The sequence below is a fragment of the Sycon ciliatum genome, chromosome 9, assembly GCF_964019385.1.
Source record: "Sycon ciliatum chromosome 9, ocSycCili1.1, whole genome shotgun sequence".
Lineage (NCBI taxonomy): Eukaryota > Metazoa > Porifera > Calcarea > Leucosolenida > Sycettidae > Sycon > Sycon ciliatum.
In genome coordinates, this window is record NC_088651.1 from 20,662,514 (window position 1) to 20,734,602 (window position 72,089).

Below are 72,089 nucleotides of genomic sequence, written 5' to 3' on the forward strand. Positions count from 1 at the left end.
CGAGGATGTGATACTTCTCGGTAGTGCAGAGGCCACATCTCTTGGACGTGTTATCGAACGAGGTGGCCCTGTCACGGATCTTCCAGTCAATGACGTACTGTCTGTTGTCCCGCTTCATCGACCAAACATGCTTTAACAACTCGGTGGAATTCTCATAGCGGTCATGCCTCAGTGTAGTCAAATGGTTGGAGTAGCGAGCTTTGAAAGGCGGCGCAGACATGCCGGTATAGACCTTGGCGTTACGGGTGTCGTCCGACGACATGGCCTGGTAGATGACGTTGTCCGCCTGGCACTTTCCTTCGAGTGGACAAGAGTTCTTGATCCTGTAGTTGCAGTCCTTGTCCGGTGTTGGTGGGTGCAACACTCTCTTGTTGTGGGCCTTAATGAGTCGGGCCATATTCGGCATGCAGCTATATGCGATCTTCGCAGTGTTCCTGTTGAATACTGATTGTAATACGTTTTTCTTCCACCTTACTTGCACTATTCCTAGGCTGTCAAGACTTCAAACAACGGCTCTGAGTGATATGATATTCATGCAACCATGGCTAAAAATAGGCATAATTATAATTATGATGATTACACACAAGCGGAAAAACCGTCAGAGATCAAATTCCATTACACAGTGTTTGTTGTTGTTGTTGTTGTTGTGTTTATTTTAATTCGCAAACCAAACGGGCAGATCTGCCCAATGAAAAGGTGGCGAATGCAGATAGAAAGCAGTAATAAATGAAATTGGGGACTGATGTAATTAGGATAGAGGTGGAGAAAAACTAAGCCAGCTGATCATCAAACAGGACGTCTGGTACTCTAGGTACTAAGGCCAGTAAGTGTGTGCGGGATCATGCTGGCGCGGAACTGGCGGAGCGTGGAGATGGCACGTATATCGCTGGGTAATGTGTTCCACAGCTGGGCGCCCCGGAACGCGAGGCAACCCTTGCCGAACCTGGTGGAAACTGGCGGTTGGCGCAGACCCATGGTGGAGTGCAACCTAGTAGGGGGGGGGGGGTGTTTCACCGTTCAAGCAACGGATCATCAGATGGATGATCAAACAAAGTATGATACACTGGTTATATACTCAGAATGTGTGAACTCCGTCACTATGGAGTGTGAAGATTATCATTATGTCGGGTCCCGGATGTAACAAGTCCATTTTTCATGATACATTGTACAGAGTGCCTAGGTGCTAGATGAGGGTGATGATATTGCGGGGTGTGACCAGCCCAATTTTCATGATGCATTGCACAGAGTGCCTAGGGAAAGGCGATAGCGCAGAGTGGTGCCATGCCAGGTAACAGATATAGAGGCGCTACCAAGGCCATAGAATAATCACTGTCCTTATGAAATGGGCACAAAATTTGATAGGACATACTTGCTTTCGTGCCTGCATTTTGACACAATCTAATTTCGCTTCTTTAGCCTAGTGCGGGCGTCGGTTTCGAGGATGTGATACTTCTCGGTAGTGCAGAGGCCACATCTCTTGGACGTGTTATCGAACGAGGTGGCCCTGTCGCGGATCTTCCAGTCAATGACGTACTGTCTGTTGTCCCGCTTCGTCGACCAAACATGCTTTGACAACTCGGTGGAATTCTCATTGCGGTCATGCCTGAGTGTAGTCAAATGGTTGGAGCAGCGAGCTTTGAAAGGCGGCGCAGACATGCCGGTATAGACCTTGCCGTTACGGGTGTCGTCCGACACCATGGCCTGGTAGATGACGTTGTCCGCCTGGCACTTTCCTACGAGTGGACAAGAGTTCTTGATCCTGCAGTTGCAGTCCTTGTCCGGTGTTGGTGGGTGCAACACACTCTTGTTGTGGGCCTTAATGAGTCGGGCCATATTCGGCATGCAGCTATATGCGATCTTCACAGTGTTCCTGTTGGATACTCATTGAAGAACATTCCGTTGCCATCGCCAAAGGAGTACAAGAAGAAGCTTTCCATCATCCATCTGATGATCCGTGGCTTGAACGGTGAAACACTGTGTAATGGAATTTGATCTCTGACGGTTTTTCCGCTTGTGTGTGATGAAGCTCTGCCTCGCTTGCATTGAGCACTCTCCGCAGTTTGAGACCATTCCCTTGTGTGAATTAGCTCCTCTTATTGAGTTGAGCACTTTCGTCGAAATCTGCAACCATGGATGAACCGTCACGTATGAACCAGGGATACTCATTGAAGAACATTCCGTTGCCATCGCCAAAGGAGTACAAGAAGAAGCTTATCATCATCCATCTGATGATCGGTTGCTTGAACGGTGAAACACTGTGTAATGGAATTTGATCTCTGACGGTTTTACCGCTTGTGTGTGATGAAGCTTTGCCTCGCTTGCATTGAGCTCTCTCCGCAGTTTGAGACCATTCCCTTGTGTGAATTAGCTCCTCTTATTGAGTTGAGCACTTTCGTCGAAATCTGCAAACATGGATGAACCGTCACGTATGAACCTGGGATACTCATTGAAGAACATTCCGTTGCCATCGCCAAAGGAGTACAAGAAGAAGCTTATCATCATCCATCTGATGATCCGTTGCTTGAACGGTGAAACATTGTGTAATGGAATTTGATCTCTGACGGTTTTTCCGCTTGTGTGTGATGAAGCTCTGCCTCGCTTGCATTGAGCACTCTCCGCAGTTTGAGACCATTCCCTTGTGTGAATTAGCTCCTCATATTGAGTTCAGCACTTTCGTCGAAATCTGCAACCATGGAAGAACCGTCACGTATGAACCTGGGATACTCATTGAAGAACATTCCGTTGCCATCGCCAAAGGAGTACAAGAAGAAGCTTTCATCATCCATCTGATGATCTGTTGCTTGAACGGTGAAACACTATGTTATGGAATTTGATCTCTGACGGTTTTTCCGCTTGTGTGTGATGAAGCTCTGCCTCGCTTGCATTGAGCACTCTCCGCAGTTTGAGACCATTCCCTTATGTGAATTAGCTCCTCTTATTGAGTCGAGCACTTTCGTCGAAATCTGCAACCATGGATGAACCGTCACGTATGAACCTGGGATACTCATTGAACAAAATTCCGTTGCCATCGCCAAAGGAGTACAAGAAGAAACTTATCATCATCCATCTGATGATCCGTTGCTTGAACGGTGAAACACTGTGTAATGGAATTTGATCTCTGACGGTTTTTCCGCTTGTGTGTGATGAAGCACTGCTTCGCTTGCATTGAGCACTTTCCGCAGTTTGAGACCATTCCCTTGTGTGAATTAGCTCCTCTTATTGAGTTGAGCACTTTCGTCGAAATCTGCAACCATGGATGAACCGTCACGTATGAACCTGGGATACTCATTGAAGAACATTCCGTTGCCATCGCCAAAGGAGTACAAGAAGAAGCTTATCATCATCCATCTGATGATCCGTTGCTTGAACGGTGAAACACTGTGTAATGGAATTTGATCTCTGACGGTTTTTCCGCTTGTGTGTGATGAAGCTCTGCCTCGCTTGCATTGAGCACTCTCCGCAGTTTGAGACCATTCCATTGTGTGAATTAGCTCCTCTTATTGAGTTGAGCACTTTCGTCGAAATCTGCAACCATGGATGAACCATCACGTATGAACCTAGCATACTCATTGAAGAACATTCCGTTGCCATCGCCAAAGGAGTACAAGAAGAAGATTATCATCATCCATCTGATGATCCGTTGCTTGAACGGTGAAACACTGTGTAATGGAATTTGATCTCTGACGGTTTTTCCGCTTGTGTGTGATGAAGCTCTGCCTCGCTTGCATTGAGCACTCTCCGCAGTTTGAGACCATTCCCTTGTGTGAATTAGCTCCTCTTATTGAGTTGAGCACTTTCGTCGAAATCTGCAACCATGGATGAACCATCACGTATGAACCAGGGATACTCATTGAAGAACATTCCGATGCCATCGCCAGGGGAGTACAAGAAGAAGCTTATCATCATCCATCTGATGATCCGTTGCTTGAACGGTGAAACACTGTGTAATGGAATATGATCTCTGACGGTTTTTCCGCTTGTGTGTGATGAAGCTCTGCCACGCTTGCATTGAGCACTCTCCGCAGTTTGAGACCATTCCCTTGTGTGAATTAGCTCCTCTTATTGAGTTGAGCACTTTCGTCGAAATCTGCAACCATGGATGAACCGTCACGTATGAACCTGGGATACTCATTGAAGAACATTCCGTTGCCATCGCCAAAGGAGTACAAGAAGAAGCTTATCATCATCCATGTGATGATCCGTTGCTTGAACGATGAAACACTGTCTAATGGAATTTGATCTCTGACGGTTTTTCCGCTTGTGTGTGATGAAGCTCTGCCTCGCTTGCATTGAGCACTCTCCGCAGTTTGAGACCATTCCCTTGTATGAATTAGCTCCTCTTATTGGGTTGAGCACTTTCGTCTAAATCTGCAACCATGGAAGAACCGTCACGTATGAACCTGGGATACTCATTGAAGAACATTCCGTTGCCATCGCAAGAGGAGTACAAGAAGAAGCTTATCATCATCCATCTGATGATCCGTTGCTTGAACGGTGAAACACTATGTAATTGAATTTGATCTCTGACTGTTTTTCCGCTTGTGTGTGATGAAGCTCTGCCTCGCTTGCATTGAGCACTCTCCGCAGTTTGAGACCATTCCCTTGTGTGAATTAGCTCCTCTCATTGAGTTGAGCACTTTCGTCGAAATCTGCAACCATGGATGAACCATCACGTATGAACCTGGGATACTCATTGAAGAACATTCCGTTGCCATCGCCAAAGGAGTACAAGAAGAAGCTTATCATCATCCATCTGATGATCCGTTGCTTGAACGGTGAAACACTGTGTAATGGAATTTGATCTCTGACGGTTTTTCCGCTTGTGTGTGATGAAGCTCTGCCTGGCTTGCATTGAGCACTCTCCGCAGTTTGAGACCATTCCCTTGTGTGAATTAGCTCCTCATATTGAGTTCAGCACTTTCGTCGAAATCTGCAACCATGGAAGAACCGTCACGTATGAACCTGGGATACTCATTGAAGAACATTCCGTTGCCATCGCCAAAGGAGTACAAGAAGAAGCTTTCATCATCCATCTGATGATCCGTTGCTTGAACGGTGAAACACTGTGTAATGGAATTTGATCTCTGACGGTTTTTCCGCTTGTGTGTGATGCAGCTCTGCCTCGCTTGCATTGAGCACTCTCCGCAGTTTGAGACCATTCCCTTGTGTGAATTAGCTCCTCTTATTGAGTTGAGCACTTTCGTCGAAATCTGCAACCATGGATGAACCGTCACGTATGAACCTGGGATACTCATTGAACAACATTCCGATGCCATCGCCAAAGGAGTACAAGAAGAAACTTATCATCATCCATCTGATGATCCGTTGCTTGAACGGTGAAACACTGTGTAATGGAATTTGATCTCTGACGGTTTTTCCTCTTGTGTGTGATGAAGCACTGCTTCGCTTGCATTGAGCACTCTCCGCAGTTTGAGACCATTCCCTTGTTTGAATTAGCTCCTCTTATTGAGTTGAGCCTTTTCGTCGAAATCTGCAACCAGGGATGAACCGTCACGTATGAACCTGGGATACTCATTGAAGAACATTCCGTTGCCATCGCCAAAGGAGTACAAGAAGAAGCTTATCCTCATCCATCTGATGATCCGTTGCTTGAACGGTGAAACACTGTGTAATGGAATTTGATCTCTGACGGTTTTTCCGCTTGTGTGTGATGAAGCTCTGCCTCGCTTGCATTGAGCACTCTCCGCAGTTTGAGACCATTCTCTTGTGTGAATTAGCTCCTCTTATTGAGTTGAGCACTTTCGTCGAAATCTGCAACCATGGATGAACCGTCACGTATGAACCTGGGATACTCATTGAAGAACATTCCGTTGCCATCGCCAAAGGAGTACAAGAAGAAGCATATCATCATCCATCTGATGATCCGTTGCTTGAACGATGAAACACTGTCTAATGGAATTTGATCTCTGACGGTTTTTCCGCTTGTGTGTGATGAAGCTCTGCCTCGCTTGCATTGAGCACTCTCCGCAGTTTGAGACCATTCCCTTGTGTGAATTAGCTCCCCTTATTGAGTTGAGCACTTTCGTCGAAATCTGCAACCATGGAAGAACCGTCACGTATGAACCTGGGATACTCATTGAAGAACATTCCGTTGCCATCGCCAGAGGAGTAAAAGAAGAAGCTTATCATCATCCATCTGATGATCCGTTGCTTGAACGGTGAAACACTGTGTAATGGAATTTGATCTCTGACGGTTTTTCCGCTTGTGTGTGATGAAGCTCTGCCTCGCTTGCATTGAGCACTCTCCACAGTTTGAGACCATTCCCTTGTGTGAATTAGCTCCTCTTATTGAGTTGAGCACTTTCGTCGAAATCTGCAACCATGGATGAACCGTCACGTATGAACCTGGGATACTCATTGAACAACATTCCGTTGCCATCGCCAAAGGAGTACAAGAAGAAACTTATCATCATCCATCTGATGATCCGTTGCTTGAACGGTGAAACACTGTGTAATGGAATTTGATCTCTGACGGTTTTTCCGCTTGTGGTTGATGAAGCACTGCTTCGCTTGCATTGAGCACTCTCCGCAGTTTGAGACCATTCCCTTGTTTGAATTAGCTCCTCTTATTGAGTTGAGCACTTTCGTCGAAATCTGCAACCATGGATGAACCGTCACGTATGAACCTGGGATACTCATTGAAGAACATTCCGTTGCCATCGCCAAAGGAGTACAAGAAGAAGTTTATCATCATCCATCTGATGATCCGTTGCTTGAACGGTGAAACACTGTGTAATGGAATTTGATCTCTGACGGTTTTTCCGCTTGTGTGTGATGAAGCTCTGCCTCGCTTGCATTGAGCACTCTCCGCAGTTTGAGACCATTCCATTGTGTGAATTAGCTCCTCTTATTGAGTTGAGCACTTTCGTCGAAATCTGCAACCATGGATGAACCGTCACGTATGAACCTAGCATACTCATTGAAGAACATTCCGTTGCCATCGCCAAAGGAGTACAAGAAGAAGATTATCATCATCCATCTGATGATCCGTTGCTTGAACGGTGAAACACTGTGTAATGGAATTTGATCTCTGACGGTTTTTCCGCTTGTGTGTGACGAAGCTCTGCCTCGCTTGCATTGAGCACTCTCCGCAGTTTGAGACCATTCCCTTGTGTGAATTAGCTCCTCTTATTGAGTTGAACACTTTCGTCGAAATCTGCAACCATGGAAGAACCGTCACGTATGAACCTGGGATACTCATTGAAGAACATTCCGTTGCCATCGCCAAAGGAGTACAGGAAGAAGCTTATCATCATCCGTCTGATGATCCGTTGCTTGAACGGTGAAACACTGTGTAATGGAATTTGATCTCTGACGGTTTTTCCGCTTGTGTGTGATGAAGTTCTGCCTCGCTTGCATTGAGCACTCTCCGCAGTTTTAGACCATTCCCTTGTGTGAATTAGCTCCTCTTATTGAGTTGAGCACTTTCGTCGAAATCTGCAACCATGGATGAACCGTCACGTATGAACCTGGGATACTCATTGAAGAACATTCCGTTGTCATCGCCAAAGGAGTACAAGAAGAAGCTTATCATCATCCATCTGATGATCCGTTGCTTGAACGATGAAACACTGTCTAATGGAATTTGATCTCTGATGGTTTTTCCGCTTGTGTGTGATGAAGCTCTGCCTCGCTTGCATTGAGCACTCTCCGCAGTTTGAGACCATTCCCTTGTGTGAATTCGCTCCTCTTATTGAGTCGAGCACTTTCGTCGAAATCTGCAACCATGGAAGAACCGTCACGTATGAACCAGGGATACTCATTGAAGAACATTCCGTTGCCATCGCCAGAGGAGTACAAGAAGAAGCTTATCATCATCCATCTGATGATCCGTTGCTTGAACGGTGAAACACTATGTTTTGGAATTTGATCTCTGACGGTTTTTCCGCTTGTGTGTGATGAAGCTCTGCCTCGCTTGCATTGAGCACTCTCCGCAGTTTGAGACCATTCCCTTGTGTGAATTAGCTCCTCTTATTGAGTTGAACACTTTCGTCGAAATCTGCAACCATGTAAGAACCGTCACGTATGAACCTGGGATACTCATTGAAGAACATTCCGTTGCCATCGCCAAAGGAGTACAGGAAGAAGCTTATCATCATCCGTCTGATGATCCGTTGCTTGAACGGTGAAACACTGTGTAATGGAATTTGATCTCTGACGGTTTTTCCGCTTGTGTGTGATGAAGTTCTGCCTCGCTTGCATTGAGCACTCTCCGCAGTTTTAGACCATTCCCTTGTGTGAATTAGCTCCTCTTATTGAGTTGAGCACTTTCGTCTAAATCTGCAACCATGGATGAACCGTCACGTATGAACCTGGGATACTCATTGAAGAACATTCCGTTGTCATCGCCAAAGGAGTACAAGAAGAAGCTTATCATCATCCATCTGATGATCCGTTGCTTGAACGATGAAACACTGTCTAATGGAATTTGATCTCTGATGGTTTTTCCGCTTGTGTGTGATGAAGCTCTGCCTCGCTTGCATTGAGCACTCTCCGCAGTTTGAGACCATTCCCTTGTGTGAATTCGCTCCTCTTATTGAGTCGAGCACTTTCGTCGAAATCTGCAACCATGGAAGAACCGTCACGTATGAACCAGGGATACTCATTGAAGAACATTCCGTTGCCATCGCCAGAGGAGTACAAGAAGAAGCTTATCATCATCCATCTGATGATCCGTTGCTTGAACGGTGAAACACTATGTTATCGAATTTGATCTCTGACGGTTTTTCCGCTTGTGTGTGATGAAGCTCTGCCTCGCTTGCATTGAGCACTCTCCGCAGTTTGAGACCATTCCCTTGTGTGAATTAGCTCCTCTTATTGAGTTGAGCACTTTCGTCGAAATCTGCAACCATGGATGAACCGTCACGTATGAACCTGGGATACTCATTGAAGAACATTCCGTTGCCATCGCCAAAGGAGTACAAGAAGAAGCTTATCATCATCCATCTGATGATCCGTTGCTTGAACGGTGAAACACTGTGTAATGGAATTTGATCTCTAACGGTTTTTCCGCTTGTGTGTGATGAAGCTCTGCCTCGCTTGCATTGAGCACTCTCCGCATTTTGAGACCATTCCCTTGTGTGTAATTATGATGATTATAAGTTCGAATACAAGTTTCAATCGTTAGTTCAATTATTGAGTCTGGCGTTGAAGCCACCAGCCCTTGTTCATCTCTACCCGGACTATACACATTCTGGTTTACTTGATCCACTTATAAAGAAGATTATCCTGTAGCCTAAAGAGGGTAATGTGGATTTACCACAACTATCCCGAATATGATAAGATTTGTACACCTATCAACCCAGAGAAGTCAATGGCTGGAAGAAAGTACTGCATTGAGGAAATAACTGATCAACCGATTATTGCTGATTTGACCTACAATCTTACAAGGAATCATTCCGTGCCCACGGTCCTGATAATGGGAAGCCTATGCACATTTTTACTTCTCACCAAGTAACCTGGGCCTTTGACAACCTCGATCACAATACTCTCCAAGTTAATAATGGTTATGATGATGACATGTTCGAATACAAGTTTCAATCGGTGGTACAATTATGGAGCCTGGCGTTTAAGCCACCCGCCCCTGTTCGTCTTGACTCGAGCTGTACACTTTCTGGTCTACTTAAATAGGAGATTAGCTCCTCTTATTGAGTTGAGCACTTTCGTCGAAATCTGCAACCATGGATGAACCGTCACGTATGAACCTAGCATACTCATTGAAGAACATTCCGTTGCCATGGCCAAAGGAGAACAAGAAGAAGATTATCATCATCCATCTGATGATCCCATGCTTGAACGGTGAAACACTGTGTAATGGAATTTGATCTCTGACGGTTTTTCCGCTTCGTCACACAAGGGAATGGTCTCAAAATGCGGAGAGTGCTCAATGCAGATGGATGATTTTAAGTTCGAATACAAGTTTCAATCGGTAGTTCAATTATTGAGTCTGGCGTTGAAGCCACCAGCCCTTGTTCATCTCGACCCGGACTATACACATTCTGGTTTACTTGATCCACTTATAAAGAAGATTATCCTGTAGCCTAAAGAGGGTAATGTGGATTTACCACAACTATCCCGAATATGATAAGATTTGTACACCTATCAACCCAGAGAAGTCAATGGCTGGAAGAAAGTACTGCATTGAGGAAATAACTGATCAACCGATTATTGCTGATTTGACCTACAATCTTACAAGGAATCATTCCGTGCCCACGGTCCTGATAATGGGAAGCCTATGCACATTTTTACTTCTCACCAAGTAACCTGGGCCTTTGACAACCTCGATCACAATACTCTCCAAGTTAATAATAGTTATGATGATGACATGTTCGAATACAAGTTTCAATCGGCGGTACAATTATGGAGCCTGGCATTTAAGCCACCCGCCCCTGTTCGTCTTGACTCGAGCTGTACACTTTCTGGTCTACTTAAATAGGAGATTAGACTGTACCCTGAAAGGGGTTATGTGGATTTGCCGGACCTATCCCGAATATGATAAGTTTGTGCACCTATCAACCGAGAAAAGTCAATGGCTTGGAGAAAATACTGCATTGAGGATACAACTGATTTGCTGTTCGAGATTTGTGCCTCGGTTGAACAGTATCAAGAAGCAATAATCAATGTTGTGGAAAACGATATGTCAATGCTGGATGGATGCTTGCCCTATGTGAATTGATCCCGGAGGCTAGCGGCACTTGCAAAAGGTCTTCACATCTTGGTAAAGGCTAACACAAGAATATGTTCATTCTTGGGACTAGATGATTCATTTTCTCTTGCAGACCATAATATATTATTGCTGATTGGACCTACAATCTTTATGTATTTTAGATAACGCTGCATGATTTGGATTTCGATACCATCTTCGATCCTTTCAACCAAGTGCTTCTTACCCATGGATGGATCAGGAAGGTTGCAAAGCACGCAAGCACTCATTCTGTGCCCACCTTCATGATAATGGAAAGCCTATGCACATCTCAGATGGACGATTACTTCTCAGCAAGTCACCTGGGCGTGTGACAACCTCGATCACAATTATCTCCAAGATCATTACAATTATGATGATGATATGTCCGAATGCAAGTTTCCATCGGTGGTACAATTATTGAGCCTGGCGGTGAAGCCACCCACCCCTAATCGTCTTGACTCGAGCTCTACACATTCTGGTTTACTTGATACACTTATATAGAAGATAAGCCTGTACCCTGAAGAGGGGTATGTGGATTTACCTGACCTTTTCCAAATATGATAAGATTTGTGCACCTATCACCCCAGAGAAGTCAATGGCTGGGAGAAAGTACTGCTTTGAGGATATAACTGATTTGCTGTTCGAGATTTGTGGCTCGGTTGAACAGTATCAAGAAGCAATTATCAATGTTGTGGAAAACGATATTTCAAAGCTGTAGGGATGCTTGCCCTATGTGAACCGATCCCGGAGGCTAGCGCCGCTCGTAAAAGGTCTTCACATCTTGGTCAAGGGTGACAAAAGAACATGTTCATTTTTGGGAAAAGAAGAGTCATTTCCTCCGGAAGACCATTATAATTATTATTGCTGATTGGTACTACAATCTTGATGCACTTTCGATAACGCTGCCTGATTTTGGATTTGGAAACCATCTTCGATCATTTCAACCAAGTGTTTCTTAAGCATGGATGGATCAGGAAGGTTACTGGACCTATCCCGAATATGATAAGATTTGTACACTTATCAACCCAAGCTCGCAAGCAATCATTCTGTGCCCACCCTACTGATAATGGAAAGCCTGTGCACATCTCAGATGGACGATTACTTCTCAACAAGTAACCTGGATATGTATCAGCCTCGATCCCAATTATCTCCAAATTAATTATAATTATGATGATGATATGTTCGAATACAAGTATCAATCGGTGGTACAATTATTGAGCCTGGCGTTTAAGCCACCCGACCCTGTTCGTTTTGACTCGAGCTGTACACTTTCTGGTCTACTTGGTACACTTATAAAGAAGATAAGCCTGTACCCTGAAGAGGAGTATGTGGATTTGCCAGACCTATCCCGAATATGATAAGATTTGTGCACCTAACAACCGAGAAAAGTCAATGGCTTGGAGAAAATACTGCATTGAGGATATAACTGATTTGCTGTTCGAGATTTGTGGCTCGGTTGAACAGTATCAAGAAGCAATAATCAATGTTGTGGAAAACGATAGTCAAAGCTGGATGGATGCTTGCCCTATGTGAATCGATCCCGGAGGCTAGCGACGTTTGCAAAGGGTCTTCACATCTTGGTCAAGTGTGAGACAAGAATAATGTTCATTCTTGGGACTAGATGGCTCATTTGCCCATGCAGACCATATTACTGATTGGCCATACAATCGTTGTGGTTTCGATCACGCTGCATGATTCGGATTTCGACACCATCTTCGATCCGTTCGACCAAGTGCTTCTTACCCATGGATGGATCAGGGAGGTTACCGGACTTATCCCGAATATGATAAGATTTGTGCACCTATCAACCCAGAGAAGTCAATGGCTCGGAGAAAGTACTGCATGGAGGATATAACTGATTTGCTGTTCGAGATTTGTGGCTCGGTTGAACAGTATCAAGAAGCATTTATCAATTTTGTGAAAAAAACAATAATCAAAGCTGAAAGCATGCTTGCGCTATGTGAACCAATCCTGGAGGCTAGCTGGTCTTGTAAAAGGGTCTTCACATCTTGGTCAATGGTGAGACAAGAATTATGTTCATTCTTGGGACTAGAATGCTCATTTTCCCTTGCAGACCATATTACTGATTATAAATACAATCCTTGTGGTTTCTATTACGCTGCATGATTTGGATTTCGACACCATCTTCGATCCGTTCGACCAAGTGCGTCTTACGCATGGATGGATCAGGAAGGTTACCGAACCTATCCCGAATATGATAAGATTTGTACACTGATCAACCCAGATAAGTCAATGGCTTGGAGAAAGTACTGCATTGAGGATATAAGTGATTTGCTGTTCGAGATTTGTAGCTCGGTTGAACAGGATCAAGGTACAATTGTAATGTTTGAAGCAACCCGCCCCTGTTCGTCTTGACCCGAGCTGTACACATTCTGGTTTACTTGGTGCACTTAAAAAGGAGATAAGCTTGTACCCTGAAGAGTTTTATGTGGATTTAACGTACCTATCCCGAATACGATTAGATTTGTGCACCTATCAACCCAGAGAAGTCAATGGATTAGCGAAAGTACTGCATTGAGGATATAACTGATTTGCTGTTCGAGATTTGTGGCTCGCTTGAACAGTATGAAGAAGCAATTATCAATGTTGTGGAAAACGATATTTCAAAGCTGGAGGGATGCTTGCCCTACGTGAACCGATCCCGGAGGCTAGCGGCGCTTGCAAAAGGTCTTCACATCTTGGTAAAGGATAACACAAGAATATGTTCATTCTTGGAACTAGATGATTCATTTTCTCTTGCAGACCATATATTATTGCTGATTGGACCTACAATCTTTATGTATTTTAGATTACACCGCATGATTTGTATTTCGACACCATCTTGGATCCTTTAGACCAAGTGCTCCTTACCCATGGATGGATCAGGAAGGTTACCGGACCTATCCCGAATATGATAAGATTTGTACACTTATCACCCCAGAGAAGTCAATGGCTGGGAAAAAGTACTGCATTGAGGATATAACTGATTTGCTGTTCGAAATTTTTTGGCTCGGTTGAACAGTATCAAGAAGCAATTATCAATGTTGTGGAAAACGATATGTCAAAGCTGAACGGATGCTTGCCCTACGTGAACCGATCCCGGAGGCTAGCGGCGCTTGCAAAAGGTCTTCACATCTTCGTAAAGGATAACGCAAGAATATGTTCATTCTTGGGACTAGATCATTCATTTTCTCTTGCAGACTATATATTATTGCTGATTGGACGTACAATCTTTCTGTATTTTAGATTACGCCGCATGATATGGATTTCGACACCATCTTCGATGCTTTCGCCCAAGTGCTTATTACCCATGGACGGATCAGGAAGGTTACCGGACCTATCCCGAATATGATAAGATTTGTACACTTATCAACCAAGAGAAGTCAATGGCCGGGAGAAAGTAGTGCATTGAGGATATAACCGATTTTCTGTTCGAGATTTGTGGCTCGGTTGAACAGTATCAAGAAGCAACTATCAATGTTGTGGAAAACGATATGTCAAAGCTGGACGGACGCTTGCCCTATGTGAACCAATCCCGGAGGCTAGCGGCGATTGAAAAAGGTCTTCACATCTTGGTAAAGGATAACGCAAGAATATGTTCATTCTTGGGACTAGAACCGGACCTATCCCGAATATGATAAGATTTGTGCACCTATCAACCCAGAGAAGTCAATGGCTCGGAGAAAGTACTGCATGGAGGATATAACTGATTTGCTGTTCGATATTTGTGGCTCGGTTGAACAGTATCAAGAAGCATTTATCAATAATGTGAAAACAATAATCAAAGCTGAAGGCATGCTTGCACTATGAGAACCGATCCTGGAGGCTAACTGCGCTTGCAAAGGGTCTTCACATCTTGGTCAATGGTGAGACAAGAATATGTTCATTCTTGGGACTAGATGGCTTATTTGACCTTGCTGATAATTATTACTGATTGGACATACAATTGTTGTGGTTTCGATTACGCTGCATGACTGGGATTTCGACACCATCTTTGATCCGTTCGACCAAGTGCGTCTTGCCCGTGGATGGATCAGGACCTATCCCGAATACGATAAGATTCGTACACTTATCAACCGAGAAAAGTCAATGGCTTGGAGAAATTACTGCATTGAGGATATAACTGATTTGCTGTTCGAGATATTTAGCTCGGTTGAACTGGATCAAGATACAATTATAATTTTGTGGGAAAACAATAATTATGTCGAAGCTGGAGGCATGCTTGGCCTATGTGAAACGATCCCGGAGGCAAGCGGCGCTTGCAAAGGGTCTTCACATCTTCGTCAAGTGTAAGACAAGAATATGATCATTCTTGGGACTAGATGGCTCATTTGCCCTTGAAGACCATATTACTTAGTGCACATACATGTACAATCCTTGTGGTTTCGATTACGCTGCATGAATTGGATTTCGATACCAAATTCGATCCTTTCGACCAAGTGCTTCTTACCCAGGGATGGATCAGGAAGGTTGCAAAACTCGCAAGCAATCATTCCGTGCCCACCCTACTGATAATGGGAAGCCTAAGGACATCTCAGATGGACGATTACTTCTCAACAAGTATCCTGGGCGTGTGACAGCCCCGATCACAATTATCTCCAAGATAATTCTAATTAAGATGATGATATGTTCGAATACAAGTTTCAATCGTTGGTACGATTATTGAGCCCGGCGTTGAAGCCACCCGCCCCTGTTCGTCTTGACTCGAGCTGTACACATTCTGGTTTAATTGATCCACTTAAAAAGGAGATAAGCTTGTACCCTGAAGAGGGTAATGTGAATTTACCGGACCTATCCCGCAGTATGATCCGGAGAAGATGTACACCTATCAACCTAGAAAAGTCAATGGCTTGGAGAAAGTACTGCATTGAGGATATAACTGGTTTGCTGTTCGAGATTTGTGGCTCGGTTGAACAGTATCAAGAAGCATTTATCAATTTTGTGGAAAACAATATGTCAAAGCTGGAGTCATGCTTGCCCTATGTGAACCGATCCCGACGATTACTTAAGAGCTAATGTAGTATCCCTCCCTGGCTAATACGGAAGCAATTCGGAACGACCTTATGTATATTAATTTAAGTGTATCTCCGCATATAATAAGTGTACGGCGTCTGCTGCATAAAAGCAGCTAAGCTTTTTCTGTTTTAATTAGATTAGATTAGATAGCCACGAAAGATAACTCGAAGAAGTAGTCAACCTCTAGGTGAGCACCGGAGAGATCTTGAATCGTATTTTTTTGCCGCTTCTTCTTTCACTAATAATTATATCTCAGGTGTGTACCTGAAAGAAGTAGAATAAAACTAATTCTTGTTGATTTCACCGCGCCTCCCACTCGGCTACCCCTTACATTGGTGGCAGCCGTGGGATTCGAACCCACACCTCCGGAGAGACTGGAGCCCGCTACAAATTGTTGGCAGCGGTGGGATTCGAACCCACGCCTCCGGAGAGACTGGAGACCACGAGGATGTAATGAGGCGTTTACCGCAGTCCAGACGCCGCAGCCGTCACGAACAATACCTCGGTTTGAGAACCTTGGGTAAATTTATTTTCATACAATACGATACAATACAATGATACCCTAATGTCCTTACCTTGATAGTGTGCTTGTGCTTAACTGTTACTGACGGCCGAATGCATGGTTGCCTGTGGAGCACATTACATAACTTCACAGTCTCTTATAATACGCATGCTGTCGGACATCAAAAGATGCTGCAGATTTAGTTTTTCTGCACTTTATCAGCAGTTACTACTGGTCTTCAGCAACTTGGGTCGCCTGTAATACGCCTGTTGTCCATGCTTTCGTAATGCTCACATAATGCTCGGGATATCACTCGCTACTGATCTTCGGAAACTTGGCCTGATGGTAACTCACAACAAAAGTGGGACTGTTACAATGTTCTTCGTTCCCAAGCGCTTAAATGGTCGTCGTTTTCTCCCACAATTTCATCGTACTGTTGTACGACATGCTATACGACATCCTTATACCGTACAACACCGTATTGATGCATGACGCCTTCTTCTCTGGTGCTGGTGTAATCTAGTGACTTCGTACATGCGTTATAACAAGAGTAATAATTATTAAGAATAATAATACCACAGCACGCATAATAATATAATTATGTGGGTAATTATTCGTTCCACTTCTGTCCTACTGTAAAATCGGAAAGTCTAACTTTTTTGTAATTTTGGCATGAGTGCAGAAAGTATAACGATGGGTACCTGGCCACCCATCTGTATGCGCATCTTTATACAGACATCTAGCCATAACGTATTTTTCAAATAACGAAAAAGAATTGGTCGTTAAAACGTTAGACTTTGTGACTCGTTAGACTTTCCGGTTTAACAGCATCTCCTATGATCAAATTCAATATTCAAGATAATTATTAATATGGTGCACAGATAACCTGTGACGCCAGATCATTGATTGTCGGCCAGATTTCTCCTCGAAGGCTTGTCCAGAGCGATAGTCCTCACATTCTCGATTGCGGGCTTAAAGTCGATGTTCCTTCTCTGTAATAATAACAAGAGTACTCTTGGTTATATTAATAGACCAATTCATTTGTCTCCGTTCGTGAAAAGAGCAACGCATGCAAGTAACAGTTAGCTCGTGTTCAGTGCATGGTATATATTTAGTTGGTATGTGGCAGGTCATGGGACAGAGAGACTTTTGCTCCCCGAGCTTGGTATGTTGTTGTTCTGCTTTATTTAGAGTGGAGGTCCCATATATATTATGTAAATACTTGGTCCGCCCAGTTAAAATTGGCGCTTATCTTCACACTTGTCTCAGGAAAGAAATACGAACATTTGGAGCAAGCCACGACCACAAAGCACTATTATACATGATTATTTACATGTCAGTAAGCAACTCAGTCGAAAATTCAAGCAAGTTACACATCCTCCTCGCCACTATCGTCGCTGGAGGAAGAGCTCAAAACGTACGATCCGGACAGCTGCTGAACGGGTCGTTTCATAGCTTGTTCCACTTCTCCTCGTCTCGAATCACGCTCAAAGGCAGTGCGTGCCTGTCACCTTCCCATCAGAAGCTGAGTGAGACTGCCCGCATGTTGACCGTAAGTGTTATCCCCGTTCGTCGCAATAATGCGTCTTTGTTTGAGACAAAAAGGCAACGCCATAATCAGTGTCCTTTTTTCAAATCGCCTCTTGTGCTTGTCTTTATTGCTGATCAGCACCCGTACCCACGCGAGCCGCTGGTGCTAGAAGATCTTCATGCAGCGCATGTGATAGCTTCCGCTTGATGTAGAAAACACTGTGCGTGCTGCACCTACAACGCCGTGCACCAGGCTTTTCGGCTAGTTTCCTGAAAGTCCTTTGCACGAGTGTTTCTCTCAGGACTTGGCGTTTTCTTTGATTAGCTCCTTTGCCCTGTCCTCTGTGAGCTTCAAAGTGTGTCCGCCGGATTGGTCTCACTTACTGGACAAATCGACACGAGCTGCAGTGTCTTCGTCAGCGATTTGCTGGCGATAGCACTTCACTAGGTGCTGTACTGTGCTCGCGAAGCGCTTTTTCAGCTTTTCTATACCTCCCCGGGGTAAACAATCCTTGCCATCAGACAGCTGGAAGTAGGCAGAAACTGTATTCTCCATCGCTCTAAAATGCGAACATCCTGACCCATTTTACGGACTCGAGCGGAGGTTGCAGTGTTTTCTTGCGCTGACGGAAGTGTTCGTCGGCGGCAGCTCCGTCAAAAAGACTCAAACGAACCGATCGCAACTTCTGTGATGGTTTGTGCTGCCATGTCGTCGAATGCAATGGTCAATGGTTATGTTCGGATGGTGAATCGGTGGTTCCATGCCGTGTGGCACAGGCAGAACACCAAAAAAACAAGTGAGAAGATAAGCGCCAATTTTAACTTGGCGGACCAAGTAGTGTTTTACGTGGACCATGACGGCTCGCTTTGAATTACAGAACGGCTGCTCCGATGCAAAATCTAAAACCAGAAAAATAATAATGCCTACAATTCCCAACCATACCACAACGAACTGATGGGCTACATCATTGCATTGCAAACAGTTTCCATCTGTTCGAACAACATTCATGATGAGCTAGGCAAAAAAGCAGAGCGCAGGGCCCTGAGCGAAAGAAATAAACTTTCTCTTTGCATTCGAGGGTAACACGACACAGTCTACAACATTGATGACCTTAGACAAAAAAGCATAGGGATGTTATAAATATTTCATTTCTCCTATTTTTCAAGACCAAGTATTCGAACCCGCACTATGGCCCTTCGCTGCATGCATTCCCCCGATACTCTTAGCATACATACTCGTAAACGCAGCCTGCGTTTACACGGAGACGAAGCGAAACGAAGCGAAACGGAATGAAAACGGGCTGGCCTCGAATTGTTTTCAAACCGCTTACACGAGAACAGAAATCGTTTTCAACCGTTTACACAAAAAAGGAAAGCGGGCGACCCGGCTGGAGTTAGCACCTCCTGGCTAGGCGCAAGGGCTGGAAGTAACATGTTAGTTGGAGTTGGTACGTGCTGGTGGTCGCAAAGGTTGAGTATTTCCCGCGAAATATAGTCCCGCGCGGAATGGTTTCCATGACCGCGCTCCGTTTCCAATAGGCATTGGCGGATAATGCTCGAAAAGGTGGCAGATTCTGCCCGAAAAGCTGTGAAATTGGCAGAACCATACAAACCTTAGTGCGGGCAATTCCTCGAATTCTGCTCCATTTCTTTATCCACATACCAAACATACATGAAGCTTACCACAAAAAGTACCGAATTCTGCCAATTTTGCTGCGGCATTATCCGCAAAGGCCTAGTTTCCAATCGTTTTCACTGTTTTCACCGTTTACACGAGAACGCAAACGTTTTGAAAACGTTTCAAAACACTTTGAAGTACGTTTCCATTTTTGTTCCGTTTAGGTATCATTTTCGGGCGTTGTCACGATAGTAGTAATGGGCCATTCACAATATGCCCAAAACGTGGCGTACGTGACTTTTTCGTCCGGATAGCCATGACAACATGGAACGTGGTGGGAAAATCGTACCCCTGAGACGAAAACGTAGACGACGTGTCAAGACTCTGAGTTTTATTCTGTCGTTCCTGGCAGTTTGTGTGGAAAAGAAGCTGTAAACGCAGTTGTACGAGCAGCGTGTACGGACCTGTGTATGTACGTACATGTATGTTTTTATTTTAAATTCGCAAGCACACACGGGCTACAAACCCAATTACATGGAAGCGAATGTGATAATGAGGTTTTTTTTAGTATTGACACAGCCCTACTTAAGAAGAACGGTGGAGGAAGGAGGAGGACGGTAGCAAAGCAAAAGGGAGGACAATTCAGGAGCAAAAATTAACAATTGCACAAATATGCGAGTACCTGAGACCGAGGGTACCTGTGGAGCGATAAAATGCTAAAGCAAACAGAAGAAAGGAAATCACAAGCCAATAGACGCTAAATTGCGCTTGGGTTTTAATAAAGGGGGAAAACTGGAGCTCAAGAAAATTATATCACACAAAGTCATAATAAGAATTTAACTGGATGAAGAGTAGCATAAGCAAACATTTCCTGACAACGAGAAGGACTTTAGCTACAGCCACGGCAGTAGCTGCTGTAGCAGCAGCAGCAGCAGCAGAAACACCAACGACAACAACAACAGCAACAGCGCCGTGCAGACTACTCCAAGGAGTACGGGATTGCGAACATAGAAGGGAGTTTGCAGCCTGCCATCGTGAAGGGCAGTGCGGCTACGGCGAATTCACTGGGACGGGTGAGTAGGCGAACTTCGCTGGGGAGGGTGTTCCAGAGGACGGCACCACCATGCGATGGACGGGATGTCACTGCTGCTAACCGAGCTAGCGTGAGTCGCAAACCCTGTCCTTGCTGGAGGTGGGTGGTGTTTCCAGGAGCACTTTGAAACTTGTACTGGAGGGCTGGGCTGGTGCGGTTTTGCTGGCAACGCCACACAAACCTCAGAACCTTCTGCTTGTGCAGCTCCTGTGAATGCACCATCATGAAAACGATGTCAGCCAGTTCGTCGTATTCCAAAACCTGACGTTTATTGAAACGTAGTTTGAATAGCCTACATGTATAAACGCAACTATTTCGTCCCGTGGAGGTCGTACTTAGTTGTCGTGTAAATGCAAATCGTTTTCAGTCGTTGTCGTGTAAACGCAGCCTCATTCTTCCAAGTAGCTTCACGTTATAATCTTGCATTTGAAAGCCCTATTTGAAAATTGTGGCCAGCTGTCTTTGATGGTACGGTACGGGGTGGATACGGGATGGCACCCTATGCCGATGGTATAAACAAATACACACTTTGATGGTACGGTAAGGGACAGGGCGGGATAGCGCGCCAGGCCTGCCGACGGCAGAAACACACACACACACACACACACACACACACACACACACACCTTGTGGATACGGCACAAGGCACGTACGCAGGAGGGGTTCCCGTTGCCCCACCCCCAAAATGTTCCAAGTGAGTAACGTTTTGGGCATTTTTTGGCAGGGCGATTTATCTGGCAAGATGGCTAAACTTCAACACATCGTAACTCAGTCAAATCTCGCACAAATATTTTTTTCGCACAATTTTTTTGCAAAAATCTAACGTTCCAAACATCCAGGTCGAATAGACAACTCTCAGCTGTCGGTTGAATACAATTTGCAACGCGCTATGAGCAAAGTCTCTTGAGATAAACTATTCGTATTAAAGTTGAGCCACGATCTCGCAATTTCAAAAGCGCACAGTGCGACTCGCGTATCGATTATTTGAGACTTTTCGTCACGCTGTCTTGCTCTAATTCTTCTAGTTGATGCGGGTCCTGCCACTACCACGCCAGTATGTGTCTTGTCCGGTTGTTTTTCCAGTGGTCTAGTTAATTGTGACGTGACGTTGCTTGGTGCTTGGCGTGGCAGTGACAGGAACCGCATCACTTTACTAGAAGAATGACAAGATCGGCAACAATGGCAGCGTCTAAAGCACTGGCAGAGGCAACGGCTAGGGTCCACTCGACTAGCCATTTGATATCGGATGTGTCCATCGCACATGCTGATTCTTCTGAAGTTTAATAGTTTTGATAAAGTATGAGTGGTCCATTGCTAGTGATTAATTTGTTTGATCATCCTGATTGTCGTGCTGCGTACTCAGATGATTGTTTTTCGATTGTGTCACGTGCACGCATTGCTAGAGTGCAGAATGTTTTGGAAGCCGTATACCCTGATCACCTGACGAGAAGACACGAAAATTTGCACGTGAACACTCTTTCACAATGTTGTTGCCGAGCCTGGAGTTTGTGCTAGTACTCCGAGTTACGTGTACATTATCTTTTTTTCTCCGAGCGAACACTTTTACATAATTATTTAGAAAACGTCACTTCTCATCATCAAACTCTTAGAAGGTCTCTTCTCTGCGATTCAAATTAACTACTTCAGTAGTAGTAGTAGTAGTAGTAGAATCCATTATTTTACTAGGGAACTCCCAACAGGCGTTGCCTTTTTACTGGGAACCCTAGGAATGACTTGGTGCTTGTGACAAATGCAGAAAGGGGCTTAGCTTGACGACCTCCAGGTGGAAGCATGTTCCATCTGTCTGCTGCCAAAAATGAAATAGCATTCAGGCCGTAACGAGACGTAGCTCTGGGTAGGTTCAGAGCAGCTGAAGCTTGACCGAGGTTAGCAGCATTTGTGCGGCATGATGCAGAGCGGGGGTAAATATCGTGCTTAAAAGAGGACTGGTGCAACGAGATAGACACCTAAAAACAAACACAAACAGCTTCAAGTTTACACGGCGAGAGAAAGTAAACAGGTTATATTTGGTGAGATTGAAATCGATAGAAGTATACTGATCATGGCCAAACACTCGCCTTAAGCACCTATTGCTGGTTGACTCAAGTTTGTCTCTGAGTTTAGCAGACAAGCAGTGAACATAACATGTGCTGGCATAGTCCAAGGTACTCTGGACAATTGTCAGTAGGAATGTGTAAGTGGCTACGTTGGTCCAATGGAGTTTTTGGACAATTAGATAAGGTTGAACATGATACATATCAGAACATTTACATGTACATTTTAGTGTAAGTGTTCATTGTCTTGCTTCTTTGTCCCGTGCTTGCAGCAACGCTATCATCTCAGTCCACGGTTGAAAGTGCCATGTATCCGAGTTGCAAAAATTATGTTTATCGCCCAAAAGGTAGCCCGTGTTTTTGGCAGCCGCGATGAAAGAATATTCAACGATGACGATCATGTGTTCCATTATAGATTGAAAACGAGCGTTCAGTTGCTGAGCCTGGCGTTGAAGCCACCCGCCTTTGTTGGCCTCAAACCGAGCTGGAGAAACGCTGTTTTACTTTATCCACTTGTTAAACAGTTGAAGGGAATGGCTTGTACCCTCATGAGGCTTCTCTGGTCCCACCGAACCTACCTCCCAATATTATCATGGGCAGATGCACGTCTATCAATCCAGAGAGACCGTTTGGTAGCAGAAAGTACCGACTAAAAGATGTAACGGATGTATTGCTCGAAGATTGTGGTTCGCTGGAACAGTACCAAGAGGCCATCATCACCCATTTGGACGACGATATCCGCAACCTGGAGGAATACTTGCCCCATACAAATCGATCATCGAGGCTTGTAGTGCTTGCAAATGGACTTCACAGATTGGCCAGAGTGAAACAAGAATATGTTCATACCTGGGACTAGATGCCTCTATTCTTTATGACTACTTTCCCTTAGTGTGGACATAATCCTTATGTGGATTGCTCTATTCTGGATGATAGGAATGATATACTCGTTCTCGCTCCACATATACTGGCATACACAGAGACATAGACAGCAATAGCGACAACACACAAAGTGAAGGGCAGTTGGCCGCAGCCAGATGGTGAGACTCAAAACTGACTCAAGAAGTCAGGAAAATAAGCGACAACAAAGAACACACCAGATGCCATATTTGCAACTGAAAATATTTCGCGAGAAATCATTTCTCGCCTATCTCGCTGCGCTCGGCCGGCGAGAAATACAACATCTTTCCAACCCAGTGGTTGTTACTTTGGGATGGATTGACATGTTTTCAGAAGACACAATCAATCATTTCGTTGTTACCCCTCCTGGTAATGGGAAACCTACGCACGTCTCAGGTGGACGATTGCTTCATAGCTGATAGAGCACGAAGACGGATTAAAAGATGCCGCAGTTCAGACGCCCCCATCGTCACGATTTATACCTAGGTTTGGGAACCTTTCTACTTTCGTTATCACAAGGACAGCAATCTCGTAAGGAATGCACGAAAGTGGAATTGGTCGGGGCTATAGTGCGATATGGCGATGAACTACTACTGGCAAGCAGCTATATGGCAATGGAAATGCGCAGAGCGGAGATATAACCTCACCAGCTCATTTGGATGATTCACAGCAGATCTTTCATGCCCAAGTCCTATTAATGTCTACCTATATTCGTGAAAAATGCTGACCATTGGTCCGGCACAATTTCCTAGTACTTATTTTACGTCATTGATAACGAGTTAAGGTAGCAGCCTGGTCCTAAATGTCATTCAAATCCATTGAGAGACACCAAAGTTACGGTCAATTGAATGCCATATTATGGCATTCAATTGACCGTAACTTTGGTGTCTCTCAATGGATTTGAATGACACATGCACCACAAACTCCTGCCACTATTCTAGCCATCTGGACATGATTTAAAAGTTCTTGCGCCTCACTGACAGGCTTTCCAGGCTGGAGAAACTCAAATTCCGGCATAGTGCCAAGGTGTGCTAGCCACCCAGGAGCCAAACAAATACATTTACAATTTTTTCCACATTTTCTAGCCAATTCTGTCCGTGCGCGGGATCCAAACCTAAAAAACGTCCAGAAGCAGCCATGGGTGGTGGGATAGGGCCCTTCTGATACGAAGCGCGTCGACAAAGCAATCCTGACTGGAGTGAATGCCACAGCTGGCCTCTTGTTTGTCAGTGATTTTTACTAGACCTGCTAGTATCACACTGGCGACTACAAGTTTCCTGGTGCCCATCGACTTCGGCAGCAGTGAGGTCTCCCGCTGTCGATCCTTTTGACGGGCGGACAGGTCGGTGTGAATCCTGAACAGCAACCACTTTCCGCATTCATTCGGGAGCATAAAAAGAGCCTGTCGCGTTAGGGATCTCAGCGGCGAGTCTCGCCTCCCCTGCACACAGCGACATTGCACCATCATAATAACTATCACTACGAACAACATACATGTACATGTACTTTTCAATGGCATATTTAAGCGTAAGATTTGCGTCGCCTGTGTGGTGTATTCCTCCACCAATGAGGGGGTACAATAGTCCTTCTAGCTTCACAGCTATCATAGAGCACGAAGACGTATTTTAAAGGGGCACTCCGGCTTCATTTTCGACGCCGAGTTTTCGATGCCAAGACGAAGGTTGGTGAAAGAGAAGACCCCTCGAACAAGAACGAGTCTCCAGAAGCGATCGAGTCGAGCAGGAAGACGACTTTTGAATTTCGCCGAACGAGCGCTGATGACGTAATGAGGGATTAGCTTGCCAGTGGAAATGCATCTGCGCACATACATTTCATGCACTTTTTGGCCAATTTTCAATCGAAGAGGAGGTTGTTTGCTATGTTCTTTCAACGTCGTGAGCGATACCGTCTTCTATACCCTTCCAGGTACCCTGAAGGTCCTCCAGAGGAGAATTTATCTCCAGCAAAGCGTTGTTGATCCGCTAAATTCGTCTCGAGACATATTCAGCCAGTGCAGTGCTGATAAATGTAGAATGTTGAATCTGTGATAATTGTCGACAATGGAGAGAGAGGCTGATAGCCACTGTCGCAGGGAGAGTGAAGCTGCTGGAAGTAACAACGGGGAGCCCGTTTGTATCACCTGAACAACCAGACTTCAAAGCAGCTTGACCAAATCGGAGGTGCCTCGTTGCTTATCGTGAATAATACACCGACATGCTACAATTACAAGTATACTGGTGAGTTTTTATCTTGTTTTGTTCGTATGCTAGTACCCTGGCCTGGAGTTCTCGTTAGCAAATTCCTATTCCCTGGCGTTTTCTAAACGTTCGGTGTAGTACTGAATACGTGATCAATTATTCCGATTTTGGTAGATGTGGAATTTGGATTATGCATCTTATAAAAAAATTCTATTTTCCAAATAGAGCGTTTGTAGAGAAATGGTTGCCCAAATACAACAAAAATGATTCTGCAGTTCTACAACTTGTACTGAAATCCAGTCAAAGTAAAAATGATTCTTCATGACAGTTGGGGTCAATGAAATCTGATCCAGGCATAACGAATGGTGACGCCTGTCACCCCGGGAACGAATGCCCATTTGGTGGGGATACCAAAGTACTCAAAAGTGGTACGTGTTTCAATGTGGCATTTGGAGGTTTATATGGTCTCTGGTCAATGCAACATACGATAGCCATCATGAATTGCAGGCCTCGAACGCAACTCTGACCAGAATTGGCAGTTCCCTAAGTTAAACTTTGTAATTCCATGGCCCTAGCTGTAGTTATAGATGTTTTTTGCACATTATTCTTATAGTCGATAGGTTTATACTGATGGCCACAAACAACGGCAGTTCAAACTTCACTGATGTGTTTATGAGCTGAGAGATTTCTCTCCACTATTTCTGCTGTGCACACAGGTCTGTCCAATATGCATTGACCGTATTGGGTATGGTATCTGCTCTGAGAAGGGAATCGCTGGAGCCACAGTCCAACTAGACAGGCTTTCAAGAAACAGAGAGGAGCCATCTTTGCAAGCTGATACCTGATGTGTACCGACAGAATTCTCACGAGATCCTTACGGACTACGTCTGGTGTATACTTCATAGTACTCCTTCGACTACTGTCTAGAATCAAGTCGACTGAAACAAGTTCAAACAACTCTGGCTTCAAACGAGCCGTCGATTAGACAAACAAAACATTCTCTCATAATACTAGAGCACTCTGACTACTCCCGACCTATTCCTAACGATTGCCACCGCTTATAAATATGTAGAGTGCTGATTGGAATGTGCTCATAATCTCAACAATCCAGTGCTATAATTATTTGAGCAATGTGTTAGAAATTATTCCACTTTTCCTTCCATAAATGTTGGTCCACATATAATCCACAGTGCTGCAAAGTTTCAGAGTTCTCAGGGTATCAAACAAAATTATTTCAAATACAGTAAAATTGTTCGTGGACATTATAGCGTAACTTGTAGTTTCCTAGTCCTTTTCTTTGCTATAAACTAACTCTTTGCTCTCGCCACGGCGAGTCCAACAGTGAAATTGTTAGTTCATATTATTCTATAATGTGGGTATGGAGGGGGGGGGGGACATATTTCTATAGAAGGGACCTGCAACTGTAATACCACAGTATAGTAGCCGGAATATATGTAGAAAACAGAAATGCATGTTCCCATCATCGTACATGGACTGGCACAGCAGGCCGAAGCTACCAGCCAGAACAGGATTTACAATCACCTAGAGATACTTGAGCTATTCCAGTATTCTCCGTGAGCTGTCCCATTCCACAATGGTTCATGCCACCATTATTTCTGGTAGTATCCATGTGCATAATTCCAAGACCATCTCGGATTCTTCAGCAATTTGTGCCACGGCAAAAGACAACGCTTGACTCGGTCACTGGGGCTGTCAAACTTCCCATCACAAATGAACTTCAATTTCTCATCTGTTTCAAGTATATGTACTGCCATGACTTGACCATGCTTCATCCACAGCTGGGCGAAGATTGTGGCGTTGAATTCCATAGCGCACCTTCTTGCTGCCATGCAGGAGTATGTTGAGAGAAGTGAACATATTTTTACTAAAAAACAACAGCCACTGAAGAGGATAGCAATAGCCTTGGGTGAATTTCCTGCAGGTAAATATTGTTGGTAGGTCTACTGGTCCGTCTCCATATCGTCAAGTTCAGAAATCACCTGTACTACACTACACATCTTGTAGAAGGAATCCTGATCGAATAATTTCTGGTCATAAAATTCACTAAACTGAGGGCGAGACAAATAGTCAGTGCTCCCCGATTCCGTCAAGCTGCTTTGAAGTCTGGTTGTTCAGGTGATACAAACGGGCTCCCCGTTGTTACTTCCAGCAGCTTCACTCTCCCTGCGACAGCGGCTATCAGCCTCTCTCTCCATTGTCGACAATTATCACAGATTCAACATTCTACATTTATCAGCACTGCACTGGCTGAATATGTCTCGAGACGAATTTAGCGAATCAACAACGCTTTGCTGGAGATAAATTCTCCTCTGGAGGACCTTCAGGGTACCTGGAAGGGTATAGAAGACGGGATCGCTCACGACGTTGAGAGAACATAGAAAACAACCTCCTCTTCGATTGAAAATTGGCCAAAAAGTGCATGAAATGTATGTGCGCAGATGCATTTCCACTGGCAAGCTAATCCCTCATTACGTCATCAGCGCTCGCTCGGCGAAATTCAAAAGTCGTCTTCCTGCTCGACTCGATCGCTTCTGGAGCCTCGTTCTTGTTCGATGGGTCTTCTCTTTCACCAACCTTCGTCTTGGCATCGAAAACTCGGCGTTGAAAATGAAGCCGGAGTGCCCCTTTAAAGATGTTTGCCGCAGTCCAGACGCCCCAATCGTCACGATTTATATCTTGGTCTGGGAAGCTTTCTCTTCTCGTCATCGATATTGGAAGGAATGGACGAAAGTGGAACTGGCCGAAGCTATGGCGCGATAATTATGGCCATGAACTTATACTACTAGTAGCAGCAAGAGTACTCTTGGCAGCAGGGAACTAACTGGCCGTGGAAACACAAAGAGTTCAACTATCACGTGAACAGATCAGTTATATACTGTAAAACCGGAAAGTCTAACGACCAAAAAGTTTAACGTTTTTTGTAATTTTGGCATGATTACGTGCAGAAAGTTTGGCGATGGCTACCTGGCCATCCATCTGTGTGCACATCTTTACACAGACATCTAGCGATAACGTGTTTTTCAAATAACGAAAAAGAATTGGTTGTTAAGACGTTAGACTTTGTGACTCGTTAGACTTTCCGGTTTTACAGTAATGCACAACACATCTGCAGGGCTTCTTGGAGACGTCCTATAAATGTTTACCTATATTCGTGAACAATGCTGACAATTGGTCCAACAGTTTCCTGTTACATGTACTTAGTTTGACGTCATTGATAACGACTTAAGAACTAAACAACCTTATTTTCCATGCGCCCTATTTTCATTGAGCCTAAATAGCAGGCTGTGAAATGTTGGATGACGAAAAAAATCTCTACACGGGGCAGAACAACATAGACCAAAAATCTTTCTCGTAACTCCGAGTTTCGCGCTTCAAAAACTACTCATCAGCCGATAAAACATAGTAATGCTAATCGCTAGTTATATAGGGTGATTGCAATGTAGGCTAAGGCAGTGCCGCAACCACGAAGCTTGAGGAGATAACATCAGCGCTGGAATACACCGTGCGTAATATGAGTGCAAGTGTCTATCGAGATTCGGGAGCGTCTTCCGGAGATCAATACCGGTATACCCTTCGGATGGCCCGCAAAGGCCTTAGCACCTTCACAGGGAAACAAAACAGCTCAATATTAGTATTACTGTGTCTCTACACGGTTTTGCACATGGTCATTGTTGTTGTATACACCTTTGTAATGTATTTTCTCCACATCATCTGCTGCATTTTTGCATACCCACTCCCTCAGTGAATTCACACACTCTAATAATTATATATACGGCTATTGTGTGTTTGATTTGTAAATGGACATACATGCGCTCTGTCTTGCTTTCGCTATAAAAGGCCGGGTTCACCCCTTGTAAATTGTTCGGACAATGGGTGACTTGCCGGACACGTCATAAAATTTCGACCTCACACTATAGCACTAGTCATCCCGCGTATGCGCCGATTGTGAATAGCAAAATGATTAGAGCGGGTGTCAGCTGAAAAATCCCCTATATTTATAATGCTGTTGCGTGATGCCCACCACTTTCTTAGTTTATTTACTTCCATCCAAAAAAGTCTTGTTGACCTTCAAGTACGAAATGTTGTATTTTTCCCCAACCAAGCGCAGCGAGACAGTCGAAAAATTCTCGCCAAACATTCTCTAGATGTGTTGAAGCTAGGTGTCAAGACGTCGAATGTCTCAGTACTCTGTCAGGTTTGTGCCTAGTTATTGCACTTTCTGACTGTATATACATGTAGTATCCAGTTACAGTGATGGAGAGTTGTTCTTAAGGCTGCATTCACACACGGTACAAAAATTCGCGTTTACATGACCGTACAAGCCACTTGCAACGCCTGTGCATTCACACAGTCAAATGCAGTGCATGCCAAACACGTAAAAAGTGACCTGCGTGACCCATGGCGAAGAGCGGGAATTTTGATTTCTGCATGAGCTGAGCGCACCGGTACCGTGCTGCACTTGGCTCAATATTTCAAAAATACTATTTCTTGGTCCGCTAGTATGATCTCGGTTGAACGCCTCCACAACTGGTGTATTCCTCTGAGTGTGCTGGAGTTGTGAACGATAGCGGCCGTGCATTTCATTCGTCATTTCCTGATCACCTCCGGATAGCTGCTTTGCGCACAGATTCAGCTCATCTGCAATCCTCTTCCCGGCAACAGCTCTTTTCATCATACGATTCATAGTTCTACTTTTCTCGCTGGTATTTTCCCCATAGTTCTATCAGCCGTAGCTCCACCTCGGCAGAAAAGACTACTCGAGGCATGGTACCGGACTCTCCAAAAACTAACAAAAACTCTGTGCACTCGACACACCAAACCACTCGTTTCGAATTGCCTGAAAACTAAAAGCCGAAATCCGCTTTCAAAGCCGCCTTCATAGCCGCTCAGGGATGGCTTTGAACGTTGATGTGATTTTTCACTTTTCGCGCATGTTTCCATGCCCACTTCAAAGAACATGATGCTTGTATGCGGTTTTGTACCGTGTGTGAATGGGGCCTAACTTGTATCCATATGTCCTTTTCCTTTTTACATTTATTTATGGCTCAACATCCGAGTTTCAAACATTCTTTATTGCTCTTTCTTTTCCTGACCTCTTCAGGTTTTGAGTCTCACCAGTGTACCTGCTTTCACAACCCTCATTTCCGTGCATCTTATTATTGCTTTTATCACTTTTGCCGTGAAGTGTTTACAATGCATATAATTATGATGCCTAATCGGAATTGGGGATATACACCCGGCTTTTTTCCCTCACTACTGAGTCCGTCGGCGCTAGGGTTTTTTTCCCGGCTGGCTTGGTCCAGGACGATTAATGAGACAATCCCAAGTGGTTCTGCATCATGGCCTATTTCTGCTATCCGCTGGCACATATATTCTATCGGAGACACTCTGTTCTCAGTCTTTGCTTCCATACCTGCCTCGTTACCCGGTTCACATCTGGCTGCGGCCAGCTACCCTTCACTTTGCGTGTTGTCGCTATTGCTCCCTAGGTCTCTGTGTGTACCAGTATAATAATGTGGAGCAAGAATGTGTGTACTGGTAAATTGTTGCCATTCTAGAAAGATACATGGTTACTGAGTCCTCTCTTGTCCGCAACTCTTGGTGACCATCAACATACCACTCACGTGGAAAGAATGGGTATTCCACTATAGTCTTATTATGAATGGCCAACCTGTCCAGACTTCAATAACCGCCGGGGAAAGATAATGGCTAGATGGCATGATCAAGGCTATACTATGCAAGGTGGGGAAGAGTAAAAGTTAGTACACATTTTTTTAATTACAACTAGTGATTGAGTAACGTGAAAATAATTATGATCAGTGTTATTGCATTGGTAATGTCATTGAATATTCTTGCTAGAACATGTCATTATCAGAGGGGTGGATTTAGTGAGCAACATGAATGTGGATTTTACACCTTTCCTGGGAAATTTCCGGACCATTCGATCCCATAATTTTATTGGTGTCAGACTCCTGCGAATCTCAATCTGCGAAAGCTTCATTAAGGGGCTGATGGACGGCAATTCTGTCTGAATCACCGAACTGAATCGACCAGTTTATATTGGTAAAGTGTGAGTCATTGCGAGCGGTGGGTAGGTTTTCTTTGAGGGCACACCAGCACTTTTCCTTGCTGGCCCGTCGCGACTCTCCAGAGTAGGTTGCACTAAGGCTGGAACACTCTGTGTGAAGATTGCTCGCTTCTGGCCACTTGGAGCAGTTGCTGACGGGCTGGCTTGAGACCAGTTGTCTGCTATCTGCATACCGGACTCCGCACTGCCTTCTGGTCCTGAGTCGAGTGTTTTCCAATGGCTGATACAGACCACACAGTACCTAGTAAGCACGGCTGCAGTGACCAGAAAGGCAAGACCAACCGCACCTGCCGCGTAGTAGAATCGAACCTGCCAGAACACACCCAGCAGCACAAAGCCCACGGTTATAATCACCAGAATGGCAGTCAGGACCGCAGTGACGTAGCAGTTCTTTCTCGTCCTCCCATCCCATGACTCATCCACTCGCTGGGCGCTGTCAAGGCATGGCATCCTGGGAGCGATTAAAAGCAAGAAAGAGACGAAAAAGCACTAAGATAAGACTTCAAATACAGCATTGACTATCAGAATATTTTGAGGCATGTGCAGTTCAGAATTGATACAAGCAAGGAAATTAAGCAAATCTGCGTTTCGGAGACAGCAGTTTTATTAAAGCAACAAAGAGGACTAGTTTCGCTGTAAGCATTTCAGTTATGACCAAGTCCTCTATCTCCTTTTCGTTGTGTGCCTTCCTATCACCATTTCATATATGTTTTAATCAGGCATGTCGCAATAATAGGAAATACTTACAGCAACACTTGTCCTCCGTGTGGCTATGATTAATAAAAAAGGAATTATTCTTATAACGAGAGAGTACGCAATGACAGTATAGTTCTCATACCTACTAACATGTGATACATAAAGTTGCTTTATCATCGAACACGACCTTGTAACCGACTTGTGGTGGGTTTACCACATACGCTATTGCCTCTTGATCATATTCACCGCCGGAAAGTCTTCGTCTCTGTTTCCGCTGTTTAAATGAGTCTTCAAGTTGATTTTTACCATCACTTCATTATAACGTGATAGCAGTGTTTTGTCAGAAGACAGTGATCATTTCTTGTGGCCATTCGTCCTTTTATAACGTATTCCCTTTCTCCCAGTACTATGTGACTGACACACGACACGTCCATGGACGGTCTACATGGAATTCTCCGCCTGTAGATGTAAGAATGGCTCACCCATCGGATTCCTCTCTCTCCCTCTCTCTCTCTCTATCTCTCTCTCTCTCTCTCTCTGCCTCTTGTTTAGAAATTTTGTCCTCTCATTCCTTGACTTGTTATTCTTTCTCTATTTGTAAACTTCAGCAGCGCGACTCTATTTCTTCACCCAAACATTCATCTGTGAAACCACTCCATCCGTTCCGTTGCATATCTCATCCATATTTAGCCAAATACAAGGCTGAATGAAGATACATGTAATGGTTTTAGTTATCCTTCGATACGTTCTCATACCTAATGTTATCGCCGTAACCATCTATACATTTTCATCATTCTGTGGGAGCAAGCCCTTAGGTGTTGGGAAGGCATCATTGCATGTCGCTAATTGAAGTTAGAATGATATAGAAAACAATACAACCGTACTCGCGAGGTTAGAGCCCGCTCTTGAACAGTGCCGGTATCACGACTGTTCGTGGACAACCTGTTAGACGAACGATAGTTCGTCGAAACCTGTTCGACGACAACCCCGTTCGCCGACAGCCTTAATCGCCGTCTGACATTTTGGCCGACAACCTTGTTCGACGACTGGTCCTTTCGTCGACTCCCCACGTAGACGAGTTGTCTTTTCATCGCCTGGCCTGTTGGACAACCACTCATACCATGCTTCAGAAGCACCTCATACCTACAGGAACGTTGATTTAGAGCTTCCACGACAGTTCGCAGAAAACATTTTCGACGAACGACTGTTCGTCGAATCCTGTTCGTCCCCAAGCCAATTAGGTGACTGTCCTTTTCGACGTGTGAACTTCTCGCTGAGTGACAGGTAAGACGAAAGGTATTTTCATCGACAACCTTTGTCGAAGCGTGGGATTTTCGTCGAATGACACGAAATCGACCTCTAAATATACCTAACAAAACAAAACGAAGGGAAAGGGAAATGTGCAAATACAAGGGGAACATGGGGCAAGGACACAAACAAGTGAGAGCGAAAGCTTTCCATGGCGTGAGCGTGGCGGTGCAATGCTAACAGATGGATCAAAACAAGGCACGGCTGGTGATGGCGGTAACTGGAAACCACACTCCTGCTCCGGATGCCATGCGTGGGTACGTAGCCAAAACACGGGACCAAGTATGATCGCGGGCTGCCACATCGCAAGAGTCCATGCATCAAATTGTCACGACCGCTGTAAACTCTGCTTCACCTGCTACGGTTGGGTGTCTGCCATCCGAAAGTGTTCTGATAAGAACCGGTCAACGCATGACAGTCCGAACAGGGACTGCTCCCCCAAACCCGACTTCACTAGCGGGGCTCGTCATCCCTCAAGATTACACCACCACGGCGGACGGTGACGACTTTTGTTGCACGTCAGTGTTGCTGCGTCCGGGGATCACCGCATCCTGGTGTACTCTACGAAGGAAGGCCTGGACCTATTAGAGAAGTGTGACGCTTGGTACGTGGAAGGCACATTCAAGACTGTTCCTTTCTCTGTTGCCGCCTCCCAACATGGCTAGGTCCCTTCATTGTCATCTATGTTTTACACCTATGTGTGTGCACTGGAAACATCACTTCATCTAAATCAAAGTACTTGTAGGTATGAGGTGCTTCTGAAGCATGGTTTGAGTGGTTGTCCAACAAGCCAGGCGATGAAAAGACAACTCGTCTAAGGGGGGAGTCGACGAAAAGACCAGTCGTCGAACAAGGTTGTCGGCCAAAATGTCAGACGGCGAAAAAGGCTGTCGGCGAAAGGGGTTGTCGTCGAACAGGTTTCAACGTACTGTCGTTCGTCCAACAGGTTGTCAGCGAACAGTCGTGACACCAAAATAAAGGGACATAGCCATGTTGCGAGGCGGCAACAGAGAAAGCAAAGAAGGATCATTGTAAACTATCAACAATTACATCGTGGAGATTTGGATCAGATAACACGTGCTTGAAGGCAATAGAATGCTATGAGAATCTGAACAACGTTGATCCCCGGACGCAGCAACACTGTCGTACAACAAAAAGTCGTCACCGTTGGCCGTGGTGGTGGTATACTCTTGAGGGATGACAAGCTCCGCTGCGGCCGTGACAATTTGATGCATGGACTCTTGCGATGTGGCAGCCCGCGGGGATATTTGGTCCCTTACTTTGGTTATGTCCCCACGCATGGCATCCGGAGCATGTCTGTGGTTGCCAGTTACCGCCGTCACCAGCCCGTGCCTTGTCCTCATTCTTCCCTTGCAGATCAAGGCATCCTTCTCATCGCACTTCCAGTAAACTACTCCATCCTTTCCAACCTTGTCCACAACGTAGCCATACCCGCGGTGAATGAGCTTTTCTTTTCCACGCTTGGTGGACGGCTTGAGATCCACTTCCATCACCAGTTCTCGTAGTTGCTTGAAGACCATCAGCAGATATGGTTGATTGTTGGGAGGGCGCACCTATATGTAATAAAGTTTTGCTTCGATCCATCTGTTAGAATTGCACCGCCACGCTCACGCCATGGAAAGCTTTCGCTCCCACTTGTTTGTGTCCTCGCCTCGTGTTCGCTTTTGCATTTGTACATTTCCCTTTCCCTTCGTTCGTTTTTTTTAGGTCTACATGTATTTAGAGGTCGATTTCGTGTCATTCGACGAAAATTGCAGGCCTCGACAAAGGTTGTCGATGAAAATACCTTTCGTCGAACCTATCACTCAGCGAGAAGTTCACACGTCAAAAAGGACAGTCACCTTATGGGCCAGTAATCGAAATGGCTTGGGGACGAACAGGATTCGACGAACAGTCGTTCGTCGAGAATGTTTTCTGCGAACTGTCGTGGAAGCGCCCAATCTCTAATAGGTCTCCAGTCTCTCGAATAGTGCCTCACCCACAGACTTGTTACCAAGCCCATGTGCAAGCAACAGGCAGCTTGGTGTTCTGTTCATAATGTTCTTGTCCCTGTCTTTTCTCTGGTCGCTTCAGGATCCGGAAATTCGCAATTATTTTTGTCGCTTCTGTTGAGTGGGGACAGTACACAGAAAACGTACGGCTTTATTTTTCTTTGTTTTATGCTGGATGACGATAATGTATCAACTTTAAAAAAATAGTGACCTGTTTTGAAAGGTGCCCGCTCTTGAATATTGCCGCATCTGTTTGTTTTGTTTGTTTGTTTAGCTTTATTTTACTTCACCACAAACAATTTTTCGCGTGAGACTCGGCTTCTCTATAATATTATTATAGAGGCACAAGCATCATAGGCACAGGCAAAATCTGCCTTCTCCCTTGGCATATTGCCACAGTTCTCGCAAATGGTGAAGGTGATGGACATTAATAAAAATAGTGACCCAGGGCACTAATCCCGCGAGTACAGTACGTGTGAAACGGATCCAAAACAAATTGATGTCACGACAAACCTGCACAAATGTACAACGTCTAGATTTTAATAAAACTTAGAACAAAAAGTTAATCATACATTGTACATGCATAATAGCATCGTATCCCACAGGAATGACGAAAATACCCAACATCGCGCATCTACATGTACATGTACATATACATTGTAAATTTTATTTATTTTTTATGTTTATTTGAATTCGGATAGCTCAACAGTACTGAAATACAACTACAATGAGTGCTGAATAGAAGGTCCCCAGAACGGGAAACGAAAAAAAAACAAAAACAACAACATCAATTTACTGATTATGCACATTGCTTGCATGTCGGAGTTGGAAGTGAGATATACATGTACATGTATATGTAACTACATGTACATGTACACATACGGTCTGATGATCGGTGAAAACCGTGAAACTCAGAGTTACAGAAGCAACTCTTTTCGTCCCTCTCAAGTGTGTGTACTAGGCTCTGCACCTTGGTGTATGGAGCACTGTCACGAGCAACCACAACTCCCTCCGAGTGTACACATGTACATGTTCATGATTGTATGTCTACCCCTCGCGATTCACGCGTTTTCAAGCTTGATCGCAGCATTTTTAAATTGTATTAATAATCCTCTCTCCTGTCACCCAAGCCATTCTCCAAAAGCGAAGCTGTGGACGCAGCATATAGCTACTACAATTTTTCATGCTCCAAACAAGAAGTGCCTTAGATAGTTTTTCCTCTTACACTTCTTTATTACCCTACATGTATATTCCATTGCTTCTGAGATGGGAAATTGACCAACTTATTTTCATGTGATTTTGCAATGACTATGTGGTGGTAAGTCTGTTTTGAGGACCGTACATGTACTTCTTCAAAAAATGATAATGATACATGGTAGATGAGTTATCCTGAGATAAGGGCAAATCTGAGATATGGGGCGTGCCTGGTCCCAAGGTGCTCGGAAAAGAGACGTCCCAGTGTACGGACAATAAATCGCTTACCTCGCTACCCGCTGAGAAGTCCAGCTGATGAAATAGGAGGACGCACTGGTGTGTGAAAGAACTGAAGCTTTCCCACGCTACATGTAGATCTATTGTGCATGTAGCTGAGCGCACCAACAGAAGATAATAATTAATATGTATCCCTGCTTTCCAACTCCTTTTTTACTACACTCTACAGTACTAACCCCGGCCAGCCGTACATTGAAAGTCCAAGCGCTGGGAAATCTTGGTCTGAGATCCACCAAGTCGAGAGAAGAATGATTGAGAGCCAGCTTGCCTGAAACATTTTCTGGTGATCTTCAGCGTAATCGCGGGATGAGAATCACACTCACATACACACGCGCACACACGCGCGCGCTCGCAAACGCGCCCGCACACGCACGCGCGCTCGCACACGCACGCGCGCGCGCTCGCACAAGCACGCACGCTCGCACACGCACGCACGCTCGCACACGCACGCTCGCTCGCAAACGCCCGCGCGTAAGCAACATACACATACAGACGCACTTGGCCACGCGGGACACTGCAACATGCGTCGCTACATGCGTACTTGGACGAGGCCATATGCAACATGTGTTGCAAATACTGTCACTCACGTCAAGTCTTGTCAGGCGGTGTCCAAAAAATCGTAGATCACCCTCCGCTGTCTAGACCTTCGCTGTCACTTCTTACAAATCTCGCACTATCAGGGTCTTGCTTCTTTGCTGTTCAAATGCCACATACATGACGATGTACTGTATACAATGTAGTCTGGAGTCATGATAATGATTATCATGTGTCTGTGTAGTAGACTAGTACTGGTCAGCTGGGCGCAGCCACAGGTCTCACATGATTGTACGCACAGCACTGTACCTGAGTTATTGGCGTTCGAAATCACGTACTGCTAGACAACCATCTGGCCTGGGAGCAGGTGCAAACAGTCCCCTACACCACTAGTCTGTACACGCACCGTTGCAAACAGGATAGGAATCAAAAGATTGTGACTTGGACCACTACAAGGAGCACAATATGTAACATCCAAGATAACGTCATCCCAAGAAGCAGTGGCAGCCGAGAACTTCGAGCAAGAAGTCCCCAGCATGCACCACTAGCTGAAACTTGCATAATGACAACGAAGCGGAGAATATAGAGATGCAACACGACAAGTCAACCTACATGTGATTGTACAACTCGTAACTCAGTAGTCTACCTGTACCTAAACCCGTATTCCACGTCATTCTGACCTTGCAGCCGACAAATGCATGCAGTTGGATCCGATGTAACCCACGTCGAATGCCATGAATTCGAGATTGAACAGACTTGGGTGACTGATCCGTTATTAACTGACCGACGATCGCAGGACGACGGCAAAGAACCGAATCCAATGCCCGCCGCCACAATCACGTTCTTTGTTCTTTGCGTTATACGTGTGCATGTAACATACTAGTACAATTATGATTGTACTGGTGTGTGTGTAGGTGTTGGCGGATAATGCTCGGTAATATGGGGTATAATGCTCTCAGTAATGCTCCACAATAGGCTATATAATGCTCCAAATAATGCTGATAATGCTTCTCCGGATGGAATGTAAACTCCTGAACCTTGCGGTATCGGGCTAAGAAAAACGCTATAATATTGCACCCATGCCAACATAGAACGCACAATCTGGATCCGCCGCAGAGACTCGGCTGAACTAACGGCCTCAGTAACGAAGACCGGTGCCGGCTAGAGCCTTCCCAAGTCGTTTCTGATACGCCAAGAAGGACTCCTTGACCAGCTTCTGCCTCTGAGTTTCCCTCTCCAAACGGGACTTTCCTTGTTTGTGTCTCGCGGTAGCAATATGGGACATGATTATACTCTTCTTCCCTGACAATGTTGTATGGCATGCCAGGCACACTAACTTGCCACAGTCGCTTTTGAGCGGCTCCGCACCCGTGTTTCGGCACTGATGGCCACTTCAGTGCTCTGTCCATGAGCTACTAGCGTCCTTTTGGAAACATTTCCAGACTTGGTAATAGCTGTTTTCTGAAAAGGCCGCTTCCTCGCTATCGCGACAGGATCTGAAGTTTCCAGCTCGACGACGTCACTATCATCAGAGGACTCCGCCAAAAGCTCATCTGGAGAAAGCCCAGCTTCCTCCCAATCCCAAGAACGGCATCGCGGCGAGTCAGCCATCAGCGTTGGCTGCTAGTTAGCTGCTCTTACACAATGGTCAATGTCCGGTGAAAGTCCAGCGTTACTCTTCGATAAAGACATGGACTCTTGCTTCGATGAAAAAAGTTTTTTTGTAACATTGTGGACGGTAACCGGGTAAGGTCTGGAATGTGTGCGTGTGTGCACCTCCACCGTTCCATGCTGGCTCATATTTGTTTCGTTGGTTCGGCGTTGTCACCTGGATCTTCAAAAAGTGTTAGTTGCTGGCCGAAGATAGACTTCCGGGACCGGAAGTTTCTGCGAGAGTTTCCACACTGTGCTGGACCACAGCTAGCTAGCACTATACTGCATGCAGATTGCAGTATACTGGGCTTGGCACTGCGTGCCACGATCTGTTTGGTACCATGCATGATGTGTGCGGTGGTCTATCGCTTGTAGTCATCGCATAGTAATAATGTTGCCAATCAAAGACCAACGCTATAGCGTATACGAATCTGTACATGAGCATGCGTGTAGATCTACTATGCAGTCATGTAGAACGTCGTATAATGCCATTTTTAGCCTCGTAATGCTTTATAATGCTCGTAATGCTCCGGGTGGTGTATAATGCTAGATATAATGCCGGCATTATCCGCCAGCACCTATGTGTGTGTGTGTGTGTGTGTGTGTGTGTGTGTGTTCGTGTGTGTGTGTGTGTGTGTGTCTGTGTGTGTGTGCGCCAAACCTCACGTTCACATTTGACTGGCTGCCTTCCGCGCTCAGCAAAATACGTGCAGATTGTTCAGTTCGGGCGGAAGTTGAAAAATCTATCACTGACAGAATGAGTTGTAACTTAAGGGGGCACATCACCCAAATATTTCATATGGCATTCAATTGACCGTAACTTTGGTGTTTCTCAGTGGATTTGAGTGAATTTTTGACCACACACTCCTGCCATTATGCTGGCCCTCAGGAAATGATTTACAAGTTCTTGCGCCTCACTGACAGGCTTTCCAGGCCGGAAAAACTCAAATTTCCGGCATAGTGCTACGGTGTGCGAGCCACCCAGGAGCCAAGCAAATGCATTTACATTTTTTCACATTTTCGTGCCCATTCTGTCCGTGCGCGGGACCCAAACCTAAAACAAGTCCAGAAGCAGCCATGGGTGGTGGGGTAGGGCCCCTCAACGTGGCCCTGGAATCTGTCACAACGGAACGAGTGGGCGTTCTTTCACGGACTCCCACAGACCCAAGTCAATTTTTGATTTTTTTTAGGTTTAGCACGTGCTACGAGGTCGTACCTTTGATACAACATCCAGTGCTGGGACCTCCACAGCAAGCCATTTCCACAGCGCTGCACACCGAATCCAGGATGCCCTCAGAAACCGGCAAAGACTGCCACTCACGTTTCACTACTGCCTAGTACTGAATCCTACCTGACTTCTTGACACGATTCAAACTTGCCAAAGTCACTAAATCAACGTCAACTACAATGGTGAGGAACGCGAAGAGGAGCAACCAGAACGCTTCGGCTTCAGAAGCAGGACGTGTCCTCCGCAAGTGGATGAACTGAAGGCCTTCGAAGAGGACCTCATTGGCGTGGCTGAAACGGTCAGCTTCCGCCAAGTATCAGACAGCCTCCAAGACACTATGAGAAAAGACACCAAAACGATCAAAAACTCTAAAGACATCATCGTGAAACCCGATAAAACCCGGAATTTGTACCAAGTACCAAAAGAGCAATACAGCAAGCTGATGAAGGAGAACATCACCAAAAACTACAAGATCGCGCCTGAGAATGCTTACGATGAAGTCAACAGCGAGGCGAAGGAGATCGCAGAGGATCTAGATCTTCAAAACAGGATGGATGTACTGGCTAAGTCGGAAGCATTTATAACAGTGAAAGACCACAAAAACAACTTCGCTAGAGCGCTGCCCTGCAGACTCATTAACCCAGCCAAATCGGAGGTGGGTGTGGTGAGCAAGGCTATACTGGAGAAGATCGTGGCTGCTGTGCGTAACCAAACGGCCGTGAACCTATGGAGGAGCACCATGTCAGTGATCGAGTGGTTCAAGGAGATACCCGACAAACAGCGCCACACGTTCCTATGCTTTGACGTGGTAGAATTCTACCCGTCAATTGGTGAGCAGCTCCTCCGTCAGGCCTTATCGTTCGCGGAGCAATTCACCACGATCGAGCCGCGTGAAATGGACATCATCTTTCACGCCCGGAAATCGCTCCTATTCCACGATGGCCGCCCCTGGATGAAGGACAAGGGCGACATGTTCGACGTAACAATGGGAAGTTACGATGGCGCCGAGACGTGCGAACTTGTGGGAGCCTTTCTTCTCAACCAGCTCTCAAGCCTCGTCGATAGATCCGCTATCGGCCTCTACAGAGACGATGGACTGGCCGCCCTCAAGGACACCAGCCCACAGGCTGCAGACCGCCTCAGAAAAAAGTTGACGGAAATCTTCAAGCGCTTCGACCTCAAAATTACCATCGAAGCGAACTTGAAGGTGGTGGATTTCCTGGATGTCACCATGAACCTGGACACCGGGAAATTTCAACCCTTTCGAAAACCAAATGACAACCCGCTCTACGTCAGCAAGCAGTCCAACCACCCGCCTGGGATCACCAACAACATCCCTGCTGCTGTCAACAAGCGCCTTTCCGCTATATCGAGCGACGCGGAGGCATTCAACCATGCAGCCCCCGTGTACCAGACCGCATTAAAGGCCAGTGGATACACCGAAGTGCTGAGCTTTCAGCCCGAGGCACATGAGCACATGGGCAGGAAGAACCGCAGCCGGAAGATCATATGGTTCAACCCTCCCTACTCCAAAAAACGTTAGCACAAACGTCGCTGGTAGGTTCCTGAGCCTTGTCTCCAGGCACTTCCCGAAAACATCCAAGCTCGGGAAGATTTTCAACCGTAACACTCTGAAAGTGAGCTACAGTTGCATGCCCAACATGGGAGCGGTCATCAGCAGCCACAACAAAAGCAACCTCCGAGAGCCAGAACAAATCAAGGCATGCAACTGTAGAATCAAGGAATCCTGCCCGCTGCGCGGAGAGTGCCAGACGAAGGAGATTGTGTCTGAGGCCACTGCAGAATCTTCCAGCAAGATTTACATTGGCCTATCAAAGACACCTTTCAAAGCCCGTCACGCCAACCACCTGACCTCCATGCGTCATGAAAAATACAAAAACAGCACTGAGCTCGCAAAACACGTATGGGAGCTGAAGAGCGAGGGAAAGCCGTTGACCATTACATGGAAGGTGCGGGAGAAGAGCCGATCATACAGATGTGAGTCAAAAAAATGCAATCTTTGTACCGCGGAAAAATTCCACATCCTGACTACACCCAAGAAGCTCCTACTCAACAAGCGGTCTGAGATGGTCTCGAAATGCAGGCACGAGAATAAGTTCCGCCTCGCAAATTTCACACCTATCAAATGAACTGACCAAGTACTGTACTGCACTTTGCCTGAGCACCCATTATCATTAATAACAAAATCCCTTGGCCTGTAGTCGGCGATGCCACTCTGCTCACGCCTGCCCGTCACCAAACGACTCCCTACTTGTAGCGATCTCACTGGCCCATTGCCCGCCACCCTCCTGGCACCTCCACCCATCTGCTGTACACTGCCTCCCCATCGCCTCTTTCCGCGCTTTCATGCTCACACCTGCCTGTTGCCCGCCACCATCCTGGCACTTCCCCTAAGTCGCGCCTTGGCCCGCGCCAGCTTTCTCCCCATACCTCACACCAGATTTAGCGCTAAATTTGTTTATGCTTGTGGCTCTATGTTTATAAGCATACTGTTGGGTAGATCCGAGTATCAGTTGTCTGATGATTGCCTAGCGGCATGAGTTACAACCAACCTGAACGTCCTCCGCTGAGTCTGCTATGTATACATGTTTATGTACATGTACATGTGTACAAAATCCGTTGATCCCCGAGCTGCAGAGAGTGCTCAATGTCAGAGACAGAGCTTAGTACATAGCAGACTCAGCGGAGGACGTTCAGGTAGGTTGTAACTCTGAGTTTCATGCCGCTAGGCAATCATCAGACAACTGATACTCGGGTCTACCCAACAGTATGCTTATAAACACATAGGGCCACAAGCATAAACAAATTTAGCGCTAAATCTGGTGTGAGGTATGGGGAGAAAGCTGGCGCGGGCCAAGGCGCGACAGTGGAAGTGCCAGGAGGGTGGCGGGCAACAGGCAGGGGTGAGCATGAAAGCGCGGAAAGAGGCGATGGGGAGGCAGTGTACAGCAGATGTGTGGGGGGTGCCAGGAGGGTGGCGGGCAGTGGCCCAGTGATCACTACAACTAGTAGGGAGTCGTTTGGTGACGGGCAGGTGTGAGCAGAGTGGCATCGCCAACAACAGGCCAAGGGATTGTGTTATTACGGAGCATCAGCAAATCGAATTTTCGATTTGATTATTCGAATGGCAAAAAGAAAATCAGAGAGAAAATTCGAATGAAAAAGAGGTTCAGCATGTAGCGCAGTCCAGTATTTTCGAATCGAGTTTTTTTTAGCTTGAGGACTGGGATTTTGAGATGTGCAATGAACGGAGTTGCTGTTGTTTCTCATTGCCTTTGGGGATGACGCGAAGCGGCGGATGCTTCATCCGATTCAGGCTATTGGCGATAGGATCTCTCTTGGAGACCCCTTGAAAAGGCGGATCTCGGCCGAGCTCCTCCGCTATCCCTTGCATATCAGGAGACCCGCGGACGAATAGGTGAGGGTGGGCCCTACACTGCCTCAGCAGAATGAGATCCATGGTAAGGTCGACCCTCAAATATTTGGCACACTTTGAGTTGCCCTCTCCCTGCGGGGAACTCACCATAGACGCAGATGCCGAGACAACGCCAGCAGGGCTACTGCAGTACTGGGAGCAGGAGGCGCATACCGGGGCTGGTAGTTGGTGACAAAGCCATGATTCCAGGATACTTGAAATGAAACAAAATGCACACTTGATAAAACTTTTCACAGTTCGAGAGAGAGGAAAGCGTCAAGATTGACAAGAAGTCCGGACTAGTACTTTAGTAAGAACTAGTAGCTACATGCGCAAGAATGAGTACTCGTAGTGCGCCGTGTACTAGAGCACGCGCGGAGCATTCGAAAAGTATTCGAAAAGTATTTTCTGTTTGCGGGCATTTTTCAGTCGAACAAAGCCCTAGTTTCGACTGATTGAGTGCTTTTCGTGACGATTCTCGAATTTCATTCGAATATTCGATTTGCTGATGCTCCGTATTAATAATAATGGGTGCTCAGGCAAAGTGCAGTACAGTACTTGGTCAGTTCATGTGATTGGTGTGAAATTTGCGAGGCGGAACTTATTCTCATGCCTGCATTTCGAGACCATCTCAGACCGCTTGTTGAGTAGGAGCGTCTTGGGTAAAGTCAGGATGTGGAATTTTTCCGCGGTACAAAGATTGCATTTTTTGACTCACATCTGTATGATCGGCTCTTCTCCCGCACCTTCCATGTGATGGTCAACGGCTTTCCCTCGCTCTTCAGCTCCCATACGTGTTTTGCGAGCTCGCGCCTTGGCCCGCGCCAGCTTTCTCCCCATACCTCACACCAGATTTAGCGCTAAATTTGTTTATGCTTGTGGCCCTATGTGTTTATAAGCATACTGTTGGGTAGACCAGAGTATCAGTTGTCTGATGATTGCCTAGCGGCATGAAACTCAGAGTTACAACCAACCTGAACGTCTTCCGCTGAGTCTGCTATGTATATGTGTACATGTAATTATTGTAAAAGCTGTGTGCGAAGCACCAACAAACCTCATTTCAAGTTGCACATCTGACTGCAAAATCCCCATGACACAGCTCACCAGATCAAGTTGTGGGTCCTCTGCACTCAGTAGAGTCAAGTCGAGCGAGCTGCAACTCCCTGTGCCGAAAGGCGGGCTAACGCCCATACATGGCTACTTCCCCTTGTCTAACCCCCCAAAACGAAAATGATAGTAGCCGACTGGCCGAAATAAAAAATAAATATAAAAATAAAAAAGTCTGTTCATTTTCCAAAGCTAGCATGTTTTACTCTGTGAACATACCAGTGTTCATCCATGTGTGCACGCATGACTCTACTCAGGCAGTTATAATGGTTATGCTGCGCCACAGTATGCTGCAGTGTTGCCTATTTCCCCCACTCAGTTGTTGCCTGTTCTTGGCATCATTATTATGCACAAGAATTCGGTCATTTTGAGTTGCGATATCAGGAACTTTTGAGCTTTTTCTGAAAATATGGATGCGAAATCAACAACTTTCACTTGTTTTGGCATAGTTGCGGAAAGCATACAATCATGTAATTACGTACATGTAAGTAATAGTTGCGAATTATTTTGGCATCTTTGGGAAAGCTAGCTGCAAGGGCTACATGTACATTGTACATGTACTGTATTTGCCGGCAACTCCTACGTGACATTCATTGCCTTGTCGCCGTACACATGGTACAGACCTACGGTGACGGACCGGTCGACCATGCCAGTCGTCTGAGACTGATCAGCTGACAATCAGCTGGCCTTAGAGCGTCCGGGTGTACCATGGTGTACTGGTCAGCTGAGTCTTTACTCTGCTCGAGAGGCGCGCGCGCACATGCGATCCGTCGACATGACACTCACTCAACCACTTCACTGTCTTCATCAGTCTCAGTTGAGAAGTAACACTACTAAACAGTGCTACAGTTGAACTCTACGGCTTGAGTTAGTTCAGGATAAGAACAGCGATGATGATGAGGATTGATCATGAACATGATTGTGTACATAAAAACTCATTCGTTTTCCCACTCTCAGTCAGGCTCAGCGGGCTGAATGGGACACTCGTGCGTGTGACCTTGATGCATATCTAGCAAATTCTAGAATGATGTTTCACGATCGACCAACAATCAACAATCAATACTGGCCTTAGGCTTAGCTCAGACGCTCAGACGCTCACACCCATAGTCAACATGTCACTGCTCATTCTTGACAGTATTTCACCTCTCGCCCAGAAGAAGGGACTAGAACAACAGTTAGTCTCTTACTGTTATTCTACCAACTACATGTACACTGCATGCACGCGCACCTCAGTCCTGTATGGACCGTGCAAGCGTGCACGGCCAACAGGCAACATAGTCATAGTACTGACACATGTCACATCAGAGATACGCGAGCCTATTGCAGTAGATCCACATGTAGTACCAGTAGTACAGTACTGTCAGTAGCATGAATCGGAAAGAAGCCACTAGAACAACCCAACTACTTTTACAGGACACTCGACAGTATACTATACTAAAGAAAGCGCTAGCGTCGCCAAAAGAAATTCCCTTCCCATTTTCACTTTTTATTCGCTACCATTGGCAAAGTTCCGTCAGTCTAGCGTGAGGCTTTGTACTCGTTGAGTTTCTTTGTGGGCTCTGTATTGTGAAAGCAAATCCTCGCTTGCATCCTCTCCACTCCAGTTGTTATTAATTATTTCTTTGGTTCCTAATCGACCCTTGCAATGGCCGTGTACAAACTAACTTATTTCAACGGCCGTGGCCGTGCTGAGTTGCTTCGCTACTGCCTGTCGTTCGCTGGTGTGGAGTTCGAGGACAACCGCTTGGAGATGCCGGCCTGGCCCGAGCTAAAGAAAAGTGAGTCGCGCTGTGGTGTCCTATAATTATAGCTGGCATGACTGGGCCATCGGTGTGTGCAGTTTCCCAATTGTTCGTGCAACACTCCTCGATCTGCAACATGTGCAACTTTGAATGGGTCACTGTTGGAAGTGATTGGGGTCATTAGTGAATAAAGTTCGAGCTTGCTAACAAAAAAATTACAGCAGTTAGTGCTTACTAGTATCTCCCACTAGGTCGATTGTTTGACCCCTGCTCCAATACAAACTCCCACACGAAATCGGCCTAATGAGTCGGACTACCTATACAGACCATGAACGCCAGGAGCAGGTTTGGATTGGTACGGTAGTATCATGGCATTTCATATTAATTTTGTTGACCAGGCATAATGCCGGTTTTTTGGCCGACAAGGAGATGTTTCGGAAAATAGTCTGGAGCAGCGCAGAGATCGTCTGGTGTGGTCGGTTATGTCGTTTCTTGTCTTACGAGTATTCGGCCAAGTATCGACTGGTCAATATTTGGCCGAAAAGTTAGCTTATTTTTTTGTGCTTGCACATGGTGGAGTGGGCCTACACAGCCAATCGCTTACGTCTTTTCACCATAACAGCAGGGACCAGCGGCGCAGACTGTGAACTGGTTGCTTTGGATCACTACTAGCCGCCAGTCTCCTCATGCCTTTGGCCCTGTACTGTGCTGTAGCTCGTGTATAAACGATCCTGTCTCCGCCTTGTGGATTCTACTAGTGTCTAGCGCGGCTGAGTACTAAGTGTACGGGTGCGAACAGACACGTATCCAATTAGTAAAAGCTGAATCGCTCACCATAGCTGGTCTGGCACATCCGACAAAGTCGGCCGATTTCTTGTCGGAGTTGGTGCGTAGCATCAACCGAAAAATCGGCCTAGTGTTAAACCAGGCACAATAATAGGGTTTGTTTCACAGGTGATGGAAACTTCTACTTCAAATTGAATCCATGTACACAAGTTGGTGTAATGAAATATTATGGCGTCACTGCGCCATTGGACCCTCATTGAACATTAATTGGACGGGAAACACAGCTCGACATTTTGTTTTCGGGCCGGGATATTACTAAAAATCGTGTGTGTTTGTGTGCATGTGTGTGTGTGTGTATGTGTGTGCATGCATGTTTCTATGTGGACATACGCACATGCTCCTTTGTTCCTTTGTGTAGCAATGATGCCTGACTACTTGCCGGCTCTTGAAGAAGATGGTGTCAATCTGCATGAGGGATGTTTGGCAGCTCAGTATATCGCCTGCAAATATGGTAGGTCTTAATCCGATAGGAAAGTTGACTCGTCAATGCTGGTCGTTGGCTTTGCTTCACCTACGTATCTTCCGGAGTATAAGCCGTACTGGAGTATAAGTTGCACCCCGTACCATATTTTTGCCACAAATCACAGACATTTATATTTACCACTATCAACCCATTCCATGCTGGCGTGTTTCCCCGAATATACTGGCACTCCAGCCGACGGACTCTCCTGGAGGAGTTTGGGCGTACTGGTCTGAACGAAATTTATTCTGATTTCAGTTTACCATGATGGAATTTCACGAACCTGGCCTTGTTGGAAAGATAAGGACCAAGCGAATCCATATTGAAAGCTCTCAGCTCCAACGTCCCACCTAGTCCCACGACCTCTCCTAACTGGCCCACCATGCCTCGCTAGGAAACGACAACTCAGTCACAGATGCTTTTTTCTGCTTCTTCCTCAAATTCTGCCAATTTTCACGATTCAAATTGCGCTGCAAAGCTGAGATCGACGCGCTTCATTTATGGCACATAATCCATATTCGAGGGAAAGGAAAATCCCCTGGTATGCTCCAAAAAATGAGAAGTCACAAACAAAGACAATCGCGATCGCTCCAGGCCGTGCTTTCCATGTTCGTTTTTTCGCCACTTAGTCCATCCTTATCCGATTTGCAAATAACTGTATATCTCTGGATTGCAGAGCTAATGGCATTTCCAACATTGTATCATTTGTGGAGATCTGATGCTCTTTCGCAGAGCACCGGAAGCTCGTGCACTGGTCAATTCACCGCGATACACGATGCAAACAGAAGCAAACAAATGTTTCACCACTGCTGTGTTTACGCCTTTGTTTGTAGGTACGAACCTGTATTAAAAACCAGCGTCGACCCACGCAGTGTCTGTATTTGTCTCATTACTGTTGTCAGATCTTCGCTTTGCGCCTTGAAACTCACAGTTACAACACAACCTTGGTCATATTATTCTTTTTTTCTGAATGATCTATATTATATTTCTCCACAGGCTTCGGAGGTGAAACGGACGTGGACAAGCACATCATCGGTTCATATACGTACTACATCGACAGACTTCTAACCAGTCTTCTGCCGTCGAGGGAGATTTATGCCAAGAACGGGGATGTGGTAAGTTCCTGCTGGATTTGTTTATCTCATTATTTTTTGGCTCGTTCGCACTGCGGTAAGATGCTCCCGGCCATGCAACGCCTTGAGACAGAAACGTGATGCTCACACTACAGTAAAACCTGGTTTAAGTGACCACCCTACGGTGCAAGCGAAAGCGGTCGTTCAAGCCAGGTGGTCTTTAGTACAAGGTCCCATATATTTGTGGAATATTGAACCTTGTACGTACATGTGCACAATTGTACAGTCAAACCTCATCAGGACGAACACTGATAAAGCAAACTTTCCTTTAGTGCGAACTAGGGTCAATCCTATGGTTAGCCAGGCATCATATTAAATCAAAAGTATTCGTTTACGTTGAACTCCTGAACGGCAAACTTTATTGAAGACAAACTAATTTCCAGCGTGCCCGGAAACCCCTGAATGTTTCCAACGAGCAACGTTTTTGGGCAATTCTATTAGGGTGCGCGATCGATCTGAAAGAATACATACCTTCAACAGATCACAGCTCAGTCAAATCTCGCTGAAGTCCAACAATCCGAATATCCAGGTCGGATAGAAAACTCTCCGCTGTCGGTCGAAATAATGCAATGGTTCTTCAAATAAATCATTCGTAAGATGAGTCGCGATATCGGCAAATTCAAAAGCACAGTGGGACTTGAGTATCGAGAATTTGAGCTGTTCTTCCCACTGCACTGACTTGTTCAATTTGGCACGGGTTTCACTTGTGATAATCTGAAGAGCACACAGCAAAACAATATCGAAACTCTACGATCGAAGAAAAAACTCCTTGTTTGTGATTGGGTTGGAACCCCCCCCCCCTAGAGGTGATCCTGCGTATGCGCCTGAGTTCAAATTATCCACCCTATGGTCATGCGAGTTGAATGCAGGCCAAACTGGATACGTCCTGGTTTCATGTGACTGAACATCCTTACCCGTGTCGCCCCTCTCTTCAGGTCGCGGTCAGAGTTTGAAACGTAACAGCGACGTTTTGGTTATGTGCATCCAAATTGACTGCATTGACGTCGGTTTTGAGCGCAGCCTTTGAGTGCGATGCACAATATCACTTCTGCGATGCGATGAGCGTCGAACGACAGTATTTTTGGTAACGCGCGAAGAGTCTTCCATGAACAATGTACGGCACATCGCAACATACCCCATGCACGGCAAGCACAATCATTAACCGCACACAAACTGTCAAATGGGTCTGGGGTGTAGAAAGTGAGTCGTATCTTTAGTCGCAGAAGTTGAGCTGGGCAGAACTTCCTGTGGCGGAGCTGCGACAACCTGCGATGCAAACTTTTACAGATCAACTCGTGATCGCATCGCATCACAGAAGTGATATTGTGCACCGCGCTTAAAGCGGGATTCGCAGAAGGTTTTTGAGATGCGACACACGATGCGACCTGATCTGTGACGGATGCGTGCGATGCGAACTCACGAGACACCATTCACAGAAGAAGTCGTAAAAATCGAAATCGAACCCCAAATCGTTTGTCGCATCGGAAAAGTTGAGCCAGCGATTGCCCAGTTGCGGTAGTTGAGTGGGATGCGAGATGGCTGAGATTTGGGGATTTCCCGGTTTCGCGGATGTCGCATCACGTGTTGCATCGCAAAAAAATTCTGTGAATCCCGCTTAAGGGTTTGTCGAAAAAGCCGATCGCAGCCCCTTGAACGAATGTAGTATTGGAAGAGGATGGGACCCCAAACTGCAAGTCGACCGACATGCAACATATACATTCAGATGAATACGATTTTCTTCGTCCAGCATAACAACCAGCATTCTCTTTTTCTTTTCCAAAAGAGGTATAGTTGAGGGGCTGAGTGCAAACTGAAAGATGCTTGTTTCAGATTCAACAGCAAAAGCTTTGCGACGACCCCTTATTTGTTCGCAAGTATTGAGTGGAAAAAGAGGGAAAGTAGATAAAGTTGACTTGCAGAACTCGAAATACAGTAAGATCGGGTGCCGAAGAACACCTCGCCGAAGAACACCCAGGCTGGAAAACCGGCAAAATTTAAGAACAGTCCAGGCTAGAATTATCAGATTTAAGAACACTTTTAAAATTTACAAAATTGTACATGTATGGGAGGTGAGTACATGATTGTCATGTACACGTATAAACAGTAACTGCTACATGTACATGTACGTACAGTTATACCCATTTACGACACCCACTAGTTTAGAAGTACATTGCACTACATGTACATGACTGTACATGTACATGTACATGTACATGACAAACGTCATGACGTCACTCGACTCGCCGCGCGCGTGTGAATAAGAACGGTCTGGCTAGAATCAAAAGTTTAAGAACTTTCCTAGGCTGCGCTCGAGCCCCTGCGTTCTTCGGCGCCCGATCTTACTGTACTGCCAGTTTGTATACTTGTTCCCCCACACGGTATAAAAGATTGAGCAGATTCAGTAATGCTGTAAGTGCCCAATTCATACAGTAGTACGGAAGCGTTCTCATGAGTTCGCATCCAATGCCGTGGACCCTTACATCACGTCCTGCAGGGCCACTTTGAATGTGAACTAGACTTAATGAGTGTTGCGTCTGATTTGATGAGCGGTCTCTCAAAACAAGGCTGCACGTTTTGCCATCAGCCTCTCTCTTATCTTGTTTTCTACAATGGTGTTCTCTTTGCCCTGTGTGGTCTGAAACAGTCTTCTTGCTGCTTTGGTTGTGTTGGGTGTGTACAAGGTTCTTGAAAAGTCGTTTGAGGAACAGGAATTGCCAGCAGCTCTTGCAAAACTAGAGCAGCTTGCAGCCAAGAACGAGGCAGGAGTTCTTCACGGCAAGTCGGTAAGCAGCTGATACGACTGTTTTCCTGACGCCCCGTGATATTTCAGAGATTTTATGCACTTTACCCGACCGTATGTATCTGGGCAAGCAGGTCCAGGCAACACACTGGATAAATGCTCACTGCACTAAAGGATCTGAAAGCTTTAGGTCCGAGAGCTGTTTCGTGTTTTGTCACATATCCGCCGTGGACTCGTTCTACAGTACTGTTGGTTGCCAAAGAGCTGGGGTTCAGCCTCTTATCCTGGACCGTCCCCAATTTCTTGTATAACATTCTACGCCCAGTTGACCCGAGAGTGTTGTGTGCTGGAGAGAGTGAAGTTTGCATTCAAAATCAGTATAAACATTGGTATGCTGTGCTTGGTAAAGTTCTAACCTGATCGTTCTTCGTGCCCGACAGTAATGTAGCATGAATGAAGCTGACCTATTCCATGAAAACTGAAAAATACAATATTTGCTGGGAATTTCCCCCTTTTCAGCTACTTCAGTAAGTAAGGTGGATAAGGGCTAAGCTAATGAAATGTGCGCTCCGAGAGCACTGTAATACGTAGTGCTGCCATAACATCATTGGGGATAGCAACTTACTGTAAATATACAAATTTTCGGCAGCTATTTAATTTCGGCTTTATTCTGCACCGACCCAAAACGCCTAAATTAAAACGCCGATGAAATATTTCACAGCGTCTGTCGCACTATACCATGCCCTCTACCCCACGCCGAAATCATGAAGTGCCGAAATTTTGCAGTGCCGAAATTTTGTATATTTACAGTATAGTGACGGTCCCTTTGCATCGGGAAAACTACCGCGGTCGCACCATCTCAGTCCCACAAAAAAATTGTTGTGCCATTGTGTGTTTATGCGGCAGGGTGAGGAGGGGGGGGGGGGGTTGATCCCCCACCCCCACCCCCCCAAGAAACAAATCTGTTCTATGTTCAGCACACATAATTATTATAATGACCATGCATGACATGCACAAGATGTCCTACGCATATGTGGCCATGCACCATCTAGAAGGATGACCAGCCACGCTACTGGCATGCCATGGATCAGAGTTGAAGTGTTTTGAACTTTTTCTTGTCTGTTTTGTTGTGCGATACAGATTACCCAAGCTGACATTCATTTCTACTACGTTGCCTCCACCTTGAAGGACATCAACCCGAAACCACTTGAGAAGACACCGGCTTTAGTAGCTCTCCTGGACAAGGTAGCGTCACACCCAAGGATCAAGGCGTGGGATGATAAACGTCCAAAAACCAAATTCTAGAGGACTGCCCCAATTTTGTGACTCATCAGAGTTTCTGTATTGAATGTTTTGATGCAACTAATCTGGAGTTGTAAAATTGTTTCCCGATTTTGAAAATGATGATTATGATGCTACTCTTCACGAATCCAGGTGCTGCTGTTGTGTTCATCGCGCAGTGCTTAGGACCTTTTCCAGATACAAGTCCATTTCTTATGCATGGCATAATAGCGTATTCGCCAACACACGGAGTAGCCATCGATTGTTCTGTTCAAGTTCTGTGTAATCTGATGTAGATCCCCTCACCTAGAAATTTATAATTTTCTCTCCGTGCCGCTGGCTCAGTGGTACATATCGGTAACTAAACTTTCCCTTGACGGGGTTCGCCTCACTAGAAGAAGATGCCCTGTGCAGGCTGCCATGCATACATGTACATGCATATTCATGTTACAGAACCTCAAGATTCATTTGTTGTAGCTCTGAGTTTTCATTCTATTCAATCCTTAACCAAAATGGAAGATGCTCTTGGTCGTGCAAATAATGAGTGCTTCTGCCAGCAGATTCGATGTATATGTGTATTTGTTGTTTGGTACCTTGCTCGTCTGCACGCTTACAAATTTCAATTGTATGTTCAAGCCCTGAGCTCTGCTCTAGACTACTGGTATGTCTATCTAATTTTTTGCTTACCCATTGCTCATCACTTCTTTTACAGATTTGGTATTATGGAAAGTTTGGAAACCCGCTCGATAGGCGAAAGCCTTTGGTGAATTAAGAAGAAAATTACAAAATTTCTCTGGATGAGGGGTTGGTGGTACTGGCAGTTTATGCACGGTAAAACGCATAGTTTTACCATGGAAAGAACACAAGGATAGGGTTGTGTTCTATCTTGAAAGGATTCGGTGCATCAGTTTCTAAAATTTTATCATTATTTTCTGGCATGTGCATGAATTCTTTTCTGAAGAAAAATCAGTGGCTGCATTCATGCGTATTCTTTTCCAGGAAGCATGAGGCGGGATGATAGTAACGCTTCTATTCAGCTCCGCTAATACAGAAGTATGGACAAAACATAGTACAGTAGTACTGTATCTGACAATTTCTACATCATCGACAAAAAAAGGGTTTATTCAATCAACACGACATGGAAAGAAGGAAGAACACCAACGACACAAGTGCTGAAACTCGGCCATGAAATCAAAATTTCAAATTTCTACATCAGTCATTTTTACGAACTACTTTGCCTTTCTGGGTCTGAGTTGGCCGTCTCCGAGATCGCAATCACATGCACGGGAGGGAGAGACTGGGCTGCTTCGTATGTTGGTAGGTTGCTTACACCTCCTTCACTGTCGTAGTCTGTTTCGTGCTCCTGTGCTGCGTGTGCGAATTGTTGCAAATGGTAAATGACGCAGTCTGGTGTTGAAGAAGCATATCTGCCTCTGTCTATCTGGATGAGAGGATTCATTAGGCCTGTGGCTTTGGGCGTCACAACTGCAGCCATGGCGGCTCCTTGTGGCATGGAAGCTAATGGATTCCGTCGCGTGCGGGCTTGAGCGGCGCAAGTCAGGCATATGCTAAGGCAGAATAAGAAAACGGATGGATAGATAAACTCTATTCGGACGGCGATGGCCAAGTAGATTGCAACGAAAGCAATGAGCATTGAAACGAAGGCACACGTAGAGGCTACACACTTGCGTTGTACTGCTTGTTCACCGTAGTCCATGTTGCACTGACAACTTGGCCCTGCAGAAGTACGCACAGTCAGGTATTTTGTTTACAATCATCATTACCACATCTCAAGACTCAGTGGAAACACCAGCCAATGTGACGAGAGTGGGTTATAGCTAACAACGACAATAAAATAATAATATTATACGTGAAAGAAGGGGTTAGGAGGGCACACGACACCGTAGCAAAAGTAGCAGCAACTCTGTAAAGAAATAGGATTTCGATAGCCAGTCAAGAGCAACAGAGACACAACGGGCATGAGGATAATGAGCTTTCGGGAGGAAGCACAATGCTGCTTATACTGTATCTGTTGTCAATCAGCATGCTACTCTTCTCAATACGTTGGGTATCCACGAGCCATTTGCGTAGAGAATAATTATTATTATACTTCCAATCACCCATTCGGAGTTGCACCTTGCATTATCCTTAGTAAATTACTGTCATACAAAACTTATTCAATTCGCAAGCAGGGTGCATAAAGACACTTACGTGAGCGACCCCGTTTCTGAGCTCAGGGTTGATCTGAGCGTGCCTTGTGAGAACGCAGTATTTCGCTGACGCAAGTTGCGGATTCCTGGAGCGTATTATTTTACGGTTTCACCCTGGTCCACTTACTACACAAACAGAGCTGGCGTTGTTTATTAATTTTGTAGCCGTTGAGAAAATGAATTGAAGGCGTGGAAGGTCAACAAACACCGATACAGTTCATGGCTTGTGGTGCAAGTCAAATCTGCCTTTCACTTTTGCAAGCAAAATTTGTTCTACACTCACATGTACAATACATGTACATGTACCGTTGTCATGTACTTTTACAATTATGCACATGTAGATGTACGTACATGTGCATGATCCGATCTGCCACGAATGTATGGGACCTGGTTCTAAAGACCACCTGGCTATAACGACCGCTTTTGTTTGCACCGTGGAGTGATCGCTTACACCAGGTTTTACTGTAAAGATACATGTATATGTACTGTACATGTACCTGTACATTGATTGTGCAGAGAGAAAGAAAGTGACAGCGTGTAGATGCATGCATGAAACTTTGAAAGAGCTGTGGCAGCCTGATCACGTGCCCTATCCGCGATCCAGCACTGCGAGCGACGCCCGACTAGCAGCAATTACATGGTTGTAGTGCATAATCAAGAGGGATGTTTAGTTACACATAATGGATACGAGCACGTGAGTGGTTCACGTTAAGTTCATGCAATTAATTTACCCTCTTTCGAAATGTTGTGTTTAGTCACACACTGGCAGGTTCAAAACTTCTGAAAACAAGAAATGGAACAGGTTTTTTCCCGGGGCCCAAACACCTTGGATAAAGGTTCAGGGAGAAAAGAAAATACTTAGACGTGATCTTGGTTTCTGTTTGTGTCGAGTAAGGATTGGTCGATGTGCCTCGGAGGGCATTCCAGATGCGCCATCAGGCAGTACGAGCTTTTTGATTTTTCAGGAAGTCAATTTTTTGCCGAATCCAAGTATGACTACCTCTTCTTTCACTTGTACATGTACTGTGCGTGTAATGCCTCTCACGGAATCAAGAAAAACGAGAAATACTTGTACATGTACTTGAATAAATATTCATGCGACAAGAAACTGACACATGCAAGCGAACGTAAAGACGGAGCTTCGAAGCTCAACGAATGTTTTGTTTTCCTGTTTTGAAAACTTCTCCAGCTGAGCGCCCTCGCAGTTTGCCCAATGGGTTTAGGCTGAACGTGAGTGAGCCTCCATACACAGTATATGTACATGTATGTCGTGAATCAGATAACGGCTGTTCGTGGGTCACTGAGTATCACGTGATTTTGTTTTGACGTTGCTTGTGCATTCATTTATATTTACCGAATTTGGGCAGTCATTTTGCTTTGGTTTTCAAGTATCACGTGGTACACACACGAAAATTCCACACGGATTACGTGGCACTAAACCTCACTAATAACCTGAACTGTACGGCTTGAACTCAGTGTCACCATTCACCTTGCTGCGTTGTGGAATGGCCGAACCAAAGCATGTGTTACAGTTCAGTGGTTAGATCATCGATGGCCTCAAGAGAAGGTCCCTGGTTCGAGTCCTGGGGGTGATAGTCTAGTTTTTCTTCAGACTATTCCATTCCCTCTCATAGTGAATATATTATCATAATCAATAATCCAATGCCGTACACAGCAAGCATTGATGTAATTGACATATCCACGGTGACCCGCGTATGTACACCGCCAAGGGGGAGGATCATAAAACACTATTTTGGAAACGCAAGTATTGGATGCTTATGACGGGCGCAGGGACCACGAAAAGCCCAGGATGTCCATGTGGAATTGTTGTTTAAAGCACTAGGTTGCCATTAATGTCACCTGTGGAATTATGCTCAGAAGCTTTAGCATCTGCCCTAACGGATAGTTCTGGTGTTGGCACAGTTAGAAGCAAGGTTGTCTAAGTGATTTTGCAAGTACAAGGAAATGGATCACGAGGATATGAAGTTGAAAGCTCGCGTCTTTAAGCTACCCACATTCTTCCCACTTATTCCCAGCTCTTTCCCTGCCCTCCTCACCATTTTTTCGTTCCCCTCGTCTTAGGAGAAAATGGTATATCAGTAGCGGTATCATGAGCGTGACTTATCATGGCAGGTTGATGTTGATCATCTTGATGCTTAACCTGCCTCGTGCAATTTCCACATTCGACGCTAAAGTCTATCACTCGTGTGTTATTGATAACTCAATTCAATGCAGGCGTTCGTGCTATCTTTCCTCTATGAACTGAGTAACATCAAAGATTGGAAGGAATACAAGTTTAGTCTTGGCCCAAACGTACAACTGCAACCCAGCTCCGTTCCTATCCACTTCGCGAAACTCACTCTATATTAGATTCATTAACGCTAAAAACAGTGTCGCAGTGCTGCAGACAGAAGTAGGGAACGCGCTTAGAGTTTAAAGGAAAGTTTTCTATCGACCCGCACGCAATGTTCAATGTCCACACCCGACTACCCGCAAGATTATCGATTATTTTATAATTCCGCGCACTCTGCCCGAGAACAGAATCCATGAAACTCAATATCCGGCTATCCGAAGCAAAGGCTAGGTCTCCGACCAAAATTATGAATGTGAATACATGTGTCACACTCCTGGTGGACTATATACACGTGTGTTTAGAAGTAAGTTGTATACATGTACATGTATCCAGTTTAACAACAGCACAAACAGGTCAGAATGTCGATTAGCCAACGCCTTCGAGAAGATATTTTGAATAAAGATTCGGTGTGGACACAAAGGAGGATTCTGTTATCCGAAACTAACGTCAAACGTACCATCAGAAGGTACAGGACAAATCATAATTATCTATCCCTTTCACTCAGTAAGCTTAGTTGGACCTTCTTGCTGGGAAATGATCCTTTCTCCGTAGCGTTAAGGTGCCCCTTTTCTATACACTCACTGTAAAAGCCTGATAAATATGATAACAAAGTGTTAATTCTAACGAGTTAACGAGGCGACGGCTTAAAAAAAGAAAATGTTAGACAGAAATCGATACAATCATATTGTTTCTATTGAGCATTGAAAATGAATGAGAATCGTTACACGGAAATTGGTCAATTTTAGGTAATAATCGTTCTTTTCGACCCTCTCGTACACACCACAACAACAACAACAACAACAACAACAACAGACTGCAGGGTCGCAGCAACAGCTGCTCCAATTCTTGCACCGCATGCGTATTAATATTACTATGCCACAGGCACACAGCATTTAAACATAATCATGGCAGCCTGGTACACATCACTTTAGCATAACAAAAGGAAAACAACGCAAGACAGTAAGCGATCCAAGCCATGGGACAATGGATACATGAACCTCCGATCGAAATGCGTTCACCACGGCCTAGTGCACTGATTAATGGGAATTGCTGCCAGCGACAATGGTGGAGATGCTGAATAACCCCAAATGGGCCAGTCTAAATAAAGCCAATGTGCTACCTTAATACAGAATTATCTGAAATTGGCCCACACGCGGAAACATGCTCGCCACATACACGCACTACTGCTTACTCAGCCAATAAATCCATATGCACATACATATCTAGCAATGACTATCCAATTGGGTGGGCGGGTGGGATTCGCAACTGTACAGCAGCAGTGCAGGAACAAAAAGAACACTGTCTTCAGACCAGCATGCACCTTCATGTGCATGCTGCAACTCCGCACTGTGCAGCCAGTGCGTACCGCACTCCCAGCACAGTCCGTGAACTCTGGACTGTGCACTCGCGTTTCGAAAAGAACAGCATTTCTTGTTTACTTCGTTGCTCTCATCCAACAAGAAATGAGGCATTTCTTTTCGACTCTCTCGTACACACCACAACAACAACAACAACAACAGACTGCAGCAACAGCTGCTCCAAGAAGCACAGAGCATAGCTGGCGGCATATAGACTGCCAAGCAGCGAGACATGCGTTCTGGCTGTTGACTTGACTTGCCTGTAGCACACAGTCGGAGAACAGCATGATCACTTCTGCGCCACTGACTGCCTCCTCCCCCTTAGCTCGATTGCTTGTAGCGTCCGCGCTCGGCTGGCTCTGCCGCAGCACCTTGAGTCATAATTGTAAGCCTGTAGCTTTCACCCTTATCATGCCTGCTGCTCGGGTTAACACCTGTAGTGTCCATGTATGCCTGTAGCAAAACTCCGTGCATGACCGTATGCACCACTCGCAACATACACACCACACAGAAACAATCCAAACGGAGGCTTAATGTCGCATGTAACCATCGACAGAATATTAAATTCAATGTGTGGCCACCCACACCACGGTGACAAACATGAAAACGAATACAACGATGCTTCCACATTGACTGTCATCATAGCTGTAGTGACATCCTCGGCAAGTGCTCCAATCGCTCTTCTACACCTCTCTCATAACAACGATTACAAAGCGCCTAGAGGCCGCTCGCCCGTGCAAAATTACGTGCGTACCTATGGTGTTCTCTAAATTCTGGCTAGCACACTTAACTCATGGACTCACCTCTTTGCGAAGCTAGTGCTCTGGGTGCAACTTCTAGTTTATACATCTGTACGTGTTAACCGGGCAGCTTATAGCTGTATGTGTGCCTATAGCACTTGCCCTACCGCACCTGTAGCATGGAGGCAAACTTCCGCAAGCTCTCATTTCATGCACCGTCAGACATACTCAGGCTCTCCCGCATACAAACATGCGCCAGGTATGCTGTCAGCAATCACAGCCACTAACTGCGAACAATTTCAAAGCAATGATCTCGGACTTCGGCTTGCCGTAACCAAACAAATTCCATGGGCATGACCCCTGCAAGAATGTATTCTCATCCTTTGGCAACCACACGCACTCTTTCACAAATCCGTACCACGCAGCTCCGTCATGCAATTTTGGCCACCATGGGGCTGACCGCCACTCTGGTACAACAAGAGTGCCATGGGTTCTGCATGCTAGCAGCATATCGATTGTACGTGAAATAAGGTAGATTGGGGGAACCATCCACACCCTTTCAATGGACCAATCCACTGTGAACGCATCAATCGCAAAGCACTCTGGGTTCCACCACCGGGAGCAGTACTTACTGAGCTGCTTAGTCTTAAAACTGGCAAAACAATCTAGGCTGTAGGGGCCCCATCTCCCTTCCATTCCCTGGAATAAGGCAGGGTTCAATTGCCAATCGTCTTGGTCAACAACCTTCGAATAATAATCAGCCAGCTTGTTCTCTTCCCGAGGTACCCATTCTGCCCTAACCCTCACGCTAAAACGCCTGCACAATTTGTGTATTGCCATAGCTTCCTCTTGCAGATGCTCTTTGCGGCTACCGTTTTCAATAATGTGTGCCGCTGCCTGGTTGTCTGTGCGATGTATGCAAGCCTTCCCAGCAATATTTGGTGCCAATGACTCCAGAACAAGCTTAACAGCCCTAAGCTCACGCCAAGTAGAACTTAGTCTCTTTTCTTTGATTTCCCCTGGCCATTCACCCTTCGCAACATGCACACCCAACCTCCCCTCCATGAAACCTCCCCAGCCAGTGTCGCTGGCATCTGACCAACAGATAACTACGACACGTGGGTCCTTCTTCCAGAAAGGCTGGCCATGCAATTTGTCGAAAGATTCTTTCCGGAACTTCAGGTCATCAATTGCCTCCTTTGACCAAACTGTTTGAGCTGCTCATGACTTCCTCAATAGGATCATGTGGTAGAATGCTCTAGTCCTCAGCCTGCAAATCTGGCCCAGGGCCAGCGACATGGACATTATCATTCCAGTCATCCTTGCTACCAGCTTAGCTGATGGTTGCCTGCTACCTGACATTGTGCTGAGCATCGACTTAAGCTTTTTAACACGCTTTTCGGAGGCTCAGATGGCTCCAACGCGTAGGTCAACCACTATACCCAACATCTCTACAACCTGAGAGGGCTCCCAACGGCATTTCTTTTCATTAGCCACAAATCCTGCGTTTTGGAGATCTTTCTTCATTTGATTTGCTACCTTGTGAGCACCTGCCTTAGAAGCATGTCCTCCCGACCCATCGTCCAGGTACAGTTGGCAACGTATACCCATTGCCCTCCAACGACGCACTAGCACCCTGGTTACCTTTGTAAAAATGTAAGGGGCGGTTGACAAACCAAACGGCAAGACACAAAACGTATAGTATGCTGCTTTTCACTGGGGGGTTACCCAACTGAAACCAAGATACCTCCAGTGGCTTTCTGCTATTGCAATGTGGTGGTAGCCACTCTTCAAGTCAAATGTAACCAAGAAATCGTTCTTCTCATATACATCTGCCACCACCTTCAAATCTTCCAGTTTGAACTTGAATTTAGCCAGGTGTTTGTTGAGGTACCTTAGGTCCAGAATAAGCCTCAGCTTCTTCCCATTATCCACCACTCCCAACGGGCTACACACTGACACTTGGTCTCTGTTAACCTCTTTAATACAACCGCGAGAACGCATATCTGAAATGGCCTCCCCGATAAAATCTGGAAACTCATGTGTACTTTTGTGGTTGTCTGACCACCTGAGCCTTGGCAATCTAACAAACGGCAGCGTGTATCCATTATTGATTACTTCAAGTACTAGCTTTGGTGCTCCGATTTCTTCCCAGAACTGCACGTTTTTCTTTAGATTGCCAATGACCACCCTGTCCCGGTCCCCTCCGAACTCTCCATCCACGCTATGCAACATAGAATAGGTTTCAGCATCTAATTCATTGCTTTGAAATGAGAATATCATAGTCGTCAGCTGCACAGGGTTCAGGCATTTCGCGGCTGGCTAGCTGCTTGCCGGCGGGGACACACGCGAATGTAGTGGCCTGTTTCGCCGCAATGGTGGCATGCAAGTTTGCATTGTGGGCACCCCACCTCTTGGCCGACTGGGACGCAGTGCGGGGGAGAAAGGGCTGCTTGGCTTTTGGCGCAGGGGGGTTGGATGGCTGCCATTAGCCTTTTCCTTTTCTGCGGGCACCCGGCAATCCCCAGCATCTCGCCACCCTCTGCAAACGTTTTGGCTGCCTCGTGCCCGTGTGCATCTGCAATAACCAGCCACTCTTGCCTATCCCGCAACAAGTTCTCACCTTGCTTGGTGGCTCGCCTTGCCCTGTCCACCTTCCTCTTCCCTAAAGCAGCACGCACTTCGCCGAGCTCTTCCAGCACAGCAGCGTTTGTCTCGTACTGTCTCTCGTACGAGGGGTTCTTCCACCGCCTCGACGAGGTTGACTGGGGACACACGGAACGACTTCTCGAGTGTTTGGCCTTTTTTGATTTTTTGCGACGACGGCGAGACTCGGGAGATGACGATGAAGACGGGGATGACGACGGAGACGAACAGGGGGAAGATGAGGATGATGATGATGAGGATGATGCCGACGACGATGGGGACCGACGACGACGACGGCTTGACCGTTCCTTGGCCAGCGCCGATTCTAGGGCGCCGATCCTCAACTGCTGCTCCTGCAGTTGGGCGTTCGGTTCGGCTCCACTGTCGGAGCTGCTTACTTCAGGTCTGCTTGCTGAGGCAGGCAAACTACCTCCCCTGGAGGACCTGCTCCGGCCTCTTGGGCTGGAGGATCGTCCACGTCCAGGCATGATCAGACAGATTACACTAAAGAAACGAAGAGAAAAGCACTCGGCCACGCAGCGAAAATTCGCAACTGTACAGCAGCAGTGCAAGAACAAAAGGAACACTGTCTTCAGACCAGCATGCACCTTCATGTGCATGCTGCAACTCCGCACTGTGCAGCCAGTGCGTACAGCACTCCCAGCACAGTCCGTGAACTCTGGACTGTGCACTCGCGTTTCGAAAAGAACAGCATTTCTTGTTTACTTCGTTGCTCTCATCCAACAAGAAATGAGGCATTTCTAAATGCACCTCATTAGATTGATGACTTTTACAGTAGTACAGTCAGGCTCATAATTGATGCGAAAGGCAACGAACAGGATTTGATGCCACCATTATGAAATGAATGCACGTAATTTAGGTTACTTCATTATCTACCTCAGCAGTCGTTCTTGCTCAGGTGATCTGGGTCGGGGTTGTCCATCTCCGGCGGCTCAGCCACACACACAGTAGCCAGAGACGTGGCTGCCTCATATGAAGGAAGGTTTCCCACACCTCCTTCATGGCCGTATTCTGCTTCCTAATGAAGGGCTCCGTTGGCGCTAGGATTCAATTCGTGCGTCAAAAATGTGTTTCTACTTCGCTCTACCTGGATGGCACGTTGCGGCAAGCTCACGGCATTAGACCTCACAACCGCAGCCATATCAGCTCTTTGTCGCAAGGAATCCTGTCGATTCGGTCGCTTAATTGCGCATGCGATGCATCCTAGGGCTAGGCCAAGGAGGTATAGGATGGCGCTTAGATAAATATACACTACATGTAGATGAAACCCTTTAATGGCCAAGTACAAAGTACCGCAACCGGCGCCCATTGACTCGAAGGAGAACAAGGTGAATTCACCCTTGCATTTTGTTGCTCGTTCCCCGCATTCCATGTTACTTGGACTTGGTCCTGCAGATATGAGCACAGACACATAGAGGGAATAATAATCTACTTTGTTAAATTGATACAAGAAAAACTATAGGGCACAAGTTATGCGTTAGAGTCCGCCAACCGAAACAGGTTTTGGATAGTCGGATGTGCACAAGTTTACAACAGACTAACAAAGAGTACTGAGACATTCCACGGCAAGGAAGTCAGCTTGAGCACTGCTCGATAGCGCTAAACAAAGGCCTTCCAACTTGGAAGGTTCGTGGATAATAGTGATACTTCCAAAGTGGAGAATGTAAGCGCCATCAAGCCGAACACAAGCTATATTCCAAGGCAAGGTGGAATGCTGTCGTGGTAACGGGACGGTAAGACCAAGGCCCAATAACGACTAACCACAAATCGACAACCCAAGGCGCCTTGACAACCACCCGACTTTGGAGGCTCTGCGTTATCAAGGATAAGTAGTGAAAAGGCCCTCTTCGTGAGGACAGATGGCAACAAACCGTATGCCGATATCCTTCATCACTGTACTTGGTTAATGACTACGAAGTATGGTGGATAAACTAACTACAATAACGCGCACAGTATCACACGACGATCAGTTCGCTGTATGAATCATGACGGCACTTCAGGTGTGCAGTAAGTACTCGAATGGTGAGCCAAGGGGATTATTTTTAAAAAATGAAACAAGGAAAATGGTGGGGCACAAGTTTTGCTAAAGCTCACTGCCTTGCCGTGGAATATATCAGTGCTCCGTATCAATCTAATGCTACCTTGTGTACGTCTCACTGCTCAAAACCTGTTGTAGTCTAACGCATAACTTGTGCCGCGCCGTTTTCTTTGTTTCAATTGTGTATTATCCTTGCCTCATCATCTGAGTACTTATCTTCTTTGTTTTGTTTTAAGTCTGCCTGTTCTTCTTAGCAAAACTTCATGCAGATACGTTGGCCTGAGGGAAATTATTATAAACCAGCAACGATTCGGACTTGAACCTTGCTGTATGCTCACTTTTGAACTTATAAAAACGGTTTCAATTCGCATCCTACATGCACGAAGAGACTTACGTGAACGTGTGTTATCTGTTTCTGAAGCCCTGGGAGCGTTTTCAACGAGTCTTGAGGAGACAGTAGATTCCTTACGGCTTGCTCAGAGTGTTGTATTGGACAGATTCTCTTTATTCTACAAACGGAACTGTGTGTGTTTTTACTTGTAGCCGTTGAGAAAAACAGACTTGCAACCGGCTAAGGACAACAAACACCGAAACAGTTCATTGCTTGCGTGGTAAGTCCAGTCGCTATTTCACGTTTGCAAGCCGTTAAAATTGTTCTACATTATACATGTATATGTACATGTACTTGGAGCTGTATGACAATGGCACCAATGAGCTGTGGCGGCGCCATCACGTGACCTCTATCGGCATTGCGATCGACACACAACTATGGTACTCGTACAATGTACTGTCTGGTTAGGTAACCTGAACTGAACGGCTTCACCTCAGTGTCGAGTTGCCCAAAAGCCAGCATGCATTTTAGCACAGCGCATCGCTGGCCTAAGCTGAAAGTCCATTATTTGAGTCCTGGTGGTGAGTCAATGTTTTGGTCTATAATGTGACCAGTAGAATTATATCGTCTACATGAGGGTGATTTAGCGCTGCCCTGGCCCTCTACATCCTCAGTTTGGATAGTTCTAGGGCATGTCCAGTTCTCAAAGGTGTCTAAGTGATTTTGCAAGTACAAGTAATTGATTTACGAGGATGTGAAGGTGAAAGCTCGGGTCCTTTTTCTACCCACGTTCCTCCCAGTGATTCCCGTTCTTGCCCTGCTCTCCACAGCATTTTTGCGTTCACCTTGACTCTTGAAAGAAAGAAGAACTGAACTAGTAACGGGGTCATGAGAGCGACTTGTCACTGCTGTCAGGGTAGTCTGATGCTGATCATCTCTGTGCTTATCCTCCGTCATGCAATTGTCAAATTAAATGTATCATTGATAAAGCAGTTGAGTCCGGGCATTCCCGTCATCTTTCAGCTAAGACGTAATGTACCCCAGAGGCTGAAAGTCATTTGTGTCGGCTCCTAGCCCAAAGGCAAACGTCCAATCACAACCCTAATTTATACTACATGTATGCATCTACTTCACAATCTCACTCAAAAAAATAAAATTTAACAATGCACCCTACCTAAGCCAGCTGTCGACAAAGGAAAATCGTACAGATGAAAGAATACGGGAGGCAAAAAGCGTACACACTTTTGAAATGCGTAGCTTTTAGTAGTACACCGTACATTTTATGCAGAGTTCATTATCGGCACGATACTATAATGCATACAGAGAGTTGTATGCACCAGTTTAGAGTATATTCAGCGGGCTTTAAACTAATCCAAGGCCCTCGACGCGTCATCTAGAGTAGTAAAATTAAGATTGATCAGGCTTTAAGGCGGCAGACTACCCAAAATTCGCTGAAAAATCGAATTTGTAAATTCATATTGAGTGCTACGTCAGTTAAAAGAGCATGAATAGCTGCAAATTCTCTGAAAATTGTGTCCCTATCTGACCAGCCGTTCAAGAGTTATGGCCGAAAATGTGCCCTTGCAAGGAAAGATTTTTTTGTTGCATGCTGTCATTTGTTGGCAGCACTGTATTTGAATGTGAGCAGACCGTGCGCAACTTGTCGTATTATGGAAACACGCGAAAGTGTGCAGAATTTTGCCCCAAGTCCAAAAAAGTCCAAAAAATCACGTTAAAAAACCACGTATTGGGCTGCACGGCGGCGGGCGAAGCCCGCCGCCGTGCAGCAGGACTTTTGCCAGCACCCTCGTGACGTTGCAGATATGTGGCTTGATTATTGTAGTTGACGTTGATTTAGTGACTTTGGCAAGTTTGAGTCGTGTCAAGAAGTCAGGTAGGATTCAGTACTAGGCAGTAGTGAAACGTGAGTGGCAGTCTTTGCCGGTTTCTGAGGGCATCCTGGATTTGGTGTGCAGCGCTGTGGAAATGGCTTGCTGTGGAGGTCCCAGCACTGGATTTTGTATCAAAGGTACGACCTCGTAGCACACCCTAAACCTAAAAAATTCAAAAATTGACTTGGGTCTGTGGGAGTCCGCGAGAGAACGCCCACTCGTTCCGTTGTGACAGATTCCAGGGCCACGTTGAGGGGCCCTACCCCACCACCCATGGCTGCTTCTGGACTTGTTTTAGGTTTGGGTCCCGCGCACGGACAGAATGGGCACGAAAATGTGAAAAAATGTAAATGCATTTGTTTGACTCCTGGGTGGCTCGCACACCGTGGCACTATGCCGGAAATTTGAGTTTTTCCGGCCTGGAAAGCCTGTCAGTGAGGCGCAAGAACTTGTAAATCATGTCCTGAGGGCCAGCCTAGTGGCAGGAGTGTGTGGTCAAAATTTCACTCAAATCCACTGAGAAACACCAAAGTTACGGTCAATTGAATGCCATATGAAATTTATGGGTAGGCTGCCCCCTTAAACTCTGACAAGGCCGGTGGCAGGAATGTCGCTGATTGGTCGTTTCCTGGACAGCGAGACAACCTCTTTCTTATTGTGTATAAACGCCATGGAGAAAACAATTTCAATAAAGCAATAAAATAACTAACTCTGCCGTCACCATCATGCATCAACGAAATCAAATTTGTTCCATAATCGATTTTCATGTCACTATCATGAGTGGAATATCGTGACTGAATTGAACGCTGGCCAAAGCGAAAACAATGATTAAAATTTATATGCATTTCAAAATGTGATTAAACGTACAAGCAAGCAATAGGAATTGTAAGTCGGTTTTTCTTTCTTTCAAGAGTCAAGGTGAACGCAAAAATGCTGTGGAGAGCAGGGCAAGAACGGTAATCACTGGGAAAAACGTGGGTAGAAAAAGGACGCGAGCTTTCACCTTCACATCCTCGTAAATACAGTTATTTTTTTCGTCAGATATTATTTCCCCTTTTCCAATCCCTCAACTAGTGAAGATATTGCCTTCTTACCACTGACACAAACATGTACATGTATGCGGCGAGCAGATTGTGCACAGCGGAGGGGAGAGGGTTATAACACAATTATGGAAACGCAAGTACTGGATGTTCAGAAAATAACGGGTGTAGGGGAACGCATAATTCCCATGATCAGCAAGTGCAATTACTGCTTAAATCACTATGATTGTTCCCTACACTGTGACATGTGAGGTCACATGGTGTCATATACATGTACATACATATCGTTTAATATGCAGATTCAGCGCTGCTCTAACCCTCTACTGCTTCCTTTTGGATTGTTCTAGGGTATGCCCAGTTATCAAAGGTGTCTAAGTGATTTTGCAAGTGCAAGTAATTGCATTGCAAGGACGTGAAGGAGTCTTGTTGTCACCCAAGTTCTTCCCAGTGAATCCCGTTTCTTTCCTTGCTTTTCGCAGCATTGCTGCGTTCATCTTTCCTCAAGAAGGTCAGAATTGTACTCTTACTACTGGCGGCATGTGAGTGACGTTCCACGTCAGTCCGATGTAGATCATCTAGGTGTTGTTCCTGGCTCAAGCAATTTCCCAATTTCGACGTCAAAGTCTATTCCTTGGGTGTATTATTGGTAAAGCAGTTGAATGCGGGCAATCGTGCCATCTTTTCGCTATGACGTAATGTGCCCCAGAGACTGAAGGGAGAGCGTTTAAAAAAAATTGTGCAATGTGCACTGCATGTAAAAAAACAGAAAAAGGGAGTGCGTGGTGCTTCTTAGCTCAAACGTACTCTCGCCCTACCCCCACCCCCCCCCCCTCCCCTACCCCTCCCCCATCCCCCCCGGTTTCTTTCCTACATGCACGTGTATCTTCACATAACTCATACGATATTATTATTATTATTATTATTAAACTCGGATGTTGAGCCATAAATAAATGAATGTTTCAGTACTCTGTCAGTTTTGTGCCTAGTTATTGCACTTTCTGACTGTATAAAGTATCATGTTACAGTGATGGAGAGTTACTCTTAACTCGTATCCATATGTCCTTTTCTCTTCTACATTATTATTATTATTATTATTATTAAGTAGTGGTTGCGACCTCGGCGATGATTTGTAAGAAAAGGGTTTGCTCCCCACACCGGAGCTCGCGCTATTCCGCCGACTTTACTTGACACTTGACTGACTCACGACTGCCATCCAGAGCACACGAGAAGTCCATCGAACCTTCGACTCGGCAAACCTGCAAGAAAGCACCACTCCCTGCTCAATACACAGTGTTTCGGGGAATTCACCCCTCATCAGTTGAGCTTGAGTAGGCTGAGGAAGATTGTGTAGTCGGCGGAATAGCGCGAGCTCCGGTGTGGGGAGCAAACCCTTTTCTTACAAATCATCGCCGAGGTCGCAACCACTACTTCGTACTGTTGTGCCCAGCGCGGGCTTGCGACTAGTTGGTTTGGAGGTGACAGCGTTGCGAATGACCGAGGGTCCTCGACGTCTGTCTTACCGTCCAGGAGCGACACTGACTCACGCTGCTATCTGGTGCTCACGAGGTGTTTGTCGCGCTGAAAACGGAGCGTCTCTGCAAGTTTGTATCCCTGGTGATGGTCGTGCCTGGAGAGCACTATATAAGTGGTGCTCTTCAGGCACAATCTTCCTCAGCCTACTCAAGCTCAACTGATGAGGGGTGAATTCCCCGAAACACTGTGTATTGAGCAGGGAGTGGTGCTTTCTTGCAGGTTTGCCGAGTCGAAGGTTCGATGGACTTCTCGTGTGCTCTGGATGGCAGTCGTGAGTCAGTCAAGTGTCAAGTAAAGTCGGCGGAATAGCGCGAGCTCCGGTGTGGGGAGCAAACCCTTTTATTATTAAAAGGAGAAAGGGAAAAGGACATATGGAAACGAGTTAAGAGTAACTCTCCACCACTGTAACTAGATACTATATACAGTCAGAAAGTGCAACAACTAGGCACAAAACTGACAGAGTACTGAGACATTCGACGTCCTGTCTCAGTACTCTGTCAGTTTTGTGCCTAGTTGTTGCACTTTCTGACTGTATATAGTATCTAGTTACAGTGGTGGAGAGTTACTCTTAACTCGTTTCCATATGTCCTTTTCCCTTTCTCCTTTTATTATTGGCTCAATACCCGAGTTTCAAATTGCACACCTTTTATTATTATTATTATTTGTTTTATATCGGAAGCTCAACAGTGCAGACGCACAAATATGAAATCTAGTCCTGTACATGCAAGTGCCAGGTTACACCCCACTACACAGTCCGCCAATATCACACAAATCACGCTTTAACATAAACGTGCTATACGATACTGAGAACTTATAATCATTACACAAGCCTCTATATCGCCTAACACGCAATGTGGACACTCACCTGCCGTCAGCATTATCTATCGTAATCATTCCGGGTACACTACGCGTACACAGAATCCATTAAAATTCATTTTCGGTATTCCGAAGCAAAGGTTGGATCTCATTTCAAACTTTTGAATACTGGTAATCGTCGTGCATTGAACAGAAGTGAATTGCACACACAGTTTTAGAAACGTAAAAACAGTCATTGTGTTGACTAGCCAATTCGTTCGATTGCTTATGATGATTGGGTTCTCCTAAAGGGGTATTTCGCCGATGCGTCAACCACACTGGATGTGAAGAAGGTGACTCAGTTTGTATGGTTCCACACTACGCTTCACTTCTGCCTTCGTGGAAACGAGGCACAGCCTGCTGCAGCCAGTCCCATTCCATCAGTTCTTTCGGCTCAAGGGTCAACTTGGTCTAATGTCACTATCAACATGATGGCTCCCACGCCTGAGAAGAGGAAGAAGCGTGACTGAATTGAGCGCTGGCCAAAGCAAAAACAATGACTAAAATTATTATGCATTTCAAAATGTGATAAAATGTACAAGCAAGCAATAGAAATTGTAAGTCGGTGGCACAAAAGAGAGAGAGGAAACCAGAATGGGACATCAGTGAATAATTATGAGGGTTTACCATTATTATGCAAGCCTCGCTATCGACTCGCTCTTGATGGCCTCGATCGACGGCACGCTAATGTTCTATTTTATGATTTCGGACCCCCTGTGCGACCACACCATCCATTAATTTCTCTTTCCGATATTCCGAAATGAACGCCAGACTTCACGCCACAATCATGATCATGATACTCTGGGTGCACGGTATGGAGGTAGAAGTGACTGCTCACAGTTTTACAAGAGTAAAAACAGTCAGTGTGTGGAATAGCCAACGCCTTGGAGAGAACGGTTGAATGATGATTCGGTGTTTGCATAAATGGGGATTCCGTTTTGCCTAAATTAGGCTAACTAACATAAAACCTACCATGAGGAGCTACAGGAAGAAAGAAATGTATGGCTTGCACCAAGTAAACTTAGTTCGCCCTATTTACTTGGAAATGACTATTTGCGTGGGAAATGTTCTTCCCTTCGTAGCGTTAAAGTGCACCTTCCCATACACTTAGTAAATCCAGGCACATAATGAAAGGGAAAGGTAAGGCACAGAATTTCATTCAACCATTATGAATTTAGTGCAAATAGGATCCCTCCATAGTCACTCCGTACTTGCCTCAGCACTGGCTCTGTTGTTCTGGGTCCGGATTGTCCATCTCCGGCATATCAGTCACAGGAACGGTTGGGCGAGCCTTGGCTACCTCGTATGATGGTAGCTTATACGCCTCTCCTTCGCCGTTGTATTCTGATTCGTGATGAAGGGGTCCGTCTGCGCTACTTTTCACTTTGGGCGTTGTACTGTTTCTACTTCGCGCTACATTGATGGGACGATGCGACAAACTCCTGTTATCGGATCTCACTACTACAGCCGTGGCAGCTATTGGTCGCTTGTTCCATAGTCGCTTCAGTCGCTGGATCGAGCATCCGACGCATGATACGCATGCCACAAGGCCCCCGATTATAAAAGGGAGGAAAGGTTGCGCGGCCAAAAGCCAACAAGCATCAACGCACTCATTATTTTGCTGCTTGTCCCCCACATTCATTGTTGCATTGCCTTGCTCCTCCATGATTGAGTGAGGGAGAA

The 72,089-nt window shown here is 45.6% G+C and overlaps 1 protein-coding gene and 2 long non-coding RNA genes across 3 annotated transcripts; 2 read left to right on the forward strand and 1 right to left on the reverse strand.

The window, feature by feature from the left end:
* Positions 1 to 25,059: 25,059 nt before the first annotated feature.
* LOC135824679 (uncharacterized) lies at positions 25,060 to 26,873 on the forward strand. The gene is made up of 2 exons (XR_010554914.1): positions 25,060 to 25,652; positions 26,330 to 26,873. It is a non-coding gene; the product is annotated as an uncharacterized LOC135824679 (long non-coding RNA).
* A 4,291-nt stretch (positions 26,874 to 31,164) lies between these two features.
* Positions 31,165 to 37,533, reverse strand: LOC135825277 (uncharacterized). Its single transcript, XR_010555045.1, has 3 exons — positions 37,406 to 37,533; positions 37,221 to 37,324; positions 31,165 to 32,173 (listed from the first exon to the last, which is right to left on the reverse strand). It is a non-coding gene; the product is annotated as an uncharacterized LOC135825277 (long non-coding RNA).
* Positions 37,534 to 46,640: 9,107 nt separating this feature from the next.
* On the forward strand, positions 46,641 to 54,131 carry LOC135824440 (hematopoietic prostaglandin D synthase-like). Its single transcript, XM_065337179.1, has 5 exons — positions 46,641 to 46,965; positions 48,134 to 48,226; positions 49,232 to 49,350; positions 52,050 to 52,151; positions 53,249 to 54,131. Exons 1-5 carry the CDS (start codon positions 46,833 to 46,835, stop codon positions 53,411 to 53,413), a joined length of 612 nt encoding a protein of 203 aa, XP_065193251.1. The 5' UTR covers positions 46,641 to 46,832; the 3' UTR covers positions 53,414 to 54,131.
* The last annotated feature ends 17,958 nt before the right edge of the window (positions 54,132 to 72,089 follow it).

Excerpts from the sequence above, each read along its gene's own strand:
- LOC135824440 (XM_065337179.1), top strand. The coding sequence starts at position 46,833 with ATGGCCGTGTACAAACTAACTTATTTCAACGGCCGTGGCCGTGCTGAG. Across the intron at positions 49,351-52,049 it reads ATGCCAAGAACGGGGATGTG|GTTCTTGAAAAGTCGTTTGA; the intron begins GTAAGTTCCTGC and ends GGTGTGTACAAG. Across the intron at positions 52,152-53,248 it reads GAGTTCTTCACGGCAAGTCG|ATTACCCAAGCTGACATTCA; the intron begins GTAAGCAGCTGA and ends TGTGCGATACAG.